Source organism: Bufo bufo, chromosome 3 (genome assembly GCF_905171765.1).
Source record: "Bufo bufo chromosome 3, aBufBuf1.1, whole genome shotgun sequence".
Taxonomy (NCBI): domain Eukaryota; kingdom Metazoa; phylum Chordata; class Amphibia; order Anura; family Bufonidae; genus Bufo; species Bufo bufo.
Window position 1 is genome coordinate 257,841,649 of NC_053391.1, and position 72,089 is coordinate 257,913,737.

The following is a 72,089-nucleotide window of genomic DNA, read 5'->3' on the forward strand; positions in this document are numbered from 1 at the left end:
CTGTCTTGGGGTGAGCTCTGAAACAATTAGTGCACAAATGCAATAACCGACATTGGCTATAAAAACACCCTGCGTAATTAAAGTTATTGCAAATCTGTGACTTGCCTAGGTATTTGATGGGTCTGCCTAATTTGTCTACCCCTATCGCAGACTTTGGCAATACACTGTCAGATTAATACTTTGTCTGGGAACAGCCTGCTGGAGGGTTATTAGAGGAACACCATTCTGCGGTATGGGAGTGGGAACCACATGTGGAACACGCGAGGGCTTTCAACCCCGCGAAATGGCGACAGAATAGCTCAGTGTCGGTAACTGACCAGTCAACTGTGTGCTGGAATTGTGTAAGTAATGCTGCTGCCTTAGCGGAAAAAGATCTATGGTAATCATAGAATGCCGTTCCCCCGTATTTATGGCCTAGATCCACTACTTTATAAAGATACAAATCCAATTCCTCGTGACGATTGGGGGTCACAGAACAAACTACATCCCGGTACAGGCTAAATGCCAGAACAAATTCTGTGATACTGAGTTTGCGGTTTAACCTGACATCCCGTGATTTAAGAATGACTGATACCTCGCCGCAGGCGATGGTCTTGTTATCAGGTACCTTGTGTGTAGCAGTGAGCAAACAGGCTAAGTTCACATCCTTACCGTCTAGGATATCCGGCCTAATATTGGCCGGTATGAAGTGTGATGGCGCAATATTGGGGAAGTTTGGGGGAAAAGTTGCAGCGGTTGTTTCGGGGACTGACGGAGTCGGTGGTCTTTGCCCAGCAGCGCTGGAGGTGGTGGCCCTGTTTTCTATAGCCTCTAGTCTAGATTGAAAATTAGACATGGAGGAAGCGATATTATTGATCGCGGCATGTAACTGCATGATGGAAGTTTGTATGGTGTTTGTTGAAAATAATTCTTGGCTGGACCCCGGTTTGGACTGTAGCAGGCGAAATAGTTCAGCCTTCCTGGCGGATGCTGGGAATGGGATCCCTCTGCGTGATAGCTCCGTCGTGATTTTAGATACGGTCCAAGACCTTAATGATGGGGCGGCATCTCTATCCGACTGAAGGTCCCCGCTCGCTTGGGATGATGCTGATCCTAGTGGATCCTGAACTTGTGGCAGCTCCATCTAAAAGACACGATTCGTGTTATTTTTATTTATTTTTTTATTTTGCTAATCTATGTGGATCGAGTGACTACTCCCGTGCACACAGGTGATACTTAGCTCCAGAACCGTGCCCAAGGAGACGATATGCTACTAAAAAGGACAACCACCCTGTGTAACCCTTATTCACCATGTGCCACCCGGTGTACTACAATGAATGAAATGTACAGCCATAATAGCTAGCGCTCTACCATGGGGAGGTGACCATGCCTGCCTGTGGACTGACTGCTAAGTGGCCATGTTTATTTAAGACTGAAGGTATGTACCCGTACTGCAGATGGTCGTGACTATCTTGGTCATGACCTAGAGTAAGAAGCGGATGTGACAGGCATGCCACTTGTGCCTGAAGTCGTGACAGGACTTATGTCGTATCTGTAGACGTGACAGACTTATCGAGTATGCCTGAAGTCGTGACAGGACTTACATCGAGTCTGAGGACGTGACAGACTTGTCGAGTGTGCCTGAAGTCGTGACAGGATTTACGAGTCTGAGGATGTGACAGACTTGACGAGTGTGCCTGAAGTCGTGACAGGACTTACATCGAGTCTGAGGACGTGAGAGACCTGACGAAGTGCCTGATGTCGTGATAGGGATTCGTCATGTCTGAAGATGTGACAGACTTATGCGTGCTTGAACTTGTAAGGGGACTGTAAAGGATGCCCTTCTATGGTGGTTCGCATGTTTTCCTCTCCCTGCTTAAAAGACTTTCACTAACTTTTGAACCCTGGTCTAATTCGTGCCAGGTTGGGATATGTTACATGTCTATGTGTATTGTAAAGGGTGGGACATTGTATAAGTTGAGTAGTGATGTCTGTTCTATTGTCTGTGTGTATTGGCGATTGCCCTCTGTCATGAGAGACAATTGAATTACAACTCGGTTGTCTCCAGGACAGAGGACTTTGTGTATTGTCCTGCCTGTGATGATTATGTTAACCATGGTGTACCATGATTACATCACAGGCAGACGGGAAGATGTTATGTGGGTTGTAACCTTTGTGTTATGGGTTAATGTATGTTTGTTGTGGGTGTCTCCCTTGCATGGGAGCAGGAGATAAAAGAAATTGTATTTTTGAATGTGGTGTGCTTCCAGTAAAGTCTTGTTCCAGTATCCAGCTTTGGCTTATATGTGGAATTATTCAGCGCTACCAGCGATTTCTTATTTGGCGAATGGGGGATTCTTCAACTAATTGGAACTAAGGAATTACAAGGCGGTGAGATACAGACATACCGTCACAGGGACTAAACAAGTCAGCATGCACGGCAGGATTCCCCTTTTTTTTTTTTTTTTTGAGTGATAACTGACTATGGCTGTACATGATACACGTGGTGTTTTTTTTTTTTACCAGATCCTGAAGGATGGTTACCTCTAGTCACTGCAACTGAAACACCAAAATATAGAGCCTTGGTCAACTTAATGAACCATGAGTCTGGCATAACCGTAATATTTGTATGTATATACTGTACATGCGCAAGGACTTGAATCGAAAAAAATCGAAATAAACAGCTGAAACCCCAGTGCACTGGCAGGCACCTATACAGAACAATAATAACATTTATATCTTGACAATACCACTTGAACATAAACGTCTAGACCTTGAGAGCGCAGGGTGAAGAAAAAAAAAAAAAAAAAACATGACAGGACTTATGCAAACCCCCCCCCCTCTTTTTTTTTTTCCCCTCTGGGTACGGACGAGCGCTGACGTTTGAAAGACGCGCTAACGTGAGTGCTGCCGCCATATGCGGTAACCCTTTTGTATGTGGGCTGATGTCACAACCAGACAGTTGAGAAGCTCTGACAGGAGCTTTCCAGATCCTCCTCCTTGAGTTTCTTTGTTTTGGTTAAGTTCCTCATCTCGTTAGTCTATCTCAGCTGTCATGCAGTTGGACTGATTGCTTCCCTTTAAGTTCCTCCCCATGATGCATTAGGTTGCGGCTTATACAACTTCCTGGAGTGTGTGTGCTTGCTGTTTCTATTTCCCAGCCCTCTGCAAGATAAGTGCTGTTCCTTTATTTGTGATTTTCTGTCTGCTGGATTTTCAGGTGACCCTGACTCCCTCCGTGTCTAGTGTAGGGAGCCGGTGGTCGTGTCCCCTCACTATTGTAGGGTCTTCAGGTATTAGATAGCCGAGGTACGTGGATATGCGCCCATCCACCTTTGGGGTGTTCGCATAGGCTGAGCAATTAGGGACAGTGGCAGGTCTCATGTAGGGGTCTCCCTTTTGTTCCTTAGTTGTGGATCCAGTGAGTCATTATTGTATTGCATTGTCTTGTTTCCTGTACACCATCCGTGACATTATAAGCCGCCAAAACCGTCTCAAGCATGGATCCGGTTTCACTTTTGGCTGAGCGCTTCCAGGGTCTTTCATTGGAGGTAGCTGATCTCCGTAAGACTTTTTCTCAGTTTCAAGTGACCGGTTCAGCTTGCGTTCATGGAGTTTGTTCTGAGCCTAAGATCTCGCTCCCGGATACGTTCTCCGGGGGTAGTGAGTATTTTGTGCGTTTTAGAGAGGCTTGCAAACTCCATTTTCGCCTTCTTCCCCATTCCTCTGGTGATGAAGAACGGAGGGTGGGGATCATTATATCGCTGCTCAGGGGTAACGCTCAATCCTGGGCCTTTTCGCTGCCGGAGGGGGCACAGCCCCTCTGTTCAGTGGATGAATTCTTTTTAGCCCTGGGTCAGATATATGATGATCCGGATCGTATTGCTCTGGCTGAGTCTAGACTACGTCTGTTATGCCAGGGTAAACAATCCGCAGAGATATACTGCTCAGAATTTCGGAGATGGGCAGCTGATACTGGTTGGAATGATGCTGCACTCTGAAGTCAATTTTGCCATGGTCTTTCAGAGGGATTGAAAGATGCATTTGCCTTTCATGAGAGACCTACCTCCTTGGATTCTGCTATGTCTCAGGCCGTTCGTATTGACAGGTGTCTTAGAGAGAGAGGAGAGATCTCTCCTTCCTGTCATACTCAGTCCCGGGACAGTGCAGCGGTCTCTTTCTGTGCGCAGGGGTCTCAGTCGCTGTCAGCCCCTTCTGAGCAGGAGCCCATGCAGCTGGGTTTGATTGCCTCTGACAATAGAAGATTCAGCCCGCATGGGAGGGTTTGTTTTTGTTGTGGAGGTATAAATCATTTGGCAAATGTTTGTCCCTCTAGGAGATTCAGGCAGTTTTCTGGGAGTAATAAAGAAACAAAAAGGAAAAAATCTTTTTAAAATGTTCCGTCTGTTACTATTGGCAGGGTTGAGGCGGAAATTGAAGGTTTTCCGTTTGCTTGTAGTTCCCGTTTTGTCCTGCCTGCTAGGGTGGCGCTAGAGAGCAAAAGTGTTTTTTGTGAGATTTTTGTGGATAGTGGAGCAGCTGTCAATCTCATTGATAATAAATTTGCAATAACTCATGGTTTTTCAGGTATGCACTTTGGGAAAGGATATTCCTGTTTTTGCTATTGATTCCGCTCCACTTTCTCAGAAATCATTAAAGGGCATAGTTCACAATATCCGTTTAATTGTGAGTGATGCTCATGTTGAGGATGTGTCATGTTTCGTCCTTAGCGGTTTGCCTACTCCTCTAGTGTTGGGGCTACCCTGGCTCACTAAACATAACCCCACCATTGATTGGCAAGCGAGGCAAATAAATGGTTGGAGTGACTTTTGCAGAGAGAATTGCCTCATGACATCTGTTTCTGAGGTTTCTACTAAGACTGTACCACCTTTCCTCTCTGAATTTTCGGATGTCTTCTCTGAGAGTGGAGTTCAGGATTTGCCCCCGCACAGGGAGTACGATTGCCCTATTAATCTCATCCCAGGCGCCAAGCTGCCTAAATCTCGTTTATACAATCTTTCCCAACCTGAGAGGGTCGCTATGCGTGCTTATATCTCTGAGAGTCTGAGAAAAGGACACATACGACCCTCGAAGTCACCTGTTGCCGCTGGTTTTTTCTTTGTTAAGAAAAAAGATGGTTCTTTAAGACCTTGTCTGGATTTCAGGGAGCTGAACAGTATCACTATTCGTGACCCTTATCCGCTTCCTCTGATCCCGGACCTGTTTAACCAGGTTGTTGGGGCTAAAGTCTTTTCCAAATTAGACCTAAGAGGGGCATACAACCTGGTCAGGGTCAGAGAAGGAGACGAATGGAAGACGGCTTTCAATACCCCTGAGGGCCATTTTGAGAATTTGGTTATGCCTTTTGGTTTGATGAATGCCCCAGCCGTTTTTCAGCATTTCGTGAACAGCATTTTTTATCATTTAATGGGAAAATTTGTATTAGTGTATTTGGATGACATTTTGATTTTTTCTCCTGATTTCAAGACTCATAAGGAACATTTACGTCAGGTCTTGCTCATCCTGCGGGAGAATAAATTATACGCGAAACTGGAAAAATGTGTGTTTGCGGTTCCAGAAATTCAATTTCTGGGGTTTCTTCTCTCCGCTTCTGGTTTTCGCATGGACCCCGAGAAGGTCCGCGCTGTGCTTGAGTGGGAGCTTCCTGAGAATCAGAAGGCGCTGATGCGTTTTTTGGGCTTTGCCAATTATTACAGGAAATTTATTTTGAATTATTCCTCTGTTGTTAAACCACTCACTGATATGACCAGAAAGGGGGTAGATTTTTCTTCCTGGTCGGTAGAGGCGCGTAAGGCCTTTTCTAATATCAAGGAGAGTTTTGCTTCCGCTCCCATCCTGGTACAACCTGATATTTCGTTACCCTTCATAGTTGAGGTTGATGCTTCTGAGGTAGGGGTGGGTGCGGTCTTGTCTCAGGGTTTCTCTCCTGCCAAATGGCAACCATGTGCCTTTTTCTCGAAGAAACTCTCCTCCGCAGAGAGAAATTATGATGTGGGAGATAGGGAATTGTTGGCCATCAAGTTGGCTTTTGAGGAATGGCGCCATTGGCTAGAGGGAGCCAGACACCTTATTACCGTGTTTACTGACCATAAAAATCTGGCCTACTTGGAGTCAGCCAAGCGTCTGAACCCGAGACAGGCCAGATGGTCTTTGTTCTTTTCAAGGTTTAATTTTGTTGTCACGTTCCGCCCTGGGGTTAAGAATGTGAAGGCAGATGCCCTGTCACATTGTTTTCCGGGAGGTGGGAATTTTGAAGACCCGGGTCCCATTTTGGCTGAAGGTGTGGTGGTCTCTGCTCTTTTTCCTGAATTGGAGGCAGAGGTGCAGGCAGCCCAGTCAGAGGCTCCCGATCTTTGTCCTCCTGGGAGGTTGTTTGTGCCTCTCGCTTTGAGACACAAGATTTTTAAGGAACACCACGATACGGTCCTTGCTGGGCACCCGGGGGCAAGAGCCACACTGGATCTCATCGCTCAGAGATTCTGGTGGCCTGCGCTTCGTAAGTCGGTTGAGGGTTTTGTGGCAGCTTGCGAGACTTGCGCTCGTGCCAAAGTCACTCATTCACGGCCATCAGGTCCTCTCCTTCCCTTACCCATTCCTTCCCGTCCTTGGACACATCTGTCCATGGACTTCATAACGGACTTGCCTCGTTCCTCGGGGAAGACTGTGATTCTGGTGGTGGTGGACCGTTTTAGCAAAATGGTGCATTTCATCCCTTTTCCTGGTTTGCCCAATGCTAAGACGCTGGCGCAGGCATTTATTGACCACATTGTCAAATTGCATGGTATTCCTTCAGACATAGTCTCTGATAGGGGCACGCAGTTTGTTTCCAGATTCTGGAAGGCTTTCTGTTCTCGCTTAGGGGTTCGGTTGTCATTCTCTTCTGCTTTCCACCCGCAGTCGAATGGCCAGACAGAGCGCGTCAATCAGAATCTGGAGACATATCTGCGCTGTTTTGTGGCGGAGAATCAGGAGGATTGGTGTTCTTTTTTGTCCCTTGCTGAGTTTGCTTTAAATAACCGTCGTCAGGAGTCCTCTGATAAGTCACCATTTTTTGGTGCATATGGGTTTCATCCGCAGTTTGGGACTTTCTCGGGAGAGGGGTCTTCTGGTTTACCTGATGAGGACAGATTCTCCTCGTCTTTGTCATCTATTTGGCAAAAGATTCAGGATAATCTAAAGAGCATGAGTGAGAGATATAAGCGTGTGGCAGATAAGAGACGTGTGCCTGGTCCGGACCTGAATGTTGGTGATCTGGTGTGGTTGTCTACCAAGAATATCAAATTGAAGGTTCCCTCCTGGAAGTTGGGTCCTAGGTTTATTGGGCCTTACAAGATCCTGTCTGTCATCAATCCTGTTGCCTACCGTCTTGATCTTCCTCAGACTTGGAAGATCCATAATGTTTTTCATAAGTCCTTATTGAAACCTTATGTTCAACCTATTTTACCCTCGCCTTTGCCTCCTCCTCCGATTATGGTTGATGGAAATCTTGAATTTCAGGTCTCTAGGATTGTGGATTCTCGTCTTGTCCGCGGTTCCCTCCAGTACCTCGTTCATTGGGAGGGTTATGGTCCTGAGGAGAGGATGTGGGTCCCAGTGACGGACATTAAGGCCACTCGTCTCATCAGGGCTTTCCATAGGTCCCATCCTGAGAAGGTGGGCCCTGAGTGTCCGGAGTCCACTCGTAGAGGGAGGGGTACTGTCACAACCAGACAGTTGAGAAGCTCTGACAGGAGCTTTCCAGATCCTCCTCCTTGAGTTTCTTTGTTTTGGTTAAGTTCCTCATCTCGTTAGTCTATCTCAGCTGTCATGCAGTTGGACTGATTGCTTCCCTTTAAGTTCCTCCCCATGATGCATTAGGTTGCGGCTTATACAACTTCCTGGAGTGTGTGTGCTTGCTGTTTCTATTTCCCAGCCCTCTGCAAGATAAGTGCTGTTCCTTTATTTGTGATTTTCTGTCTGCTGGATTTTCAGGTGACCCTGACTCCCTCCGTGTCTAGTGTAGGGAGCCGGTGGTCGTGTCCCCTCACTATTGTAGGGTCTTCAGGTATTAGATAGCCGAGGTACGTGGATATGCGCCCATCCACCTTTGGGGTGTTCGCATAGGCTGAGCAATTAGGGACAGTGGCAGGTCTCATGTAGGGGTCTCCCTTTTGTTCCTTAGTTGTGGATCCAGTGAGTCATTATTGTATTGCATTGTCTTGTTTCCTGTACACCATCTGTGACAGCTGACTACATGGTTTCTGCAATATGGGCATTGATTTGAACCCCTAATAATATGCTCACTGCTGTGTGTGCAGGACTGTAATGACAAACCATGTGGCTACTGTAAGGAAATTTAGACCCTTTGCTTATGGTATCCTTGATACCAGATTTTCGGTGGTCAGCTTGGATTAAGTCTATCTGGCGCCAGGAGAATGAACTTGTCAGATACAACACAACACGGGTATGTTCAAATTCACTCTAATTTTATTGCCCCTCAGTTCAGCCTTTTAAAGAAGCAGAGAGTATAATTTACATAGTAACATCATTACCCAATCATGTGTAAACACATATATGCTTAGTATGCATTAAGCCGGGATGACCTTATAAGGTGTGACTGTTTTCACTTAGGAATTTAAGGGTCTCAAGAAACTGTCCTAGGACAGAGGAAGTCTCCCAAATTCCACAGAGGGGGAACTTAAAACAGTGCATGAACAAGATGATATCACAATACACATTGTTAAAGCAGACAAAATGGAGTTATATATATCCCTTCAATCCCCTCTTAGAACCTTATATATCTTATACTATATGGTTCTTTCTCTTTTCTCCCTTATTTTGCTTGTAAGCCTTTAGATATTCCATATACCCTTCAGGAGTATAATCCTCAGGCTTTGTTGAGGTTGTGTTTGCCTCTTCCATCTCTACCGGAGTATAGAGAAATGTTGAGTGTACCCCTCTTTCGGCCACTTTTTGACATATGGCAAGAAGGGAGGGCACACACTGTAGACAACAGCAGAGACACACTATTGCAGCGACCACGGCGAGTGCCACTCCTAAGACATACCTTATTTGACCAAAGTCAGGTATCCAACCAAAAAGCCAGTCCCACCATCCTTGGTCAACATCTTGTTTTATGTGTTTAATCATTTCTTCTAGTTTATCTTTTATTCCACTGGAGTGATCTGATAGATTGAAACAACACATCCCTGCAAACACTGAGCATCATACACCATGTTGAAGCAATAAATAGTCAATAGTTGCCCTATTCTGCAAGATAGCCTTTTTATATGATTGTATATCCAGCAGTATATCTTGCAGAATTGAACTAGTGACATTTATCTGTTTTACCATAAAACAGGCAAGTTTTGATATTGTCTTGTGGTTATATATGGCCAACCCTGGTACCCCTATCATAGATACCCCTAAACTCATGTATTCTGCTCTAGAGAGGAGATTCACATTATAGTCACAATTTTCTGGTAGCTGTAGGGAAGTGTCTCTCTTGTGTTGCGTCTGTATTGCTGGGACTAGTGGTATCATTGTTAATGTCAACCTAGCTATTGTACAGCGTCCCTCTGTAATATTGGCTGGTATGTACGTGTAACTAGTATTTCCACAGGCCAATACCCATCCTGTTGGTAGAGGTACATGTTTGTCTAGGGATGGTACTGTTTTTGTAATATTAGATTGCATATTCTTTAGATTTATACATATCTCTAAGTCTGAACATTTGTGTTGCAGATCCCCACATTTTATGGAAGTACCATCCTAGTACATAATCTCCTTCATCCTGTTTACCAGGATTTTCTATTGTTAACATTATTTTCATGTGCGATGATCTTTGCGGACAATGACCTATATGAAGAGGAGTCCATGTAACAGGTTCCTCCTTCAAGGAGTGTCATTCTCTACTAATTGGTAAAATCAACAAGATTATTAAATCAATCTTAGTCAGTACATTCAACCATTTCCCAGAAAATAGAATAGAAAGAGTGAGGAGCTCATCATGGTGGAGGTCAGGGCTGTCTGCTCCGTTAGTACCTCTGGGCCTCGTTGGAGGTCAGGGCTGTCTGCCCCCGTTAGTACCTTCTGTCCTTCTTCAAGGCCAAGGCTGTCTTCCTCCGTTCCTGCCTCCTCTCTTGCTCTCACAAGCTTCACTCAGGTGGATTGGATCCAAATTGGAGATTGTTCAGTCAGCACAGCTGTTTTGGTTACTGCAACCACGGTAGTAGGTGGGCCATATACGAAATCACCTTGAGCTCTTCCTTTCTTCAGTGTTTCGACCACCACCTCATCCCCCACCCTGTATGGGTGGGTGGGTTTCTGTGGAAGAGAGGGAGACTTATAAGCAACTTTTTCCTCAGTTTTGTTAAGTACCTGTATCAATTTGGTGACATATTCTTCCCTTATTAAATCAAGGTCTCCTTCCTGCACTATCATTGGGCCCAGGGGGTGGGGAAAGGCCTTCCCAGGAGTATCTCAATGCTGTTATGTCCTACTCCGTGGAAATGTGCTATTAAGATGGAAGCACTGTGTTGGGGAATGCATGGCTACCCCTCTTTGCAGACTAATCCTGTCTTAGGATTTTTCTGCAATACTGGATAACACCAGTCTTGCTGTTCCTGTTCAGTGGCATACCTTTGAAGATCAGTAAGCATTTGCGACATCTCAGGGGTTGGAGGTGCCAGACATGGCATCTCCCAATGGTTACACTGACCTGTGGGGTTGCATTTGGCCACTCTTTTCGCCACCTTATCTGCCAGCGCATTGCCCTGTGAGACATGATCCTTACCATCTGCTGCCGTGAATCCTCTTCTCTGCCAAATCATACTATGGTCCCACACTACCCCATGTGCGTACCTACTATCAGTATAGATGGTGACAGGTCTGTCAGCATGTAGAATACATGCTCTAGTGAGTGTAATGAGCTCAGCTGCCTGCTGTGTTGAGTGTGGATGCCCTTGAGTAGGCCTACAACATCATGTGTAGTGTGCAAAAAGGTTAAATGTCCCAGAGTGAAAGTGGTTGCCAATTCTACCATCATTGCACAGGCTGCAAGGGAACGCAGACATGCCGGCATCCCCTGAACAGAGGTGGGCATAACCTTTGAGAAACACGCACAAGGGCGCAACTTGCCTCCGTGTTCTTGTGTCAGTGCTCCCGCCATGGTTTTACAATTTTGGCGTGCAAACATGTGGAAGGGCATATTATAGTCAGAGAGGCCCAGCCCTGGACTCGACATGAGTGAACATTTCAGATAATCAAATGCATTGTACATTTCAGAAGACCATTTAATCAAATCTGGATTTTCTTCCAGAGTGGCTTGCCTCAAAACATTGTCATAATAGGAGCAATCAGGAATCCATTGTCTACAGTAGTTTATCATCCCAAGGAAAGATAACATTTCTTTCTTGGTGTGCGGGGTGACCAGACCTGCAATAGACTGGACTCTTTCTGTGCTGATTCTCCTTTCATCTTTTGTGAGGACAAAGCCCAAGTATTAAACCTGCATTTTACACCATTGCATTTTCTTAAGTGCCACTTTGTGACCACATCCTGACAACCATTGTAACAGTGATAAACCATCCTGAATGCTGGCCTCCGCTGACATGCTACACAGTAACAAATCATCGACATATTGCAACAGCACAGAACCTGGGGGGGGGGGGTACCATGGTTTTAACGTGGCTTGGAGGACTATGCTGTACACTACAGGTGAATCAGCATTTCCCTGGGGCATTCTGCACCAGGTCAGTTGACGTTCGTCAAAGGAAAAAGCAAAAAGTAGTCTGGTTGCCTTATCAACTGGGATAGAGAAGAAAGCATTCTTCAGATCTATCACACTGAAATAGACAGCGTCTGCAGGAATTGCAGAAAGAAGTGAGGTGACATTTATTTATTGCCCTTAAATCCTGTACAAAGCGGGTAGTACCATCTGCCTTTGTCACTGGATTCACGGGCGTGCTGTAGGGTGAAATCACCTCTTCCAGGATTCCCTTTTGTAGGAAGTTTCTCTTTTGACAACTGGTATTGTTTCTGGAACACTGAGATGACACCTGGTTTCACAGTAGCTTTGTAAGGTGTGCAATCTATGAGCCCCGTGTCATATTCATTTGAAGACCATAATGCAGGATTAATGTTGTTAAGTTCTGGGTGGTTCTGTATGTTTGTAATAATCAGTGGCACTGGTGGAGACATTGGAATGAGATCTGAGTGTACTCTTATGCCCTGATTCTTTGCTGATAACTGCAAGTCAAGCTTAATGAACAAATCTCTCCCTAACAGGCTGACTGGGCAATCTAGTATAATGCTAAATACATGATCTGTGATGTATTCCCTGTCCATGGTCTCGAGTGGTAGTGAGTCAGTTTTGAAAGGTTTTGTCAAAACCCTATTAATTCACATAGAAGGCTCAGACTTCCTTAACCGCCTCCGGACCGCCTAACGCAGGATCGCGTTCCGGAGGCGGCAACCCTGCGCAGAGTCACGCATATATGCGTCATCTCGCGAGACGCGAGATTTCCTGTGAACGCGCGCACACAGGCGCGCGCGTTCACAGGATCGGAAGGTAAGCGAGTGGATCTCCAGCCTGCCAGCGGCGATCGTTCGCTGGCAGGCTGGAGATGCGATTTTTTTAACCCCTAACAGGTATATTAGACGCTGTTTTGATAACAGCGTCTAATATACCTGCTACCTGGTCCTCTGGTGGTCCCTTTTGTTTGGATCGACCACCAGAGGACACAGGCAGCTCAGTAATATGTAGCACCAAACACCACTACACTGCACCCCCCCTGTCACTTATTAACCCCTGATCACCCCATATAGACTCCCTGATCACCCCCCTGTCATTGATCACCCCCCTGTCATTGATCACCCCATTGTAAGGCTCCATTCAGACATCCGTATGATTTTTACGGATCCACTGATACATGGATCGGATTAGCAAAACACATACGGACGTCTGAATGGAGCCTTACAGGGGGGTGATCAATGACAGGGGGTGATCACCCCATATAGACTCCCTGATCACCCCCCTGTCATTGATCACTCCCCTGTAAGGCTCCATTCAGATGTCCGTATGTTTTTTACGGATCCACGGATACATGGATCGGATCCGCAAAACACATACAGACGTCTGAATGGAGCCTTACAGGGGGGTGATCACCCCATATAGACTCCCTGATCACCCCCCTGTCATTGATCACCCCCCTGTCATTGATCACCCCCCTGTAAGGCTGCATTCAGATGTCCGTATGTTTTTTACGGATCCACGGATACATGGATCGGATCCGCAAAACACATACGGACATCTGAATGGAGCCTTATAGGGGGTGATCAATGACAGGGGGGTGATCACCCCATATAGACTCCCTGATCACCCCCCTGTCATTGATCACCCCTCTGTAAGGCTCCATTCAGATGTCCGTATGTTTTTTACGGATCCACGGATACATGGATCGGATCCGCAAAACACATACAGACGTCTGAATGGAGCCTTACAGGGGGGTGATCACCCCATATAGACTCCCTGATCACCCCCCTGTCATTGATCACCCCCCTGTCATTGATCACCCCCCTGTAAGGCTCCATTCAGATGTCCGTATGTTTTTACGGATCCACGGATACATGGATCGGATCCGCAAAACACATACGGACATCTGAATGGAGCCTTATAGGGGGGTGATCAATGACAGGGGGGTGATCACCCCATATAGACTCCCTGATCACCCCCCTGTCATTGATCACCCCCCTGTCATTGATCACCCCCCCTGTAAGGCTGCATTCAGATGTCCGTATGTTTTTTACGGATCCACGGATACATGGATCGGATCCGCAAAACACATACGGACATCTGAATGGAGCCTTATAGGGGGGTGATCAATGACAGGGGGGTGATCACCCCATATAGACTCCCTGATCACCCCCCTGTCATTGATCACCCCCCTGTAAGGCTCCATTCAGACATTTTTTTGGCCCAAGTTAGCAGAATTTTTTTTTTCTTTCTTACAAAGTCTCATATTCCACTAACTTGTGTCAAAAAATTAAATCTCACATGTACTCACCATACCCCTCACGGAATCCAAATGCGTAAACATTTTTAGACATTTATATTCCAGACTTCTTCTCACGCTTTAGGGCCCCTAGAATGCCAGGGCAGTATAAATACCCCCACATGTGACCCCATTTGGGAAAGAAGACGCCCCAAGGTATTCCGTGAGGGGCATATTGAGTCCATGAAAGATTGAAATTTTTGTCCCAAGTTAGCGGAAAGGGAGACTTTGTGAGAAAAAAAAAATCAATTTCCGCTGACTTGTGCCAAATTTTTTTTTTCTATGAACTCGCCATGCCCCTCATTGAATACCTTGGGGTGTCTTCTTTCCAAAATGGGGTCACATGTGGGGTATTTATACTGCCCTGGCATTTTAGGGGCCCTAAAGCATGAGAAGAAGTCTGGGATCCAAATGTCTAAAAATGCCCTCATAAAAGGAATGTGGGCCCCTTTGCGCATCTAGGCTGCAAAAAAGTGTCACACATCTGGTATTGCCGTACTCAGGAGAAGTTGGGCAATATGTTTTGGGGTGTCATTTTACATATACCCATGCTGGGTGAGATAAATATCTTGGTCAAATGCCAACTTTGTATAAAAAATGGGAAAAGTTGTTTTTTGCCGAGATATTTCTCTCACCCAGCATGAGTATATGTAAAAAGACACCCCAAAACACATTGCCCATCTTCTCCTGAATACGGCGATACCACATGTGTGACACTTTTTTGCAGGCTAGGTGGGCAAAGGGGCCCACATTCCAAAGAGCACCTTTAGGATTTCACAGGTCATTTACCTACTTACCACACATTAGGGCCCCTAGAATGCCAGGGCAGTATAACTACCCCACAAGTGACCCCATTTTGGAAAGAAGACACCCCAAGGTATTCCGTGAGGGGCATGGCGAGTTCCTAGAATTTTTTATTTTTTGTCACAAGTTAGCGGAAAATGATGATTTTTTTTTTCTTACAAAGTCTCATATTCCACTAACTTGTGACAAAAAATAAAAACTTCCATGAACTCACTATGCCCATCACGAAATACCTGGGGGTGTCTTCTTTCCAAAATGGGGTCACTTGTGGGGTAGTTATACTGCCCTGGCATTTTAGGGGCCCGAATGCGTGAGAAGTGGTTTGAAATCAATATCTGTAAAAAATGGCCGGTGAAATCCGAAAGGTGCTCTTTGGAATATGGGCCCCTTTGCCCACCTAGGCTGCAAAAAAGTGTCACACATCTGGTATCACCGTACTCAGGAGAAGTTGGGCAATGTGTTTTGGTGTGTCTTTTTACATATACCCATGCTGGGTGAGAGAAATATCTTGGCAAAAGACAACTTTTCCCATTTTTTTATACAAAGTTGGCATTTGACCGAGATATTTATCTCACCCAGCATGGGTATATGTAAAATGACACCCCAAAACACATTGCCCAACTTCTCCTGAGTACGGCAATACCAGATGTGTGACACTTTTTTGCAGCCTAGGTGGGCAAAGGGGCCCACATTCCAAAGAGCACCTTTCGGATTTCACCTGCCATTTTTTACAGATTTTGATTTCAAACCACTTCTCACGTATTCGGGCCCCTAAAATGCCAGGGCAGTATAACTACCCCACAAGTGACCCCATTTTGGAAAGAAGACACCCCCAGGTATTTCGTGATGGGCATAGTGAGTTCATGGAAGTTTTTATTTTTTGCCACAAGTTAGTGGAATATAAGACTTTGTAAGAAAAAGAAAAATAAATCATCATTTTCCGCTAACTTGTGACAAAAAATAAAAAATTCTAGGAACTCGCCATGCCCCTCACGGAATACCTTGGGGTGTCTTCTTTCCAAAATGGGGTCACTTGTGGGGTAGTTATACTGCCCTGGCATTCTAGGGGCCCTAATGTGTGGTAAGTAGTTTGAAATCAAAATGTGTAAAAAATGACGTGTAAAATCCTAAAGGTGCTCTTTGGAATGTGGGCCCCTTTGCCCACCTAGGCTGCAAAAAAGTGTCACACATGTGGTATTGCCGTATTCAGGAGAAGTTGGGCAATGTGTTTTGGGGTGTCATTTTACATATACCCATGCTGGGTGAGAGAAATATCTCGGTCAAATGCCAACTTTGTATAAAAAAATGGGAAAAGTTGTCTTTTGCCAAGATATTTCTCTCACCCAGCATGGGTGTGCCGGCATACATACATTATTCCTCTGGGTAGCCATTTTGTATGCTTCTGGCCTATGTAAAAGAACAGTGAACTCTCATCTTCCTGAAGCCTGGGTCAAGTATGATATAGATGGACACTTTTATTACCACTACTCTGTGAGGCCGGCTATAAAAGGTCATAAAGGCCATACCAGGCCCAGCTCATCCTGTCCTATAACATAAAGATCAGCTCGCTGTCAAGCCTGGCTGGAGCGTGACGTCATTAATTTCCAGGTCTGGTTTGAGGAGAGCTAATAGCCCTTAATTAGCTCTGGGCATAAAACCAGTCCACTTTCATATTTCAGTTATGAATCAACTTATGCCCTTTCTGACACCAGATCCAGGCTCTCCAGAGTATTGTGGTTAATTGGGTATCAAATATGACCAGAGGATGTGATTCTGTAGCTCACCTATGGGTGGTAGAAGAACTACAGGTCCCAGCATTACCGTGTGTGGTCTCATTCTGTATGTAAATAAATAAGGATCGCAAATATGTATTCTGTATAAAAATATGCCGATGTATCAGGGACATACAGGCTTAAGTATAATCCTCATTGTAGGAACTGAACTTTGATGGGGGTCATAAAACCCTTGGAGGCCAATCCCTAGGCTTCACAGTCACTCTGCTGCCATTGGCTGACAGGAGTAAGTCTCCTGCCCATGGCAGAGTTCATAAAAATCTGTGCACAAGGACAGAGGAGAGAGACCCATGGAACATCACCAGACACTTAATTGGACATTGACAGCATATCCCTGTATCAGAAGAACTTTGAGGGTCTCCCCTGATACATACTGAACGGGGTTTGCAAGGATTCAAAAAAGACATATGAACGACCATCTGAAAGCCTCCAGAGAAACTAAGTATTCTTTCACCTTTTTCCCTTTCATTTGAACTGTCGTGATTATTTATATTGTTATTATTATTCTGTAGATTTATAGTCATTTTCATTAGATTTGTATGCACTGCTTTTTACCTCTTATTAAAGATTATAAAATCTAAGTGGCCAAGTCTTCCATATTCTAAGCTGCTGAACAACGTACCTTGCCTTTGAAGAGACGTTACCAGGTAGTTAGTTAAATTGCATTTAGGAATTGTAGCTGGGGGTGATTGACTGCGGTTGGTCAGTAAGTGATATCCGGTTCATCCACTGATCTGTGTGATAGTGAATGACCCGGATAGTCGGCTCGTGGACCGGGAACCCACGTGGTGGCAGTTACCGAAGTGTAGTGGGAGGGTGTTAGCCGAAGGGTAATACCCCGGTCACGTGAGGTCTCTGTGTGTGCGCAGACTCCATCACAGACCACTACTTCACAGCTGTGGGATCCGGAGCGATCGGATCCATAGTTCGTGACAATGGGTATATGTAAAATTACACCCCAAAAAACATTGCCCAGCTTCTCCTGAGTACGTCAATACCACATGTGTGACACTTTTTTGCAGCCTAGGTGGGCAAAGGGGCCCTCATTCCAAAGAGCACCTTTCGGATTTCACCGGACATTTTTTACACATTTTGATTTCAAACTACTTCGCACGCATTTGGGCCCCTAAAATGCCAGGGCAGTATAACTACCCCACAAGTGACCCCATTTTGGAAAGAAGACACCCCCAGGTATTTCGTGATGGGCATAGTGAGTTCATGGAAGTTTTTATTTTTTGTCACAAGTTAGTGGAATATAAGACTTTGTAAGAAAAAAAAGAAATAAATCATCATTTTCCGCTAACTTGTGACAAAAAAAAAAACATTCTAGGAACTCGCCATGCCCCTCACGGAATACCTTGGGGTGTCTTCTTTCCAAAATGGGGTCACTTGTGGGGTAGTTATACTGCCCTGGCATTCTAGGGGCCCTAATGTGTGGTAAGTAGTTTGAAATCAAAATGTGTAAAAAATGACACAAGTTAGTGGAATATGAGACTTTGTAAGAAAAAAATATATATAAAAAAATCATCATTTTCCGCTAACTTGTGACAAAAAATAAAAAGTTCTATGAACTCACTATGCCCATCAGCGAATACCTTGGGGTGTCTACTTTCCGAAATGGGGTCATTTGTGGGGTTTTTTCTACTGTCTGGGCATTGTAGAACCTCAGGAAACATGACAGGTGCTCAGAAAGTCAGAGCTGCTTCAAAAAGCGGAAATTCACATTTTTGTACCATAGTTTGTAAACGCTATAACTTTTACCTAAACCATTTTTTTTTTACCCAAACATTTTTTTTTAATCAAAGACATGTAGAACAATAAATTTAGAGAAAAATTTATATATGGATGTCGTTTTTTTTGCAAAATTTTACAACTGAAAGTGAAAAATGTCATTTTTTTGCAAAAAAAATCGTTAAATTTCGATTAATAACAAATAAAGTAAAAATGTCAGCAGCAATGAAATACCACCAAATGAAAGCTCTATTAGTGAGAAGAAAAGGAGGTAAAATTCATTTGGGTGGTAAGTTGCATGACCGAGCAATAAACGGTGAAAGTAGTGTAGTGCAGAAGTGTAAAAAGTGGCCTGGTCATTAAGGGTGTTTAAGCTAGGGGGGCTGAAGTGGAGGCCCCTTGTACATTATGCTGTTTAACACACTAGAAGTAGCTCCACTGTCTACCATAAATCCTACTCTCCTTCCTCCCACTCTCAGTCATCTAAGTCCACCCCTTTTAGTCGGACGCTGTGGTCTTCCTTCTGTCCGTCAGTAGTGTCCCAGCTATCCATAAGAACAGAGCTCTGATGTTAAGCACAACACCTAACATGTAACACGTAACTTCAAACATTGAAACAAACAGATCTGACAATACAGACATGAACACACAAAGGGCCCATTAAAACTTTTCATTGACTTCAATTAAAAAAAAATGTACAGCTCGATCAACGCTGTTGGCACCAATAAAAACCAAAAACTTCCAAGAAAAATAAAATAAAATTCTCAATGCGCATATTATATGAAAACAAATATCGTACTCCATACGCATTCACATTTTCATGTACTCATTTTCACAAACAGCTCATAACCACGCCCTCATACATAAAAACTGAATTGCATACACAGCTCTGCTAAAAACATCCCTCAGTCTTCACACATTTTCAACTCCACTACAACTCAAAGCCACACCCATTCACATTCCACTGAATCATTTGTCTTCCAACCCAGTCACACAGTTTTCTTTGTTTCAATCCAAAATTTGCAGCACAGACAAACACAGCTTTCCTGGAAACAGATAGCCACACCACACCCAGAATTGCTGATAGTCTATGTCGCTGTTGTGCTGTGTTTTCCAATGTCTTCTGGTCTTCACTCTGTGATTAATCAACTCTTATAAGAAGACAATATACATGTTATAATCATACAGTCATTTTGTTAAACCCAAATCATCTTATATGCCAGGTGGTCTTAGTTAATGTTGTACATATATAATAATTTTTGTTAAAAGCTGGATTATTACACACATAACATCACTTACTCTGCATGATTCCCTCCCACCTTTTTCTTTGAAGGCAGGGGAAGTGAGTCAGTCCATCACAGGACGTTCAACCGTCTTAAATATTCCTCACACTTTTACAGATACTGCACCAGACAATACTTATTCATTAACTGACCAGGCTATGGGTCTTCCCTATTTCCCTATTTAAACACACACATATCATTAGGGTAACAAAACTTAACCAGTTCATTTCTGCACATTTAACACAAGCGCCTTTCTGATTGCAGACACTGAGGCACTTTCTTTCTTGCTAGTGCCATCAATCAACATCCTGACACTGCTCTGTTTTCTCACTCATTAGAACCCCCCCTCAACATCACAGGAGTTCTGATGTCCACAGTCTGTAAGCTCTAACTTCACAGATTCTTACAGATTTTCATCCCTGTTGCCAGCCAGGGGACCTGCTGTCCGGGGCCACACTTTCTCAGTGACATTCTTGTTCACATTTTAACTTTCAATTCTCCATTAATATCACATCCTGCAAAATTGTCTCCCATGGGTTAACTAGGTAATAGTTTGTTGGACTAACACGAGCTACATAGATTTTGCAGGTTTCTCCTGGTTCTGGTTTAGGATATTTAGTTTTAGACCCTTGTCCTCCCATGTTAGTTTTCTCAGTTCAAAGAATAAGTGAGACAATCGCTGTCAGGACTGGCTGTACTGAACCGTGAAGGCTCAGACAAAAATCCTGTCAACTGATCAGCGGATTCGTATCTTAATGTCTCTCTATACTCTTTGGACCCCTATCGACTATTACTATTTTGGACCGCCACTTGCGTTCACGTTCTCCGGGTCAGCAGATTACTCCTAGCTGTAAAAGTGGGGCGTATAACGATCCTCCACAGCACAATACAATTTTACACATTAACAGTGGTTAACCCAAAATACATCAATTTGACAATAACAGTGGGATGTGACCGTACACTTACCACCCGGTCAGTATCTCACACAAACAGATAATCTTATCACTTCTAAGATACTTATACTATATATACACTGCTCAAAAAAATAAAGGGAACACAAAAATAACACATCCTAGATCTGAATTAATTAAATATTCTTCTGAAATACTTTGTTCTTTACATATTTGAATGTGCTGATAACAACATCACACAAAAATAAAAAAATGGAAATCAAATTTTTCAACCCATGGAGGTCTGGATTTGGAGTCACACTCAAAATTAAAGTGGAAAAAACACACTACAGGCTGATCCAACTTTGATGTAATGTCCTTAAAACAAGTCAAAATGAGGCTCAGTAGTGTGTGTGGCCTCCACGTGCCTGTATGACCTCCCTACAACGCCTGTGCATGCTCCTGATGAGGTGGCGGACGGTCTCCTGAGGGATCTCCTCCCAGACCTGGACTAAAGCATCTGCCAACTCCTGGACAGTCTGTGGTGCAACGTGACGTTGGTGGATAGAGCGAGACATGATGTCCCAGATGTGCTCAATTGGATTCAGGTCTGGGGAACGGGTGGGCCAGTCCATAGCATCAATACCTTCGTCTTGCAGGAACTGCTGACACACTCCAGCCACATGAGGTCTAGCATTGTCTTGCATTAGGAGGAACCCAGGGCCAACCGCACTAGCATATGGTCTCACAAGGGGTCTGAGGATCGCATCTCGGTACCTAATGGCAGTCAGGCTACCTCTGGCGAGCACATGGAGGGCTGTGCGGCCCTCCAAAGAAATGCCACCCCACACCATTACTGACCCAATGCCAAACCGGTCATGCTGGAGGATGTTGCAGGCAGCAGAACGTTCTCCACGGCGTCTCCAGACTCTGTCACGTCTGTCACATGTGCTCAGTGTGAACCTGCTTTCATCTGTGAAGAGCACAGGGCGCCAGAGGCGAATTTGCCAATCTTGGTGTTCTCTGGCAAATGCCAAACGTCCTGCACGGTGTTGGGCTGTAAGCACAACCCCCACCTGTGGACGTCGGGCCCTCATATCACCCTCATGGAGTCTGTTTCTGACCGTTTGAGCAGACACATGCACATTTGTGGCCTGCTGGAGGTCATTTTGCAGGGCTCTGGCAGTGCTCCTCCTGTTCCACCTTGCACAAAGGTGGAGGTAGCGGTCCTGCTGCTGGGTTGTTGCCCTCCTACGGCCTCCTCCGCATCTCCTGATGTACTGGCCTGTCTCCTGGTAGCGCCTCCATGCTTTGGACACTACGCTGACAGACACAGCAAACCTTCTTGCCACAGCTCGCATTGATGTGCCATCCTGGATAAGCTGCACTACCTGAGCCACTTGTGTGGGTTGTAGACTCCGTCTCATGCTACCACTAGAGTGAAAGCACTGCCAGCATTCAAAAGTGACCAAAACATCAGCCAGGAAGCATAGGAACTGAGAAGTGGTCTGTGGTTACCACCTGCAGAACCACTCCTTTATTGGGGGTGTCTTGCTAATTGCCTATAATTTCCACCTATTGTCTATCCCATTTGCACAACAGCATGTGAAATGGACAGTTTGATTTCACAGAAGTGTGATTGACTTGGAGTTACATTGTGTTGTTTAAGTGTTCCCTTTATTTTTTTTGAGCAGTGTATATAAGAGTTAATCCAAACTTGTAACCTTCTTTTCCCTGAACAGTATTTCTTAGTGCACTTTATCTATCTGCGGTGATGTGGACTCCCGGAGTCCCTTATAATCACCTTAGACTCCCTGAGCCTTATCTTCCTGTGTCCCTGACACAGCGACCTACCGAAATCTTAAATAGATGGTTCAACTTACTTGGGTCGAGACGTGGCCAGTGCCCTCGGATCAGACGGAAGACAAAATTGATGTCTTTCTCACCGGACCCGAGGATGACCCTCTCGATCCCGGACACGAGCCCCCAAAGCTGTAAGGAAATTTAGACCCTTTGCTTATGGTATCCTTGATACCAGATTTTCGGTGGTCAGCTTGGATTAAGTCTATCTGGCGCCAGGAGAATGAACTTGTCAGATACAACACAACACGGGTATGTTCAAATTCACTCAAATTTTATTGCCCCTCAGTTCAGCCTTTTAAAGAAGCAGAGAGTATAATTTACATAGTAACATCATTAACCAATCATGTGTAGACACATATATGCTTAGTATGCATTAAGCCGGGATGACCTTATAAGGTGTGACTGTTTTCACTTAGGAATTTAAGGGTCTCAAGAAACTGTCCAAGGACAGAGGAAGTCTCCCAAATTCCACAGAGGGGGAACTTAAAACAGTGCATGAACAAGATGATATCACAATACACATTGTTAAAGCAGACAAAATGGAGTACATATATCCCTTCAGCTACTAACTCCCAATGTGAGGCCACCGATATGTGGCTGCTGTGGACACAGAGTGTGGTTGTTACAACCTATGGGCACTGATGTGTGTTCCCTATATGTAAGTCCCTTGTATGTGAGGTTAGTCAATACCAGTGCTATTCAGTGTGAACAGAGCTCAGACCGTCGTCAGCAAAGTGGAAATGCCGCTGCACAGGAACCGAACGTGCCAAGCTGCATATGACAGAGGATAACCGCTGCCCGGATGTGGGGCACGGCTAGCAGAAGAAGGAGCACGCGAGTGCCTAACTTACCCTACCCGAACCGGACACCCGCCGCCGATGGATGATGTGGGAACCACGCCGGCCGAACGCTGGAGCGCAGAGGACGCTGACCATGCTCACGACCCGGAAGTGAAGCAGCGCCTGCACACACCGCTGCTGTGGACGAGAATCGAAGGTAGCTGACAGGGGGGAGGGCGCAGCGGTGCTTTAAATAGGATGTGCAGGAGCCTCCCCTCCCACAAATACGGCAACTGCGTTGCCTACACTTGCTGACTTCTGCTGTTGCAATTCAAACCATTCATGAAAACAATAATTCATTGGATTGACAGTGAAGTCACTTTGTGAGGCCTGCATAATAGAAACCACAATGACCCCATTTTAGAAACTACACCCCCAAGGTATTCAAAACTGATTTTACAAACTTTGTTAACCCTTTAGGTGTTCCACAAGAATTAATGGAAAATGGAGATTAGATTTCAGAATTTCACTTTTTTGGCAGATTTTCAATTTTTATCAATTTTTTTCGCTAACAAAGCAAGGGTTAACAGCCAAACAAAACTTAATATTTATTGTCCTGATTCTGTAGTTTACAGAAACACCCCATATGTGGTTGTAAACTGCTGTACGGGCACACGGCGGGGCGCAGAAGGAAAGGGACGTCATATGGTTTTTGGAAGGCAGATTTCACTGGGATAATTTTAAGCTGCCATGTCACATTTGAAGACCCCCTGATGCACCCCTACAGTAGAAACTCAGAAAAAATGACCCCATTTTGGAAACTATGGGATAAGGTGGCAGTTTTGTTGGTATTATTTTAGGGTACATATGATTTTTGGTTGCTCTATATTAGCCCTCTTGCACATGACCGTATGGCTTTTTCAGTATTTTGCTGTCTGCAAAAAACGTATCCGCAAAAAATACTAATGATGTCCGTGTGCATTCCGTTTTTTGCGGAATGGAACAGCTGGCCCCTGATAGAACAGTACTATCCTTGTCCGTTCTGCAGACAATAGGACATGTTCTATCTTTGAACGGAAAAACTGAAATACGGAAACGGAAGGCATACGGAGTACCTTACTTTTTTCTGCGGATCCATTGAAATGAATGGTTCAGTTTACGGTCCGTATACGGACCGTAAACGGAAAAAAAAAACGTTTGTGTGCAAGAGGCCTTACACTTTTTGTGAGGCAAGGTAAAAAAAAAATAGCCGTTTTGGCAGAGTTTTTATTTTTGTTATTTACAATGTTCATCTGACAGGTTAGGTCATGTGCTATTTTTATAGAGCAGGTTGTTACGGACACGACAATACCAAATATGACTACCAAAATATTTTTAGTGTCAACATATTCTGAAAGCCATAGTTTTTTATTTTATTTTGGGCTACTGTCTTATGTAGTGGCTCATTTTTTTCGGTATGAGATGACAGTTTGATTTCTACTATTTTAGGGTGCATATGACTTTTTGATCGCTTGGTATTACACTCTTTGTGATGTAAAATGACAAAAAATTGCATTTTTGACACACTTTTTATTTTATTTTTTATATCGTGTTCACCTTAAGGCCTCATGCACACGACCGTTTTTTTTTTGCGGTCCGCAAAAACGGGTTCCGTTTTTTCCGTCATCCGTGACCGTTTTTTCGTCCGTGGGTCTTCCTTGATTTTTGGAGGATCCACAGACATGAAAAAAAAGTCGTTTTGGTGTCCGCCTGGCCGTGCGGAGCCAAACGGATCCGTCCTGAATTACAATGCAAGTCAATGGGGACGGATCCGTTGACACAATATGGTGCAATTTCAAACGGATCCGTCCCCCATTGACTTTCAATGTAAAGTCAGGAGTTAATATACCATAGGATCGGAGTTTTCTCCAATCCGATGGTATATTTTAACTTGAAGCGTCCCCATCACCATGGGAAAGCCTCTATGTTAGAATATACCATCGGATTTGAGTTACATCGTGAAACTCAGATCCGACAGTATATTCTAACACAGAGGCGTTCCCATAGTGATGGGGACGCTTCTAGTTAGAATATACTACGAACTGTGTACATGACTGCCCCCTGCTGCCTGGCAGCACCCGATCTTTTACAGGGGGCTGTGATCAGCACAATTAACCCTTCAGGTGCCGCACCTGAAGGGGTTAATTGTGCGTATCATAGCCCCCTATAAGAGATCAGGGGCTGCCAGGCAGCAGGGGGCAGACCCCCCTCCCTCCCCAGTTTGAATATCATTGGTGGCCAGTGTGCGGCCCCCCCTCTATTGTAATATCATTGGTGGCCAGTGTGCGCCCCCCCGCCCCCCCCTCTATTGTAATATCATTGGTGGCCAGTGTGTGGCCTCCGTCGGCCCCCCTCCCCCCCTCTATTGTAATTTCATTGGTGGCCAGTGTGCGGCCTCCCCTCTCCCCCCCCCCCACCCGATCATTGGTGGCAGCGGAGATTCCGATCGGAGTGCCAGTTTAATCGCTCTGGGGCTCCGATCGGTAACCATGGCAACCAGGACGCTACTGCAGGCCTGGTTGCCATGGTTACTTAGCATATTACAATATTAGAAGCATCATACTTACCTGCTGGCTGCTGCGCTGTCTGTGTCCGGCCGGGAGCTCCTCCTACTGGTAAGTGACAGATCATTAATCAATGCGCCGCACAGACCTGTCACATACCAGTAGGAGGAGCTCCCGGCCGGACACAGACAGAGCAGCAGCCAGCAGGTAAGTATGATGCTTCTAATATTGTAATATGCTAAGTAACCATGGCAACCAGGCCTGCAGTAGCGTCCTGGTTGCCATGGTTACCGATCGGAGCCCCAGAGCGAATAAACTGGGACTCCGATCGGAATCTCCGCTGCCACCAATGATCGGGGGGGGGAGGGGAGGCCGCACACTGGCCACCAATGATATTAATACAATAGAGGGGGGCCGGGGGGGCAGCACACTGGCCACCAATGATATTACAATACAGGGAGGGGGGGGGGCCGGGGGAGGGCGCACACTGGCCACCAATGATATTACAATAGGGGGGGCGGGGGGCCGCACACTGGCCACCAATGATATTACAATAGAGGGAGGGGGGGGGCCGGGGGAGGCCGAACACTGGCCACCAATGATATTACAATAGGGGGGGGGGCGGGGGGCCGCACACTGGCCACCAATGATATTCAAACTGGGGAGGGAGGGAGGGGGGTCTGCCCCCTCCTGCCTGGCAGCCCCTGATCTCTTATAGGGGGCTATGATATGCACAATTAACCCCTCAGGTGCAGCACCTGAGGGGTTAATTGTGCGGATCACAGCCCCCTGTAAGAGATCGGGTGCTGCCAGGCAGCAGGGGGCAGTCATGTACACAGTTCATAGTATATTCTAACTAGAAGTGTCCCCATCACTATGGGAACGCCTCTGTGTTAGAATATACTGTCGGATTTGAGTTTTCACGAAGTGAAAACTCATCTCTGAAAAAGCTTTTATGCAGACGGATCTTCGGATCCGTCTGTATGAAAGTAACCTACGGCCACGGATCACGGACGTGGATGCCAATCTTGTGTGCATCCGTGTTCTTTCACGGACCAATTGACTTGAATGGGTCCGTGAACCGTTGTCCGTTAAAAAAATAGGACAGGTCATATTTTTTGACGGACAGGAAACACGGATCACGGATGCGGCTGCAAAACGGTGCATTTTCCGATTTTTCCACGGACCCATTGAAAGTCAATGGGTCCGCGAAAAAAAAAAACGGAAAACGACACAACGGCCACGGATGCACACAACGGTCGTGTGCATGAGGCCTAAGGGTTAGGTCATGTGATATTTTTATAGAGCAGGTCGTCACGGACGTGGCAATACCTAATATGTATACTTTTTTTATTTATTTAAGTTTTACACAATAATATCTTTTTTGAAACAAAAAAATCATGTTTTAGTGTCTCCATATTCTGAAAGCCATAGCTTTTTTTATATTTTGGGCGATTGTCTTAGGTAGGTAATCATTTTTGCAGATGTGATGACAGTTTGATTGGCACTATTTTGGGTTGCATATGACTTTTTGATCGCTTGCTATTACACTTTTTTGACACCGTTTTTATTTTAGATTTTCTACAGTGTTCACCTGACGGGTTAGGTCATGTGGTATTTTTATAGAGTAGGTTGTTATGGACGCGGAAATACCCAATATGTCTATTTTATTTTTTTTTGTTTACATTTAAAGGGAGTCTGTCACCACATTTGGGCATATTAGACCGATCAAATAGGGTTATATGATCACCCAGAACTTAAAAACTGTACCTTTGTTGTAGAAAACGGACTTTTCTTTTAGCCGAAAATGAACTTATAAGGTTATGTTAATGAGCCCTCTCAAGTGCCCAGGGCGGTCTCTCAATCCTCGGAGCCCCAAGGCAGCACCTCCTCAACGGCTCATAACCCCGCCCTCCGTGCGCCTCTGCCCGCCCGTTTACTCCCCTCCCCTGTCCTTTTCCACTGCGGCTGTGCAGTCCAAATCGTAGCGGGCGCATGCGCAATGCGATGCCCGCTCCTGGCAGGGCATCGCGATACCTACTGCGCATGCACCCGTTTACTCCCCTCCCCTGTCCTTTTCCACTGCGGCTGTGCGGTCCAAATCGTAGCGGGCGCATGCGCAATGCGATGCCCGCTCCTGGCAGGGCATCGCGATACCTATTACAGACTGTAATACACTTACAGTCTGCTTGCCTGTGAGATCACTGGCTGTCACGGAAGGTAGCCACGATGTCATCGGGTCCCCGTAACAGCAGCGCGGGGACCCGCTGGAAGCTTTCTCCCTCCCTCTGCACATCACATGTGCCGCGGTCAGCGCTGACCGCGGCACATCAAGTGTTTTCACCGATGCCAGAGCATACAGCAGACGTCCGGCTATCATTGACTGCCGGACCCTGCTACTGATCGGGCGGGTGCAGGATCAGCGCACCGTAATAGTACGGCGCTGGGTGGCAGGTCACGTCCCTCTGCGCCGTACTATTACGGCGCCGGGCAGGAAGGGGTTAATTGGATTGATAGATCTTTCCCACTACAGATAAAATGGCATCCTCAAATAATCAGTATGGCGTGTCAAAATGGAGCTCCACAGAATTCATGGACAATGACATCACAAGGGGCTCTGGCTATCTACTTACCTGGAAGCAGCCTTAGGCCTCATGCACACGACCGTTTTGTGCATCCGTGGCCGTTGTGCCGTTTCCCCGTTGTGGGTCCGTGGAAAAATCGGAAAAATGCACCGTTTTGCAGCCGCATCCATGATCCGTGTTTCCTGTCCGTCCAAAAAATATGACCTGTCCTATTTTTTTGACGGACAACGGTTCGCGGACCCATTCAAGTCAATGGGTCCGTGAAAGAACACGGATGCACACAAGATTGGCATCCACGTCCGTGATCCGTGGCCGTAGGTTACTTTCATACAGACGGATCCGAAGATCCGTCTGCATAAAAGCTTTTTCAGACAGTATATTCTAACACAGAGGCGTTCCCATAGTGATGGGGACGCTTCTAGTTAGAATATACTACGAACTATGTACATGACTGCCCCCTGCTGCCTGGCAGCACCCGATCTCTTACAGGGGGCTGTGATCCGCACAATTAACCCCTCAGGTGCTGCACCTGAGGGGTTAATTGTGCATATCATAGCCCCCTATAAGAGATCAGGGGCTGCCAGGCAGCAGGGGGCAGACCCCCCTCCCTCCCCAGTTTTAATTTCATTGGTGGCCAGTGCGGCCCCCCGGCCCCCCCTCCCTCCCTCTATTGTATTATTTTCATTGGTGGCACAGTGTGCGGCCCCCTCAGGCCCTTCCTCCCTCCCTCTATTGTATTATTTTCATTGGTGGCCAGTGTGCGGCCTCCCCTTACTTAGCAATATTAGAAGCATCATACTTACCTGCTGCGCTGTCTGTGACCGGCCGGGAGCTCCTCCTACTGGTGAATGACAGATCATTAAGCAATGCGCCACACAGACCTGTCACTAACCAATAGGAGCAGCTCCCTGCCGGTCACAGACAGAGAAGCAGGTAAGTATGATGCTTCTAATATTGCTAAGTAACCATGGCAACCAGGACTGCAGTAGCGTCCTGGTTGCCATGGTTACCGATTGGAGCCCCAGCAATTAAACTGGGACTCCGATCGGAACTCTCCGCTGCCACCAATGATCGGGGGGGTGGGGGAGAGGGGAGGCCGCACACTGTGCCACCAATGAAAATAATACAATAGAGGGAGGGAGGGGGGGCTGGGGGGGCCGCACACTGTACCACCAATAAAAATAATACAATAGAGGGAAGGAGGGGGGCCGGGGGGGCCGCACACTGTGCCACCAATGAAAATAATACAATAGAGGAAGGGAGGGGGCCGGGGGGGCCACACACTGGCCACCAATGAAAATAATACAATAGAGGGAGGGGGGGAGCCGGGGGGGGGCCACACACTGGCCACCAATGAAAATAATACAATAGAGGGAGGGGGGGGGCCGCACACTGGGCCACCAATGAAATTAATACAATAGAGGGAGGGGGGCCGAGGGGGGTCTGCCCCCTGCTGCCTGGAAGCCCCTGATCTCTTACAGGGGGCTATGATAACGCACAATTAACCCTTCAGGTGCCGCACCTGAAGGGGTTAATTGTGCGTATCATAGCCCCCTGTAAGAGATCAGGTGCTGCCAGGCAGCAGGGGCAGTCATGTACACAGTTCGTAGTATATTCTAACTTGAAGCGTCCCCATCACTATGGGAACGCCTCTGTGTTAGAATATACTGTCGGATATGAGTTTCACGATCTAACTCAAATCAGATGGTATATTCTAACATAGAGGCGTTCCCATTGTGATGGGACGCTTCAAGTTAAAATATACCATCGGATTGGGGAAAAACTCAGATCCTATGGTATATTAACTCCTGACTTTACATTGAAAGTCAATGGGGGACGGATCCGTTTGCAATTGCACCATATTGTGTCAACGTCAAACGATCCGTCCCCATTGACTTGCATTGTAAGTCAGGACGGATCCGTTTGGCTCCGCACGGCCAGGCGGACACCAAAACAACTTCTTTTTCATGTCCGTGGATCCTAAAAAAATCAAGGAAGACCCACGGATTAAAAAACGGTCACGGATCACAGAACAACAGAACCCCGTTTTGCGGACCGTGAAAAAATACTGTCGTGTGCATGAGGCCTAAACACTACTTTTTTCTCAGTCAGGTGTGGAACCGTGCACATAAATAGGTGAGGGAGCATTTATATGTGTGTGGGTCAAGGATGCGTTTTTACAGGGGGAGGGGATTTGTCCAAAACGGCTCTTTTGTGCAGATTTGAATACTGCATATTGACAAGTGCAGAACACACAAGCCTTCTTATCCGTTGATGGTAGTATGGTCCTCTAAACTTGGAATGTAAACCTGCAAACCTGCTGTCACAGCAAGGGGATGTCAATCAGCCAACGGTGTGGTAAAACCATTTCTTATTTTTGCTTCTTGGCCGCTGCATTGCAGGTTTAGTGTCAGCATGTCCTCCTTCCGTAGAACAGCATACCCTTTGAAAACGTTTTAACCAGAGAAATTGAGTTCACAATCGTCTGTCTGATAAACTGACTGGGGGTAATTTATTAAAGCTCATCTGGCATGAAAATAGTTGCAAAGAGCAATTTTGTGACTATTTTAAAGGGGTTATCCGAGTTATTTTTTTGTTCTTTCTATGTTCCTAACTGGGCAAATTTAACAGCTTTCCAATTCACTCACTTTATCTCCAGTGGCTGGTTTCTTAGATTTCACTGAGGGTCACATGACCTGTGATGTCAGCTTCTCTCCCTGCTCTGATAAAGGTCGTTTACAAGCCTGTAAACGAAACGTCACTGTGCTGGCAACGCCCCCTTCACTGCCAGCTGTGTGCTCTATCATAGGAATCTTACCCCTTCAGCTGCACAGACTCAGGGCTGAAGTGTTTAGTGTGTAGCTGCAGGCAGTGAGGAGACAAATGCTGGGCACAGGAGCTGAAAGAGAAGAAGTTCTGCAAAGCATTACAGGTAGGGGGAAGATCCTGTGTGTATTAGCAGTGTCATTATATAAGTGGGACTTGTAGTTCTACACTTACAAGTTGCTGTTTCTCCCAGCACTCAGGGCAGCTCTTGTATCCACTCCCTTAGCAGTGTCATTATACAGCTGGGACTTGTAGTCCTACACATACAACATGCTGCAGAGTCTCCCAGCAGGCAGACATGTCACTCAGGGCAGCTCTTGTATCCACTCCCTTAGCAGTGTCATTATACAGCTGGGACTTGTAGTCCTACACATACAACATGCTGCAGAGTCTCCCAGCAGGCAGACATGTCACTCAGGGCAGCTCTTGTATTCACTCCCTTAGCAGTGTCATTATACAGCTGGGACTTATAGTCCTACACATACAACATGCTACAGAGTCTCCCAGCAGGCAGACATGTCACTCAGGGCAGCTCTTGTATTCACTCCTTAGCAGTGACATATACAGCTGGGACTTGTAGTCCTACACATACAACAAGCTGCAGAGTCTCCAGCAGGCAGACATGTCACTCAGGGCAGCTCTTGTATCCACTTCCTTAGCAGTGTCATTATACAGCTGGGACTTATAGTCATACATATGCAACATGCTGCAGAGTCTCCCAGCAGGCAGACATGTCACTCAGGGCAGCTCTTGTATTCACTCCCTTAGCAGTGTCATTATACAGCTTGGACTTGTAGTCCTACACATATAACATGCTGCTGAGTTTTCCAGCAGGCAGACATGTCACTCAGGGCAGCTCTTGTATTCACTCCCTTAGCAGTGTCATTATACAGCTAGGACTTGTAGTCCTACACATACAACATGCTGCTGAGTCTCCCAGCAGGCAGACATGTCACTCAGGGCAGCTCTTGTATTCACTCCATTAGCAGTGCAGGGGGAGGGGCAGAGATTGTTTTTATTGCATGTAAACAAAGGGCCAGAAAAGAACGAGGGAAATGAGGAAATATATATATATATTTTTTGCATAAAACTTGCTTCGCTCAGTTATATATCAGATATTCAGTGCTATATTATTTTTTTTCATAACTCGGATAACCCCTTTAACTCCCGTGGACAATATTTTGTCACATGGGCATTTTTATGTTGAATACAACAGATGTGCGGGATGGGGGCAGAGTGGGGGTGTTTTCAGTCAGGTGTGGAACTGTGCACTTTAACAGGTGACATTTGATGTGTGTGGGACAAGGGTGTATTTTTACAGGGAGTGGGGCGTTGGCCAAAGAGGTGCTTTTCTCTAGGTTAGAATACTAATGCAGCGCATTTTGGAAAGTGCAGAACACACAAACAGTCTTACCTGTTTCTGGAAGGATGATTCTCAAAACTCGGAAAGAAAACCTGCGCACCTACTATCGCAGCAAAAAGGATATCAATCGGCCAACGCTAGGGCAAAGCCATTTGTTGTTTTGCTTCTAGGTTGCTGTATTTCATGGTCTACCCTTTGAAAAGTTTTGGACCAGAAAAATTAAGTTTGCGCTTGTCTGTCCGATCAACTCACTGTGCTGATATCAAACTTACCCAAGACCTCTTCACCTGACCTAACTACTCCAGAAACTTGAGGTTAAAGGGGTTCTCCGGGAACTAAGAAAATGAAAATATGCAAATATTACTTTATTATAAATATATTTCCAAATACCTTTCATTAGTTATAATGGCTCTTTTTGTCTAGGGAGCAATGATTAGGAGAAACAAAATGGCCGCCGTCCTGTTAGTATACAAAAAACCTGTCCTAATTACACAGCAGGACAAGTTACTTCACAACACTGAGGTAAAGAGCTGCCTCATACTCCTCTCTGCTCGTCAGGGATTATGATCCTGACTACAGTTTAATATGATATTTAGCTGAATTTTTGTGGGAATGGAGTTCATCAGGAGACATGAAGTACAGAGAGAACAGACTGTGGTAATGGAAACTGCACACAAGTGCTGCTGCTTATTAGCCACATCTGTTCATGAACTCCATTCCTACAGAGATTCAGATAAAGATCTTATCATCTGTAGTGAGAATTATAATGCCTGATAAGCAGAGCAGAGAGATGGATGAGGCAACTCTTTCCTCAGTGTTATGAAGTACTTGTCCTGTTGTGTGATTAGGACAGGTTTTGTGTGTACTAAAGACAGCGGCCATTTTATTTCCCCTAATGATTTCCCCCTAGACAAAACAAGCCATTATAACTAATGAAAGATACTTGGGAATCTACATATAATAAAATCCATGTGTGCATGCGCGTCCGTGTGCCGATTAGTGAAGTGCGCATGCGTGCCGCGCACAGCACGCACCCGCCCACACCTGTGCGACGGCCCGCTGCTGTGCCCAGCTCCGCCGTGCCTCCTCCTCCCCCTTCGGCTTCCTCTGCAGCTGACTCACACACGGGATCCGGGCCTTGCAACCACCTCCTGCCACAGCGTATCCTTCACCGGACACCCTTACACACCTGCGCACCAGGCAGAGAGTGGCCCCATACCTACTGCAGCATCGCATCCTGGAGTTCATAGAACTCTCAAAGAGCCTGGGAGGACAAAGCTGGGAGCACTGGAACATGGTGCATCGACCAATCATCACACAGCGCTCTGCACAGCGCCCGCACCGCCCACACCTGCGCGCCAGCCAATCACTGCTTCCGCTCGTAGGTTTTGGTGTGCTTACCACGTCGGAGCGCCGCCATTACTATTCGTCACACAGCCGCACAGTCCCAGCACTCTCAGCCACAGAAAGCAGCCAGCAGTCTCAGCACCACCAGTCAGTGCCAGCCGTCTCAGCCATCAGCATGGGCGTACATACAGGGGTCGCAGTTTCGACCGGGCTCAGCACTCCAGGGGGCCCGGCCGCCTGTGGACCCCTGGCCCCGCCCTGCAGTAGTGCTGTGCCGTAACCATAGTACCCGGGGCCCGCTGCCCAGTGCTCCGTTGCCGCCCGCCCCATTAATATACTATTACCCTACCCTCCCTGGAGTCCCCTCCCTGGCCGGTGTTCTGCCAGATTCTATACCTGGCAGAATGCTATACCCGGAAGTGACGCGGCCGCACTGGAATCAGCTGGAGGAAGGGTGTGTGTGGATCTGCGCAAGCGCATATCCACTCGATTTGTAAAGATAATTGCACCGCCACGGGAGAAGCACCTACTTGATTTGCATGCGCAAAACCGTACACTGCGCCGTGCGCACTCAGGGGGTAAGTAGATTTTTCAGTGCAAAATGTTCCATCAGATCTCCCTACCCCTGAGTGCGCACGAGCGACACATCATCTGGAGCAGTTCAGCCTCACCACATACCAGAGCTGAGTGCAGGATATTGGGGACACCACATAGCAGAGGTGATTGCAGGATAGTAGGGTGGTGGGGTCACCACATAGCAGAGCTGAGTGCGGTCCCTGAGTGCGCACCGCGCGGTGTACGTTTTGCGCATGCAAATGAAGTAGGTGCTTCTCCCGCGGTGGTGCAATTATTTTTATGAATCCAGTGGATCTCCGCTTGTGCAGATCCACACACACCCTCCTCCAGCTGATTCCGGTGCGGTTACGCCACTTCCGGGGCGGCTGCGTCACTTCCGGGTATAGCATTGTGCCAAGGTATAGGAATCTGGCAGAACACCAGTGTTCTAACAAATTTCCATACCCTCGTCACTTCCTGACGTGATGCGGCCCCACCAGACATGACGTTCCCAGCTTTGGAAGGAGGTGCGCCGCGCAGGCACACAACGACGGGGTAGGGAAATTTCACACAAGAGTTGGGGAGAAGGGGCCATGGTTGCGCTTGCACCTTACCTCTCAGCGGGACACCGGCAGTGTAGGTAAATTTGTTAGAACATCGGCTGCGCTTGCGCCTTACCTCTCAGCTGGACACCGGCAGTGTAGGGAAATTTGTTAGAACACCAATGCTTCACTGTCCTAAACGCGTACAGCGTCAGGACGTAGTGCGCGCACTATGACTTGACTCTGCACGCTGTCAGGTGAAAGTGCAGCACCGGCTTGGAAGACAGAGAGAGGAGCGTAGCGCGACTTCTGTCGGAGGAGGCCCGAAGAGGAAAAGGTCTTGATTTCTCTCAGATTTATGGTTAGTTTGTGACATTTTTCTGCCATTTTCTCTCTTCCTTGACAAAGATAAAGTTTTCTGCTTTTCTATCCCTATGCTGAGACTCATGTTCAGAAATATGCAAATTGTGCCGCCATCTGCAGCTCTGCTAATACTGCTATATTATTTGAAGCAAGGCTTCTGTGCCGCTACAGTTGCATTTGCGAGTTCTCTTGAGGAAGGAAAAAAATCTGCTTTATTTACTTTACAGAAAATAACTAAGTGAAGTGAAGAGGTTTCCTCCCGGCTGAGACCGCCATTAAATGCTGTTGTTGGGTTAACAGCCTCCAGCGTGCATGGGGAGCGCTACAGAATGCGCTGTGCTTGATTTCATTAAGTGTTTGATCTGATCTGAGGTCTGATGGAGGCTGACTGGGGGACCTAGGAGTCTTTGGGCTAATCTGAGTTCTGATGGGGGCTGAGTGGGGGTCTTTAGGCTGATCTGATGTCTGATGTGGGGGTCTGTTGGGGTCTTTGGGCTGATCTGAGGTCTGATGGGGGCTGAGTGGGGGTCTTTGGGCTTATCTGAGGTCTGATGGGGGCTGAGTGGGGGTCTCATGGGGGTCTTTGGGCTGTCTGAGGTTCTGATAGGGCTGAGTGGGGGTCTCATGGGGGTCTTGGGGCTGATGTGAGGTCTGATGGGGCTGAGTTGGCTGATATGAGGTGCTCTCTGCAGTGGCAGAGAGACTCACTTAGGCCAGCAGCAGCCTAGTCAGATTACAGCCACTCTGCAGCTTTTGCTCTAATCTGACTGAAATGCTGCTGGCCTCAGTCTCTCTGCCACAGCTGCTCTTAGGGTGGCCAGACGTCCGGTTTTTAGACTCCTGGTCTAGCGCAAGGCCAGTACGGCCGTCCAGAGGTCCCCCTTATGTTGTTATGGATGATGGGGACGGCGGGGTCGCTCAGGCATGTTCACTTTAAGTACCAATGGCAGGGGGCAGGGCCGGGGAGCATGCCCGGATCACACTGCGCGCTTACGTGATGTCATCAGCGCTGCAGGTCCGGCAGGAAGTTGGGAACAGAGGAGAGCGGGAGCCACTGCTAGTCTGCCACTGCCCACTTGCCCAGTAGTCTGACTCTATACTACAGTCACTCACCCCACCTTGCCTCGTTCTCTCTCTCTCTCTGCAGACATTTCTGCCAGCCTGAGCCAGGCCCCAGGAGCAGCACTCATGCAGCCAGCCAGAGCCCACAACTGAGCCCAGCCAGCCTCCAGCATTCAGCCTTGCCAGTTGCCACTGACTTTCAGCAGGGGGGTCGAATTCAGCAGCTTTCAGCCTGAGCCAGCCCAGCAGGTAATAGTTACTATCTGCATGAGCCGGATTAAGAGCATCATGGGCCTGGTGCTGAGGATTTTGCTGGGCCTTTTTATGGAACTGCACTCAGTGTCTTAATTACATATATATTTTATCGATACCATTAAAGTATTTTGTTCCTGCAACTACCCTCATTTGGCGTCTATCTTGGCAACATGGAGGGGGACCACGGGAGGGGGACCCTGAGGGTGGGGGCATCCTCAGTGCACTATAGTGTCAGGAAAACCGCTTTGTTTTTCCTGACACTATAGTGATCATTTAACATGACTATGAAGATTACTGTTTCTAGCTGCTGTGGACTGTGGACAATAGCAGCTAGAAACAGTAATTTTCATAGTGCTGTTATGATTTATGGACACAGCTCTCAGCATGCTTAGCCAGCCTTCTATCTGGCTGTTTCTGAGCCTGTGGACTGTGACTCTCAAGATGCAAAGCCAGATAGAAGGCTGGCTAAGCATGCTGAGAGTGTCCATAAATCATAACAGCACTATGATTGCCCTCCCTTCCAACTGGATGAGTTTATTCTTGATACCTGCTCCAGAAGCTCCTGCTGTCTCGCGGGCTGGTGTGGCTGAGCGCTGTGGGCCGTGTGCTGGTAGATAACTGCTGAGCAGGTTGTACACAGCGCAGCGTGCAGGAGGATAACCGAGGGCGCACTGAGGTCATATCCGGCGGGCCGCATTACAGGAACCGCACCAGCTGCTCTGACGTCCTGCCGCCGGATATCCTGTGACGTATATCCGGACGGCAGGACGTCAGAGCAGCTGGTGCTGTTCCTGTAATGCCGCGGCCCGCCAGATATGACCTCAGTGCGCCCGCGGTTATCCCTCCTGCACGCTGCGCTGTGTACAATAGTGATGGGAAGTTCGGATCTTTCAGATAATCGGATCTTCGGTTCACTCGCTGTGTCACTGACTGCTGAGCTGACTCGCAAGTGAACCGAAGACTCTAGGTGCCGGTGCGCATGCGCAGATGCTATCCATTCGATTCACTTGCTGCTGCTGACTCAGTCGGCTCTTCAGCTCTCTAATGAGTGAGTCAGGATCAGGAAGAGTGATTGATTATAGTCATAGTGAAGGAAGCTGAGGCTGACGCCGGACAGGAGGACTCAGGAGCTGTCACTGTGGGGTGCATTGTTGTCTGTTGTGCATTGTTCCCCACAGTTGACAACAGTCTGACACTGACAGTAGTACAACGAACCAAGTGAAGTGAAATGTGAATGCACGCACAGGGAAAACTATGTGCTGAATTGATAACAGTATTACAGTAACACAGTCACTGGCTGATAATAAAATAGTCCCCACTTAACGGAATCCATAAAGGAGATGTGAACCCACCCTTAGTTATATAGCTACTGAATGAGATGCCTTTAACATATAATATCTCCTGAGAAGCCAATTTGATCCTAAAGGGTTTAATTCAACCTGTAATCTAAACTCTGTGTCATCTGTCACTTCTCTTATCTCTCTGCTCCTGTCCCTTAATCTTATCACTGCTGCAACAAAATCACTGGGCCCCATAGCAGGAATCTAAATTGGGCCCCCATTCCCCTTTTATAGCCCCCTCTTTTGTTCCATGAAACTATTCTTGCTGCTGCGTTTTATAATTCTATGCCATCAGGGCCAGATTGGGATTGGCAAAACAGCCCTGGCACACAAAGAGGTATAATAGATGCAGTGGTGTACAGGTATATAGTATATTCCCTAGTGTTCTGATATGTGAGGTACAGGGTATAATATATGCAGTGTGTACAGTATATACAGCAGTGTACTGATATGTGAGGTATGAGGTATAATACATGCAGTGTGTACAGATATATAGTATATACAGCAGTGTATTATACCTCATACCTCACATATCAGTACACTGCTGTATATACTATATATCTGTACACACTGTATCATACCTCGTACCTCACATATAAGTAAACTGCTGTATATACTATATATCTGTACACCTGCATCTATTATACCTCGTACCTCACATATCAGTACACTGCTGTATATACTATATATCTGTACATATTGCATCTATTATACCTTGTACCTCACATATCAGTGCACTGCGGTATATACTCTATATACTTGTACATATTGCATGTATAATACTGTGTAATATGTGTGTGTGTGTATGTGTATGTATATATATATATATATATATATATATATTACACACAGAGCAGTGTATTGATGTGAGACATAGAAGGTATAATACTGTAGATGCAGTGTTTATAGAAATATGTGGTCAGTTATGCATTATGGTCACTGTGTGTGTGAAGTACATGAGGTTGTGGTCACTGTAACTGTCTGAAGTATTATACATGATGTGAGCAATGAGTAAAACAGGGCATGGGGGAGGGGGGGTAAATGACAAGAAGTGGAGGACCTCTCTCTTACCACTCCATTCCAGTCTGTATGGATCAATGCAGAGCTGCTTGTGAACTTCTAATATGCTGTTAGGGGTTGAAGGACCTGTGATGATGTCATCACAGGTCCTGGCAGATATACCTTTAAAACCTAGGAACTACACCATTTTTGGTGCAGTTCCTTTGCTAGATTCTGCAGGACCTGTGATGTTGAAGATGATGTCATCACAGGTCCTGGCAGATGCACTGTTCTAACCTGGGAACTACACTTTACACTGTGCAGTTCCCTTACCAGGACTGTGATGACATCATCAAAGGTCCTTTAGCTTTAGAAAGATAAACAGTCTACTCAGACGACTCAGAGCTGCTAGTGCTTGCCTTGCCTCAGCTCTGATTGGTTGGTGGGCGGGGAGGGGAGGGGCTGGCAGAAGCAGCTTCCACTCTAGGATCATATTACGCTCCTCCCGAGTCCCGCCCTCAGGCTCCCTGCTGCCAGCGTGAGGTGAGCGTCTCTGCATTGTCTCTGTGCTCTATGTGACGCTGCTCTGTGTACAACAGAGGACTTTTAGCTCCCGACGGCCCTTTTGGCTGGCGGGACGGGCCTATTTTATGGTTAGGGGCCTGGAGCTGCAGCTCCATCAGCCCCTACGTTAATCCGGCCCTGACTATCTGGCCTTGGTATGTTCTGTTTGTGGTCGTGGCTACCGAGAGAATGCACCCTACTCCACCTGAACCTACCTAACACCTAAGCGGTTAGAGTTATGCCGCAACCGCGACGTAGCAGGGACACCAGAAAGAGGGCATCCCCTCCATGAGTGACAAGAGAAAAGGGCGGGTGGGAGGGAGGGGGCGCCGGCCGAACATAAAGGCAGCGGTGCCCCTCCCACAAATGCAGGCCAATGAATCGGCCTTTACACTTGTGGTCGTGGCTACCGAGAGAATGCACCCTACTCCACCTGAACCTACCTAACAATGGTTAGAGTTGTGCCGCAACCGCGACGTAGCAGGGACACCAAAAAGAGGGCAAAAAGGCATACAGAGTAGCAAGAGTAATTTATTACAACATAATTACAAGACCAAGCTTTGGAAATCCAACTGACATCTCGGCTTTGGGATAAGGGATTTAGCGACTAAAGCAGGAGGCGCGCCAGCGGCCCAACTTCTGGATAACGTGCGCTGGCACCTGATTTTTGGAGGCCGCGGACGCTGCTCCTGTACGAAATGAATGACCTGAAACCGAGGCGGGGTCGCCGCCCAGACTCCCAACTAAGGAGCGTATGTGAAACACGAACTGATAAGTGCTAAGTGGCGACACCCCAAAAGGCAACAGTGGACTATCTGGCCTGTGGCCTACCAATGCTGCCTGCAACTGCCGAAGGACCCTGACGGGGCACCACCGGTGGGACGTGGGAAAATAAGACACTGGGAACGGGGGACCCGTCTGAGAGGTCTTGGATGTCCTCAGGAACAACGTGAAACCCTCAAGATGCTGAACCATTTGACTAACTATGACAAACTTACTGCTATTGGAGGGACAAGTAAACTCACCAGGCCTCAAGAAACCGTAAAAAGCTAAATAAATAGCCGCTTTAAGCACCAAGCTGGGCAAAACACCGAAAGGTCTCTTATCCAGAACATCAGACAGGTTACAGAATAGCCTAACAGTAACGGCTTGCCTGCGTATCTGGTCTCCTGGGCCACATCTACTTAACCCCCTCAGCGCGTCGCTTTGACTGCGTGAACAGAAAACAACGAACCCCGTTCTGGATGACTAATGGAAAGAAAATGCTGCACCCCTGACAGGTAGGATTTCACTGTGTTATGTGACAGCTTAAGTTCCGAGTGGCAGTAACCTATAAAAGCAAGAATGTACTCAATGAAACTGGTCTCTCCTTGGGGGAATTTCTCCAGGAACTTGCAATATGCGGCCCACCCGGTGCGGTAAGCCCTATCCGTGTTCGGAGAAAGTGACTTGGCTAATAAGGTATGGGCTGTGGCCAGGTGACTAGTCAACCCAGAATTAGCAAGTCGTGGGGTGGGACAGCAGCGCCCGTAATATTCGCCTCTGGCATGACCTGTGAAAAAAGGGGAAAATTAGCCCTCGATAAGGCATCAGCTGCCACATTTTGAGAACCTGGTATGTGCGTACTAGTAATACAAAAATGATGTTGCAACGAGAGTTGAACTAGACGCCTCATGAGACACATGACATGTGAATAACTTTTCCGGTGAATAACTTTGTGCCCTCACTACTTTCATTGATTTAATTGATTCTTTTCGCTACATGGTTTTGATACTATTCTCTGGTCGACTGTCACATCACTTTTCTGTTGCAGTATAGGATCATGATCCTTTCAGGTGATTGTTCTATATCCCTCTCTCTATCTTCCAGTTCAATTGATTGCTCCTCTACCAGTCATATATCCTTCATACTTTACTTACCTTCATTTTTTCTATATAGTTCTAATCTCTTGAGACTTTCTTCCCTTTTTTTAATTTTTTTCAATTTTCTTTGATATTGACATCACCACTTCGATTGTATGTAATTCTTTTCGCCCTGAAAAGTCACTAAAAACAGGATTTTCTTCTATACTTTTTCAGATCCCTTGAGAAAGGTCTAATAAAGACCGAAACGTTGGGACATAATATGGCCTAATTATAAAATATGTATACTCTGGCAATGGCGCGATAAGTCATATATTGACGTTTATGTACCTCTGTACACAATAAAATTGCAAGCAAAAATTTGGTGTGCCGTGGATTATCTAATCTACATGACATGCTAAGACTTAGACAAACCACTGGTTATAATATCGACCACTGCAGCGTTGTCTGTTACAAATAACACAGTGAGATTTGTCCAGCGGCTGCCCCAGATAAAGGTGGCCGCCACTATGGGGTACAGCTCGAAGAGTGCTGAGGTCTGCAGGAAACCCGGGATCTGTCTAACATCAACTGGCCACTCACCTGCGACCCAGTGGGTGTCAAAAATAGCAGCAAAACCTGTGCCAGCAGCTGCGTCTGAGAAAATTACTGGAGACAAGCTAGACAATTCGGGAATAAACAAGGAGACCCCGTTCCACTGGCTGAGGAAGTGGTCCCACATGTGTAGGTCAGATAAGGCATGACTATCCAGGCGCACCGGGCTGTCTTGGTTCGGGGCAGAAGCGAGAAGGGCCAACAAATGGGAAATAAATGACCTGCCTTGTGGAATGATCCTCATCGCAAAATTTAACATGCCCCGTAACGACTGTAAATCAGCCTTGGTGACCACGGTGGTAACTGAGAACCTGTGAACAACTTCTCTGATCCTAACTAGCTTATCTGATGGCAACCTGGCTAACCTGTTCTCCGAATCTAACACTATGCCTAGGAAAGTAATGGTTGTGGATGGTCCCTCAACTTTCTTGGGGGATACAGGGACGCCCATCTGAGAGAAGCAACTCAAAAATTTCCCCAGACCCTGAGGGGCCAGCCCTGGCCTCTAGATCAGCAGGAAGTCGTCCAAGTAATGGATGACGTGCTCACAGTGGATCTTATTCTCTAATACCCAATGGAGGGCCTGAGCCAACTGATCGAACAGCCACGGGCTGCTCTTAGAACCAAAAGTAAGTTTCGTGGAAAAGTAGTATTGGTCCCTCCACTTAATGCTGTGCCACTGCCAGAGAGCAGGCACAATAGGGAGTAACTTAAAGGCATCAGAGATATCGTCTTTGGAGAGAGCTGCTCCGGGACCTAACTGAATGATGATGGCGATGGCCTGGTCAATGGAAGAATACCTCATGCCCACTTCCTCTGATGGAATAAGGGAATTGAAGCTAGGGACATGGGAACCATGCAGGGCGGACAGGTCTATGATCAGTCTCTGCTTTTTACTAAACTTACCCGTGACCACCCCTACGGGACTAACTCTCCACCGCTGGAAAGGGGGCACCTTAAAAGGACAGATCAAAAAACCCTTATCTAACTCAGCATTTATCAGCTTGTCTATGGCCCTAGGATTCTTGCCTGCTGACTGCAGATTTTTACATTCATGGGTAAACTCTGGAATAGTGACCAACCCGGTATGAAAACCTTTAGAAAAAATCCTGAAATTAAAAACTCCACGAAACCTGGATTAAGATGACCCACCAAGAACCCCTGTAAGCAACCAGTATCCATGACACTCATGTAAGCTTTGATTGACTTTAATGTGCATGCGACTTTGGGGTGGGCCCTGAAACAATTAGAACAAATGTGTAACAAGCGGCATTGACTGAAATTACACGAAGAGTAATTATAGTTGTTACAAATCTGGCCCTAACCCAAACTGAACAATAGGCCGACCCAACTTGTCAACTGTGCTGGAAGACCTGAAAACATCTAGGGGTCGGCCGACGAACCAGAAGGGTTAGACGGCGCACTGGTGGCCGACTTGTGACACCACTCCGCTGAGTGGAAAATTGACTGAATAATGAACAGGAAGGAGCTTTGAACCAGCAAAATGTCTGCAAAACAACTCAGTGTCTAGATTGGACAAATCTGTGACGAACTGAAACTGCGCTAAATGTTGTGCCTTTTCATAAGTGTAAACAGTTATATCTACTTATTTTAGGTTATAATGGGTATTCATTGCCTTTAAGAGCAATGTTGATTTATATTCATGTTTTGTATGGATTTTCATGTAGGTCAAAGTAAGTCCATGAGAAGATTACTGTGCTGTTCAAAAGCTAGGCTATTGTAACAATATATTTACATTTAGAAAGTTAGAAGATACACCGCACCTGCAGATTCTGAGGCTTCATTGTTTTTCATATCTGAACCTGAATTTCACAGTGTGAGAATTGTCTAGATGTTCCTCAAAGTATACATCATGTATCAAAGTTTGTCCTCGGCCCTGAGACTAGGCCTCTAGACGTCAGAGGTGTAGTAGTGAAATATCAGGCATGTATGAGTTAACCCTTAATGGTATGATGCCTATTGTTTATACAACAGTGCCACCTAGATATGAGCAGTTAATACTACATCAGTAGCAAAAGTGCATTCTGGGTGGTATTATGATGTCACATTCCTTATCAATGCCCACGCCCACCCAACAATGATTGGAAAGTTCCAGACTCGGAGGGCGTGTTCATCTGATAACTTTTGGGTTAAGAAACCAGTTACCAGGAGAAAAAAAAAAAGAAAGGAGAGAAAAACAAACAAACAAACAAAGAAACATTTGGATTATAGATCTCTGGAAAATCATTTGGATTATCGGGAAAAACTCTTGAGAGCTGGCTGCCCCAAGACTCTGCACATCACTTGACCCTTGGCTAATGTATATTTTTGTTTTATGTAGTATTGATCTAAATTAATTGGCTTGATAATTAGCCAGATACCCGCTCATTTGCGGATGTGTAACGTTAGTAGCTACATCAGTATTGTCTCTGATTTCAGTTACGATGCATATAACTGAATAAAGGGGATAATATTGGAGAAACTCTCTGTCGGGAATCTTTGTACTCCCTAGTTTGATATCAAGCCAATAATTTATATGTTTTGTTGCAATACTACCCCATATCTGAGATTGGTCATCATTTTTTTTTGGGCGGAGCAAGGGCTCGTATCTGTCATCTTCTTGATTGAGTTTTCCGCATAATCCACTGATTATATATCTCTCACAAATTTAAAGCTGTATTGCATAATATTCTTGTGTTGGTTGAGTATTGTTTTGTTGGCATCATATAGTGGTGAATTCTGGGTACTGCATATCATTGTATATTATTGAAATTTATGTTGATTCATTTTTGATTGTATTTTAAACTATTGTATAATAAACCATTTATATTTTTGCATAGACGCTTGTACCCTGTTTTACTGATTGCACAAAATATTCAGGTTCTTGATCAAACTCTTTTTGAAATGATTATGTCCATCTCCCGGATCAATATCGTTTGCATAATTTTTCTTTTGATCCGTTAATTTTTAAAAAATCTTTATATAAAGCAATTGCTTTATATACCCGACATAAAATGGAGGCCCCGGTAGCGAGATCGAGTTAATTCTTTGATTATTTGTGCAAATAGTAAACCGTTCCATACCTTTCTTGGCTAACCAGATTATTCATAAATCTGTGTATAACTTTATTGCAAGAAAATGAGTGCAGCCGGTAGTGAAGCCAGTAGTGATGTTGCAACAGGAGATAGTCCATCTAGCCCGGAGGAGTTAATCCAGAACGTTGTTGAATATGTAAATTCACATTTAAATTTGGATCATGATGTGGCTGCATGGATAAATGAGTTGCAGGCAGAAGCCAAGAGAGAATGTGTGGATGTATGGACGCCACTTGGCACAGTCAGGAGACATCTAACTTATCTTGATGTGCTTAAAAATACTGCCAGTAAAAACCAACACCTCTTAAAGATGTTGCCATCAATTTTGTATATATTATTAGAGGTCAGCATTTTCTCAGAGAGTAGACATGTGCATATATAACGAAAGTGCAAGCATATGTATCCCATATGGAAGAAAGATTAGAACCTGCAAAGGCATCGATCGAGGATTTAAAATGCGAGCTCGATCACAGCCATGCTGCCTATCACAAATTAAAAAGTGAGGCAGAGGAGCTGCACATCTGCAGTCTGCAGCAAACAAATGAACTAAGCCAAACTGTAGCTAATGTTCAAAGTGATCTGTCTGATCATGAGGGATCTCCAGACCCTCCAATTCTCACACCCCAAAATGTAAATATGTCATCATCACATGCTCTTAAAGCGCGATCCATCCGAGACCCTAAGCCACCCGAGGGTCATGGCATGATTAAACAGGAGGCCTTAACCCAATTAAATCAGGCGTTTCAAGCTGTAACCGCCTTACTGGGTGCTAGCGACGCAAAAGGGCACAGAAGTGCCCCTCCACGTCCTCCTCTAGAGAGGAATGTTAGGATTAAGTCACCTGTGCCAAGAGGGTCTGATGGAAGTGAGCGGAGCGTGAGTGATTGTGACAGTGATGTGGGAAAGCGTGTGATCCATTCCCTACCACGCAGGCATAAGATTGCCCATCAGGGGGATGAGAGTTTCAGACGACCAACATATGCTGAGGTGGTCTCTAGAAAGAAAAATACTCAGTGTTCAGTAAAGGATCAGAACTCCTCGAGTATTATTAAGTTTCTAAATGTCACTGTGCCCAAATTCTCTAAAAAGGGTTCTTCTGAAATTGCCAATCACTTAGAACTGTACCAGTCCACCATGGATTCTTTAAAATTGTATTCTGATGCGGACAGGATCATATTCCTACCATGGGCATTTGATGGTAAATATCGCCACTACTTTATTTCATTTAGGGAGAGAGGAATTCAGGATTGGCAGGATGTTTTGCATGAGGTCAAATTAGAATTCGGCCCTTACCGTACTGTGACTGCTGCAAAACGTGATATCTATAAACTCACATGTAGACCCAATCAGAGTCCCCGGGAATTCCTCCCTATGGGTTGGCGTATAGATCCCCAAACTGGGAGTCTGAGGAGTTCAAACAGCTGTTTTATGATGCAATGCCCATGCAAATTAAGCTTAGTTTGGCTAGAGATCTTGATCTCAAAGCTCCCTTGGACAGGTTGGTGATGGCTGCCACCTCACTGTATAACATCAGTGAATGCCATGCTACAGGTGAGAGGAGATATAAAAAGTCGCCAGAACAAAGCGTAGCAGAAGCTAAGGTAAACCTTGGCTTCAAATTTGAAACGCAGCCACGTAAGTACCCTCAGTCTACAGGACCTGTCCAACAAACCCAGCGACAACAGGTAGGACCCAAGCAAGCAAGACCTCAGAGCCCCAAGGGGCCAGAGGGGGATAACTCCAGTGCTGGGAGGTCTAACTACCGTCCCCAATATTACAATAGAGGTCCCCAGGGATGCAGGCGCTGGAACAACAGGCCCAGACAACAGAAGGAAAGAAGGCCTGAATCCCCTACCTCACTAGAAGTCGGTCACCCACATCTAATAAGGGAAACACCAGAAGTACAAACTGTGCGCAAACCAAACAATCGTTTGGATCATTTGGCAGATCAAGTAGCCAAATTACAGGAGATCATTAGTAAAATGTCCCAGGTGTCAACTGGAAAACAGCCTGAGACTTTTTTAGGGGTAACTGCAGGACCCAGCTCAGCCCCATAATGAAGGCAGGGCAGGGTCAGAGCCCAGGCCGGTGCAAGGCTACTGAGATGGTTGTAACAGAATCTAATGTGATTTCTAATCCTACTTTGCCTTGCAGTGTTCTTGACCCTAAAATTGAGGCCAAGGAGGAGATGTCTAACATGTTGTCTATATTACAGTCCAATCATGATGATTCCTGCACTAATGTGTCTTCTCCAGTGAGTGATCCTATCATCTCAGCGTCAACCTGCGAGTTGCCGTCTGTAAGCTGTGATGTGATCCAGTGTTCTCCAAAGGTGGGGGCTGCTGCTGCCGCCGCGAGCAGCAGGAATTCCAAGAATTCACCAGAGGTCGCGACGCTGCAGAAAGGTCAAATCCTTAACAAATGTCAAATAAGTGATCACCATCATTTTTTATGTGATCTGTTTCAGATCAAAGGCCGATATTTTCTTGATTCCTATCTCCAAGATGAACTTATTGGGCCAATCAGGGGTTTACTTGACACAGGCCACTATATTGTCATATAGTTATTTCCAACAGGTATTGGAGGTGACAGCAAAGAAGCCGAAACTGAAATTGTTTGATGGCTCTTTGATAAGTGTCGGCGGAGACGCTTTGCAGGTAAAAGGTACATCATGGTTAAAATTCAAAATTGGCAAGAAGATAATTAGACATCCCACACTGATTGTGGACCTTCCCTATGATCAGCCGATCATAGGAAGTCGACCTCCTGAAAGATTGAGTTCCATAGTAACTTCATCAATGAAGCCGCCTGGACTCAGGTGAAGGCACCCATTGCCTATGAGTACTCTTGCAATGCACAATCCAAACGTAATTATCATGTGATTGAGGAAAGGTTTAACTCTGTTGAAGTGCATTTTAGGAACAATCAAACACCGGATGTCACGATCCTGAAAAATGGTGAGCCCGAGGAAGCCGTCAACTGTGCCGCACATACCCTAACCATCCAGAAGGACAGAATTGAAAAGGTAACCCTGGATGTGGATGCATTAACTATTTCTCTTAAAGGGAGAAGTTACGAAGTCACGGACCTCACCAGGCATACTCAATCCATGGTACGGATTGAGAAGGTTAATGATAACTTATTGATTCCCGTACAGGTGAACAATATGGCCCGGTGAAATACGCCAAGTGGATCTGAAATCCGAAGCCAGTTACATAAGCCTGAGTCTCTTGAAACAGATTGCTAATCCTAAAATGATTAAAGTTTCCTCTCCACAGGTGACCAACTGGGTTCATGATCTGGATGGAGATTCACAGAGTCATAATGTGATTGCAAGATGTCTTTGTCTATTTCCATAGGAGATAAAACCACAGAACATTTATTCATTGTGTTGAATGAACCACGGTACCAGATGTACATAGGTAATGAGCTTCTACACCGATTTGCCATGCAGATTGATCTGGTCAACAATACTCTATGGTCCAGATTACCTCGGAACCCGGAGGGATTCCAGAATGAAGAGCAAGCCTTGAGATGGGGACAACAGATGCCCTAGTCGTGAGTATCGTGGTTGCAGAGAGGTTAAAAAATCCCTGAAGGATGTAAGCCATTTCTTCTTCCATTCAAATAAAGAAGGGACAAAGACTGAAGAATGCAGATGCTTTGATCTGTTTGTCCAACCGATGCAGCAACTCGGCTGGAAGGTAAAGCGACTCCTATGGTAAACAATCATCAGGATCCATTGCATATGGTAATTCATAACATGGCTCCCCATAGTATATCTCTACAAAAAGACACTATAATGGTCTGGCTATGGATTCGGAGTATTACACTTTTGGTTTCCAAATGATGTCATTGGACTTATTCCTGATGATACCTGACAGAAGAACAGTAGTGGAACAACATTTTTCCTCAACACCTGAGGGGTTATTTAATATCCACTCTGTTTATCCTTTCAGCTCTGAAGAAGGTACATGCCACGTAGAAGAATCATCATTGATTTTCAACCATGAGATCGATGAGAAGGAGTACGAATCATGCCAAACAGGAAAGGATAAGGTACCCAATACTCAAAACGATTTAACTAGTGAGCTTGAAGAAGCTTACGAGTTAAGTCAACCTGAAATCTTTCCAGAATTTCAGGAACGAGTGGAAGAGCAAATCTCTGTGGCTGACACATGTTCTGAGGAGTCGGAGAGTCAACAGCTAAAGGGGCTCTTCGCCGAATTCCAGGACATGTTTGCTAAGGATTCTTACGACTGTGGGGAAACTGACCTACACGTTGCAAGAATTCAAACGGATCCCAATGCACCCCCTGTATATGTTAAACAGTACCGACTTCTGCTGGCGGCATATGAGTTGCTATCGGAAATCGTCAAAAACTTGGAGAAGCGGGGGATCATCCGTCCAGTGCACAGCTCGTTCAACCATCCTGTGCTAGGGATTCTCAAACCCAATGGTCAATTCCGTCTCTGTTCGGACCTAAGGCAGTTAAACAAACGTGTATACATGTCCGGATGGCCCGTGCCGTATATTGACCAGAGTTTGGCGCAAATACAGGGATCCAAAATTTTCACTGCTCTGGATTGTGCGCAAGGATATTGGACAATTAAAGGGAGAGGGATCAATACAAACTGGCCTTTACGTTTGGAAAGCAACAATATGCATGGACCCGATTACCTTTCGGGTGCATAAATGCGGGTCATGAGTTTGCTGTGTTCATGCATAAGGCAATGCCTGATGCCACTGAACGAGGTACCTTATCCTATGTGGATGACATCCTAATCAAAAGCACAACTTTTGAGGAGCATATTGCGGAACTGAGGCATGTACTAACCCAGCTGAGAAACGCTGGTGTAAAACTTTCTTTACAGAAGGCTCAATGGTGTCGTACCAAAGTCAATTTTTTAGGTCACGAAATCACTGCCGATGGAATTAACCCACAGAAGAAGAAAGTGGAAGCAGTGATCAACACAAAGTCACCTACAAATACCAAGGATTTGAGATCCTTCCTGGGCATGATGAACTATTCACGTAAGTTTATAGATAACTATGCCGAGATGACAAAACCTCTTTTGCAGTTGCTGAAGAAAGGAGTAAAATGGGAATGGAGTGAGCGTCATGAGCAAGCTGGGAAGGAGCTCAAAACCAGACTTATCCAGGCCCCATGCCTTGCCTATCCAGAAGGTGGAAAACCCTTTTACGTTGAAACAGGCTTCACCGACAAAAGCATGAGTGCAGTCCTTTTCCAAAAACAGGACAACCTAAACAAGATCATCGCCTATGCCAGCAAGTCCTTGTCACCGGTTGAGGTAAAGTTCAATGACTGTGAAAAAGCATTACTGTCAACTGTGTGGGCTTTGCAATATTTCAGGAGCTTTATCCAGGGCGAAAAGATCATTGTGGAAACTGCACACCAACCCCTGCAATATTTGCAGAGTGATAGAATTAAGGATGGGAATTTATCAAACAGCAGGATAACCGCCTGGATGATGTCCTTAATGGGATGGCCATTGGAAATCAGGTATAAACAAAATAATAAGAATCCAGTTGCTCAAGGATTAGCCAAACTGCATGATTGTTCCAATTCAGGACATAAAGGTGAATCGCCACAAAATGATTTCCTGGAAGAACAATATTCATCTCCATACAAGTCTTATGAAGAAGAATACTGCAAATCCTTACCATGTGCATATGTTGATGGCTGTTCTTTCCAAACCAATGTAGAAACTGAACGCAAATTGGTTGCAGGTATCGGAATCGTATGGGATAACACATTCCCAGACATGTCCGTTGGATATAAAATTGGTTCCAAAAGTAGCCAGTTCGCGGAGCTCACCGCTGTGTATAAAGCTGTACAAATGGCTATTGATTCTGGTCTTAAAGAGTTTGTTATAATCACAGATTCTAATTATGTTCGCAGTAGCTTCATGGAGTACTTCCCTGGATGGAAAAGGTCCAATATGGCAAGAAGTAACAATAAGCCTGTCAAGCAGGGTAAAATGTTTTGTAAGATCGACGACATGGTTACCACCCATGGTCCCACCATCTACTGGAAAAAGGTAAGAGGTCACTCAAAATCTCCAGGTATAGATAAAGAGGGGAATGATTTGGCAGATTCCCTCGCTAAACAAGCAGCCATTAATGGAGAAGTCTTGAACGTTGATGACCTCATGGGAACTATCCAAGTGGATGCAATGACAAGAAGACAGGCCCAAAAGGAAACCGAAGCCAATGTGGCACAATGGAGCCAAGATTCCCCCTAGTGAGGATCTAATCGCGAGTCAAAAGGGGGATCTAGATCATTGGTATGTTTTACAAACACATTGAAGATCCGCAGAATTGTCCCGTAACTATGGAAGACTGTGCAGGCAAAGAAGAGTTACGAATTTTGATGAAGGGTAAGTCCCAATTCTCGGTACAGGATGGATTGTTGGTAAGAACCTCGAAGAATGGTATCTCACAATGGGTGGTACCCACAGCATACGAGGTTTGATGTTACACACCGCCCATGACGCCCCAATGGCTGGTCATCGAGGTGAGAAGTTAACGTATGAATTACTACGGGATTACGCTTATTGGCCTCATATGTTGCAAGACGTTCGCACATATTGTCAAGGATGTTTAATATGCCCTCAATTCAGCCGCAAGCACCCACTCATCGGCACCGCTGATGAAAAGGGGGATGTCCATGCCATGGTCAGACATCCAGATTGACTTTATTGGACCAGTAACAACTTCATCAAAAGGCAACAGATATATGTTAACCGTGACTTGTCTTATTCACAAAATGGGTAGAATGTTTGCCTTGCAAGACTTGCAGTTCAAGTGTGTGTGCATCTCTACTCATTAACCATGTGTTTTCCAGGTTCGGTCTTCCTCAACGCATAGAGTCCGATCGCGGAAGTCATTTCACTAGTGAGGTGGATGACCAAAACGTGGGAGATACTGGGAGTAAAAAGGAAGCTACATATAGCTTACCGGCCAGCATCTAGTGGTGAGTGGAACGCTACAACCAAACAATTGTCAACATTCTAAAGAAATTTGTCAATGATTCCGGTAAGGACTGGGATGTAAAGTTGCCCTCTGGTTCTCATGGCCACAGAGCCACTCCAAGCACAGCAATCAAACTTTCTCCTTCGAAATGATCACAGGAAGGAAGATGGAGTTACCCCAGCATTTACTCTACCGGACAACAGACCAAAATTTGATAAATGCTTCACAGCCCATCAATACATAGAGAATCTACGTAAGCACCTTCAACATGCTTTTGCATTGCCCAGAAGAATCTGGAGAAAGCAGCCGTAAGCGCCAAATTTCCGATCAGGTTATCTCTATAACTTCGCCCGGGATCAGGTGAAGGAAAAGAAGTTCCTGCCTTCCTGGAAGGGACCCTATGTCGTCATTGACAAATTGTCACTATGGTCTACAAGATCAAAATTCCTAAGGGGGATGAATTTATAGAGAAATGGGTGCATATTAATCAATTACGCGTTTGTCATCCTAGGTCACAACTTCGCCAAATGGAAGGATTGCCGGATGATGAAGAGTAAAGAGATATCAAGGTTCCAGCTAAAGACGGAAACCCAGGATTGGTATAGTATGAACATACAAATGTACTAACCTATCCTCATGTATTTTCCTCTGTAACTAATTATCTCTTAACTCACTTTTATATCGAGAACTTGCTCTGTCCAAGAAAAGAAACGATGCCAAATCAAAGATGTATGGTCGTATTAACTCTTTTCTTGCAGGAGTGATAAAAAGTGGAAGATGTATATACTTATATTTGTCATACAATATATTTCAGGCGCAAGATGGCATCGAGTGTTGTTGCCGTTGTCTACATCATTCTGATCTTGGGGAAGGAGTTCCAGGCCGAGCCGATTGCTGTACCAGGCCCTTCATCTGGGATCATGCTACAGGATACCACAGGATTCCTCTTAACGAATAAGAGGATTTTATCCCAAAAGATCTACGTCAGTTTGGATCCACGTGTCTTCGTCGAAAGACAGTTCAACATTTCCGAGATTTCCTCTCTGGAGATAAAGATTTGGTATCAAATACACATTGGTCTATTCCCAAGAAAGGATTACACAGATCCTGGAACAGACAAGGAAAACCATGACTAGAGGACAGTTTTGAACAAGTCGACGACCAAAGCAGTTTGTTTCTGCGATTACAGCCGCCCTAATCTTTGACGTAGTGGGCACTGTCATTGCCACCGGTGTATCAGCTGTTAATTCCATCTCTATTAAGACATTGGAACTTGAGATTGGTTCACTAAAAAGGAACCTAATGAATATTCATGCAGAGATGGAGAATCAGAAAAAACATTTATCGGACTTATATTCCGTTGTAGAGATACTGTCGTTACCACCGACTTACACTTAAAATTATTGACTCATTCAATAAATCTTCATGAGAGTCACAAACAGTTTAAACAAGAACATAATGTCTCTGAGAATCCGAATGAAAAGCCCTTTGTGACATTCCAATGTAGTCCAACTTCTCTATTGGATTACATTGTAATGAAGGGGATTTGTTGTGCCTTTCATAAGTGTAAACAGTTATATCTACTTATTTTAGTTATAATGGGTATTCATTGCCTTTAAGAGCAATGTTGATTTATATTCACTGTTTTGTATGGATATTCATGTAGGCCAAAGTAAGTCCATGAGAAGATTACTGTGCTGTTCAAAAGCTAGTGCTATTGTAACAATATATTATACATTTAGAAAGTTAGAAGATACACCGCACCTGCAGATTCTGAGGCTTCATTGTTTTTCATATCTGAACATGAATTTCACAGTGTGAGAATTGTCTAGATGTTCCTCAAAGTATACATTCATGTATCAAAGTTTGTCCCTCAGTCCTGAGACAAGGCCTCTAGACGTCAGAGGTGTAGTAGTGAAAATATCAGGCATGTATGAGTTAACCCTTAATGGTATGATGCCTATTGTTTATACAACAGTGCCACCTAGATATGAGCAGTTAATACTACATCAGTAGCAAAAGTGCATTCTGGGTGGTATTATGATGTCACATTCCTTATCAATGCCCACGCCCACTCAACAATGATTGGAAAGTTCCAGACTTGGAGGTCGTGTTCATCTGATAAGTTTTGGGTTAAGAAACCAGTTACCAGGAGAAAAAAAGAAAGGAGAGAAAAAAAAAAAACAAACAAAGAAACATTTGGATTATAGATCTCTGGAAAATCATTTGGATTATCGGGAAAAACTCTTGAGAGCTGGCTGCCCCAAGACTCTGCACATCACTTGACCCTTGGGTAATGTATATTTTTGTTTTATGTAGTATTGATCTAAATTAATTGGCTTGATAATTAGCCAGATACCCGCTCATTTGCGGATGTGTAACGTTAGTAGCTACATCAGTATTGTCTCTGATTTCAGTTACGATGCATATAACTGAATAAAGGGGATAATATTGGAGAAACTCTCTGTCGGGAATCTTATTACTCCCTAGTTTGATATCAAGCCAATAATTTATACGTTTTGTTGCAATACTACCCCATATCTGAGATTGGTCATCATTCTTTTTTGGGCGGAGCAAGGGCTCGTATCTGTCATCTTCTTGATTGAGTTTTCCGCATAATCCACAGATTAAATATATCTCTCACAAATTTAAAGCTGTATTGCATAATATCTTGTGTTGGTTGAGTATTGTTTTGTTGGCATCATATAGTGGTGAATTCTGGGTACTGCATATCATTGTATATTATTGAAATGTATGTTGATTCATTTTTGATTGTATTTTAAACTATTGTATAATAAACAATTTATATATTTATATTTTTGCATAGACGCTTGTACCCTGTTTTACTGATTGCACAAAATAATCAGGTTCTTGATCGAACTCTTTTTGAGATGATTATGTCCATCTCCCGGATCAATATCGTTTGCATAATTTTTCTTTTGATCCGTCAATTTTTTTAAAATCTTTATATAAAGCAATTGCTTTATATACCCGACATAAAGTCGCTGCTGCCTTGGCGGAAAAGCAACAATGATAATCATAAATCGAACAGCCGCCATACTTATACCCTAACTCTGTGACTCGGAAAAGGTACAAATCAAGCTCCTCCCTCCTATCAGGCCTAACAGAACATATTACATCTCTGAACAGACTGAACGCCATGACAAATTCGGGGATCGTCAACTTGCGATTGAGCCTGTGGTCGCGGCATTTCAGCACCATAGAGACCTCACCGCAGGCAATGACCTTATTATCAGACAAGTCCCTGGTGGCAACCAGCAAAGAGGCAAGGTTAACATCCCTACCCTCTAGGATATTCTTTCCTGATGTTAGCCGGGACAAAAATGCGCAGGAAAGACATTGGGAGCAGCCTGTGTTGGACGACAGCCACCTGCCGCGGATGTAGAGGCAACGGGTAAGTCTGGAGATGAGACAGGGATGACCAAACCGCGAGACTCGACCGTCTCCAACCTAGCTTGGATACTAGTAACAGCCGATGTTAAGCTATTCAACATGACGTGTAACTGGGTGACTGACGTTTGCACCGTGGTCATGGAGACATTGTCTTGACTGAACCTCTGGAGCCACTGAACCTTTCAACAGCCGGTACAACTCAGCCTTCCTGGCGGAAGCCGGGAGAGGGATACCCCTCTTAGTCAGTTCCGAAATAAGCCTAGGGATAGTCCATGCACAAAGGGACGGAATACTGCCCCCTTCAGACATTCCCACAACATCCTCATCCACGGAAGCCTTGACGATATCCGAAGCATGCGACATAACAGCTGTAGAGACAACACAACACAAAACAACGGATAGCGAATGAGACATGAGCTACACTTGCAACCTCTATCCTCCCCCCGACGTGTACCCCTACTACCTGGCAGGTAAACCAAGATCCTGGACGTAACTTGAGAGAAACGCTGGAACCTAGAAGCAAACAATCATGCCGTCAACACTGGATAACACACTGCGGCGGGATGAAAAACCACAAACAACGGTAAGAGGAGGGTGAGCAAATAACTAGTAAGTAGAATTGAAGGAGAGGACGTAACTTAAACCATTAACTGTTTGCCTCACATTTTTTTTTTCTTTAAAAAAAACTAAAAACCTTCATGAACCAGACCTGTGACCGTAACCACCCAAATTACAGCCAGTGAGCCGTACCCACTAACCCCGCCTACTGCCTGAGGGAAGTAAAACGACAGCTGCGACTATGACCTGCCTCCCTAACGGGGAAAACCCAGGAGATAAGGCGCTAACGGAACCCCACAAGTGAAAAATAAACCTCAGCCAGAAACTGCAAAACACTCTCCCAAACCCCCCCCCCCTACCCTACACTCCTCCGTGTTAACCCCCTAGACTTCCTGGACCCGGTTATACAATGGACAATTACTGCACATTCTACTCTCCTGCTATCACCCCACAAAGACTGGCACCCTCAACTACTACTAACTAACCCTGAAACAGGGCTCTACATGCACCCTGCACAGCCTCTGCCAGTACTGGCAACTGCAGTGAAGCAAGTGAAAACCCTAACTTTTTCATAACCCCAGAACAAAACAAATCTGATAGCACGGTGGCCCGTGTCAGACTTTAAAACAAACAGCTGATCGGGGACACGCTGCCCTCTGCACCCTGACGTGTCGTGCCGCGTGGGGAGCTTGCGTTGCTCCCTGGCAGACCGCTCCGGTGCGGGGGTGCCTCCCCTCACCTAGGGGGCCGTCCCACCGCCGGCCAGACTTCAATGCGCTGGCTGCGGGACGTAGCAGTTACTTACCAGCAGGAAACGCTGCAGACCACGAGGCACCGCTACTCCTCACACACCGCTCACCGGACACGCCGCTCTTCACCCTCAGGACACACCGCTCGCAGGACATGCCGCTCTCGGAACACGCCGCTCTTCCTCCAGGTACAAACACAGAACGACGTGCAAGGTGGGAGGGGCACCGGCCGAACATAAAGGCAGCGGTGCCCCTCCCACAAATGCAGGCTAATGAATCGGCCTTTACACATATTATTATATGTGAGCTGGCCTGGTATAAGTTACCATCTTCTGGTATATTAAGATGTACAACTTATACCAGCTGTACATATATAATCATATAAGGAGATACCTAGGTTATACCAGCATGGTCCATATCACTATATACAAGAAGATGTATAACTTATACCAGCTTGTAGGAAGGCGCAAGGGTTCGTCATTGACAGAAGATATGTGTCACCGAGGATCCTGGCCTCGGTGAGGTAAGAGTCGGTAATTTTAAGTGTCAGCGGCAGCTAGTGCTCACTGACACTATTGGTTATTTAGTGTGGCTGTAAAGCCAATCCGATCCGGGCCGGCTCTCCAGTAAGAGCAGCCAAAGTGCATGGTGGGTGGCTGTTCCCCATGTTTCAGGCCAGGTTTTGGTCTGGGATATAAAAACCCAGCCAGCAATCTCAGCTGTGTGGATTATCCTCCATTTCACAGTGGATCTGTGGAGTCGCTGTGGTTTGAGAGCTGCATGATGTGTGCTGTACTAAAGGGCTGAGAAGCAGGCCCTAAAGCCTGTTGTGGACTGCTGCTGAGAAAACCTCTGACAAGTTGAATGTTTTTTGTCCTGTGGACTTGCCATGTTGTGAATGAACACCAAGACGACAAACTGTCATTTTTGTTTATGTGTGAATAAACACTGCACTGTTTAAGTCAAAGACTTTGTTTTTGACTCTGTACTGCGTCCGCTAATCTGCCTACCAGAGCGAATCCCCACATTTGGTGTCGGATGCGGGCAAATATAGTGAGGCAGGCCTGAAGGCTGAAAAGTTTTTGTTTTCCCTGGCACAAGTGCATGTCCTACATTAAGCCGGCAAGGTTACGACCCGTGTCCCTTGACAAAATAGATGCGGTCGTGAAGGCCCTCGTAGAGGCTAACTTGCAGCAGCGGGAGGCTAACAAGCAGCAGCAGGAAACTAAACAGCTGCTATTGCAACATGTGATGGCCTTGCAAGCGACCAGAAGCATCCTTGAATGTCCACGATGCCCGGAAAGCTGTCCGTGCGGCGATCCCTAATATGACCCCCTCGGATGATGTCGAGACCTATCTGGCGGTGTTCAAAAATGTGGCCGTGAGGGAAAAGTTACCCCGAGACCAGTGGGCTGAGGTCGTCGCTCCATTCCTGGCATCTGGACCCCAGCAAGTTTTGTTTGATCTCCCCGATGATCAAGCGGGCGACTACCTGACCGTAAAAGGTGAGATCCTGGCGAGACTGGGGGTGAAAGTGTTGGTCCGGGCCCAGCGAGTGCATCAGTGGGAATTTTACCTGGCTGAACCCGCCAGACGGCAGTATTCTGACCTGTTACACTGTTTGCAAAAATGGCTGCAGCCTGACGTACTGACCCCCACTGCTATGCTGGACCATCTCTTGGCGGATGTGTTCTGGAGGGCTTTGCCGTACCCCTCCAGCACTGGATCGGCCAGGTGTCACTGGGTAATGCCTTGGAGATGGTTGACCTGGTGGAGCGTTACGAGGGCACCAGAAATCTACAGGGTTTTTTTTTTTTGCGAGGGGGCCAGTCAAACCCCGGAAATCTCCACCCCAGACCCGGCGGCCGGTGCCAGCCAAACCCGCCTGGGACGTACCCCATGTAGACCAAGCCCCAGTGGACACATAAGGGCCGACTGTCCCCATCGGGGTGAACCCATGGACACCAACTATGGCTACCGCCACTCATTTTATGCCAGGAAGTTGTGTGCCACAGGAAACTCCTATAGACAATACCCACCTGTGCCAGATGGAAGTGGGGGACATTATGGCGGTGGCTCTGCTGGATTTAGGGAGCCTGGTGTCCCTGGTAAGAGCTGCCTTGGTACGGCCCGCTGAGTATACGGGCTGAAAGGTTGGTGTAGTGTGTATTCATGGTGACTTAAAGAACTATCCCACCGCCCTGGTCTCTCTATCAACGGTGGCCGGCAGGTGGACTCATGAGGTGGCCGTCGCCACAAAATTGCAGTCTGAACTCATAATTGGGAGAGACTACCCCGGTGTCACCGCCAGATCTCTGAGAAGTTCTGACAGACGTTCTTCAGTATCTCTTGCATGATGTTCTTTTGTTTTGGTTTCTTTTTGTCATCTCTTCTCCCTCTCCCAGCTGTCATCTATTAGCAGTGACCCTTTATATCCCCTCCCATACTGACTCACTTTGCGGTTTATACAGTCGTGGCCAAAAGTTTTGAGAATTACATAAATATTGGAAATTGGAAAAGTTGCTGCTTAAGTTTTTATAATAGCAATTTGCATATGATCCAGAATGTTATGAAGAGTGATCAGATGAATTGCATAGTCCTTCTTTGCCATGAAAATTAACTTAATCCCAAAAAAACCTTTCCACTGCATTTCATTGCTGTCATTAAAGGACCTGCTGAGATGATTTCAGTAATCGTCTTGTTAACTCAGGTGAGAATGTTGACGAGCACAAGGCTGGTGATCATTATGTCAGGCTGATTGGGTTAAAATGGCAGACTTGACATGTTAAAAGGAGGGTGATTGCTCTTCTGCGGTGTAATTGACGCCTGTATTGTTACTTGAACGATAGCTGATAATAATTTGCCTATTGTATAACTATTGTTTAGACGCTGTTACGCCCTGTATGTGATATTGTAACTTTACTTTTTGGAGATAATCAATAAAAACTTCGTGATTAAAAAAAAAAGGAGGGTGATGCTTGAAATCATTGTTCTTCCATTGTTAACCATGGTGATCTGCAAAGAAACGCGTGCAGCCATCATTGCGCTGCATAAAAATGGCTTCACAGGCAAGGATATTGTGGCTACTAAGATTGCACCTCAATCAACAATTTATAGGATCATCAAGAACTTCAAGGAAAGAGGTTCAATTCTTGTTAAAAAGGCTTCAGGGCGTCCAAGAAAGTCCAGCAAGCGCCAGGATCGTCTCCTAAAGAGGATTCAGCTGCGGGATCGGAGTGCCACCAGTGCAGAGCTTGCTCAGGAATGGCAGCAGGCAGGTGTGAGCGCATCTGCACGCACAGCGAGGCGAAGACTTTTGGAAGATGGCCTGGTGTCAAGAAGGGCAGCAAAGAAGCCACTTCTCTCCAAAAAAAACATCAGGGACAGATTGATCTTCTGCAGAAAGTATGGTGAATGGACTGCTGAGGACTGGGGCAAAGTCATATTCTCCGATGAAGCCTCTTTCCGATTGTTTGGAGCATCTGGAAAAAGGCTTGTCCGGAGAAGAAAAGGTGAGCGCTACCATCAGTCCTTTGTCATGCCAACAGTAAAGCATCCCGAGACCATTCATGTGTGGGGTTGCTTTTCATCCAAGGGAGTGGGCTCACTCACAATTTTGCCCAAAAACACAGCCATGAATAAAGAATGGTACCAAAACACCCTCCAACAGCAACTTCTTCCAACAATCCAACAACAGTTTGGTGAAGAACCATGCATTTTCCAGCACGATGGAGCCCCGTGCCATAAGGCAAAAGTGATAACTAAGTGGCTCGGGGACCAAAACGTTGACATTTTGGGTCCATGGCCTGGAAACTCCCCAGATCTTAATCCCATTGAGAACTTGTCGTCAATCCTCAAGAGGCGGGTGGACAAACAAAAACCCACTAATTCTGACAAACTCCAAGAAGTGATTATGAAAGAATGGGTTGCTATCAGTCAGGAATTGGCCCAGAAGTTGATTGAGAGCATGCCCAGTCGAATTGCAGAGGTCCTGAAAAAGAAGAGCCAACACTGCAAATACTGACTCTTTGCATAAATGTCATGTAATTGTCGATAAAAGCCTTTGAAACGTATGAAGTGCATGTAATTATATTTCACTACATCACAGAAACAACTGAAACAAAGATCTAAAAGCAGTTTAGCAGCAAACATTGTGAAAACTAATATTTGTGTCATTCTCAAAACTTTTGGCCACGACTGTATATACTTCCTGGATTGTGCTCACTGCTAGATGCTGCAACTGCTGGTTCCTCAGATAAGTCTATTCCTTTATTAGTGTTTTCCTGTTGGCTTGATTCTAGGTGACCCTGACTCCCTCCGTATTGAGTGCAGGGAGCGGGTGGTCGTGTCCCCTCACTATTATAGGGTTTTCAGGTGTCACTCAGTCTAGGTACAAGGGCATGCAATTTTCTATCATAAAGATCTTTGCATGGGTTGAGCAGTCAGGGAGAGCTCTAGGGCTTTTATAGGGCTCACCCATATGTTCCTTAGTTTGGGATCAAGTCAGTCGGATCTTTATTTGTGACTTCTAGTTTTCTGAAACACCATCCGTGACATTCTAAACCGCCAAAACCGTCTTAAGCATGGATCCGGTTTCAGCCTTGATTGACCGCATGCAGGGTCTTTCACTGGAGGTAGCAGATCTCCGTAAAACTGTCTCTCAGTTTCAGGTGACCGATTCTGCTTGCGTTCATGGAGTTTTTTCTGAGCATAAGATCTCGCTTCCGGATACGTTCTCCGGGGGTAGTGAGAATTTTGTTCGTTTTAGAGAGGCTTGCAAACTCCATTTTCGCCTACTTCCCCATTCCTCTGGTGAGGAGGAGCAGAGGGTGGGGATCATCAACTCGCTGCTCAGGGATAACGCTCAGTCTTGGGCCTTTTCGCTACCGGTGGATGAATTTTTTGTAGCCCTGGGTCAGATATATGATCATCCGGATCGTATTGCTCTGGCTGAATCTAAACTGCGTCTTTTATGCCAGGGTAAACAGTCCGCAGAGATATACTGTTCAGAATTTCGGAGATGGGCAGCTGATTCTGGTTGGAATGATGCTGCACTCCGAAGTCAATTTTGGCATGGTCTTTCGGAGGGATTGAAAGACGCATTTGCCTTTCATGAGAGACCTGCCTCCTTGGAGTCTGCCATGTCTCGGGCTGTTCGTATTGACAGGCGTCTTAGAGAGAGAGGAGAGATCACTCCTTCCTGTCATATTTAGTCCAAGGACAGTGGCGCGGTCTCATTCAGTGCGCAGGGGCCTCAGTCTCTCTCAATCCCCTCTGAGCCGCAGCCCATGCAGCTGGGTTTGCTTGCCTCTAATAATAAAGGATTCAGCTCTCAGAGGAGGGTTTGTTTCTGTTGTGGAGGTATAAATCATTTGGCAAATGTTTGCCCCTCTAGGAGATTCAGGGAGTTTTTTGAGGGTAATATAGAAACAAAAAGATAAAAGTCCTCTAAAGACATTCCATCTGTTGCTATTGGCAAGGTTGATGCGGAATTTGAAGGTTTTCCGTTTGCTTGTAGTTCCCGTTTTGTCCTACCTGCCAGGGTGGCGCTAGAGAGCAAGAACATTGTTTGTGAGATTTTTGTAGATAGTGGAGCAGCTGTCAATCTCATTGATAATCAATTTGCTATAACACATGGTTTCCAGGTATGCACTCTGGGAAAGGATATACCTGTTTTTGCTATCGATTCCTCTCCACTTTCTCAAAAATCGTTAAAGGGCATAGTTCACAATATCCGTTTGACTGTGGCTGATGCTCATGTTGAGGATGTGTCATGTTTCGTCCTAAGCGGATTACCTACTCCTCTAGTGTTGGGGCTACCCTGGCTCACTAAACATAACCCCACCATTGATTGGCAAGCGAGGCAAATAAATGGTTGGAGTGACTTTTGCAGAGAGAATTGCCTCTCGGCGTCTTTTTCAGAGGTTTCTACTAAGACTGTACCATCTTTTCTCTCTGAATTTTCGGATGTGTTTTCAGAGAGTGGTGTCCAGAAGCTGTCCCCTCACCGGGAGTACGATTGCCCTATTAATCTCATTCCAGGCGCCAAGCTGCCTAAATCTCGTTTATACAATCTCTCCCAACCTGAAAGGGTCGCTATGCGTACTTATATCTCTGAGAGCCTGAGAAAGGGACACATCCGACCCTCGAAGTCACCTGTTGCCGCTGGTTTTTTTTTGTTAAGAAAAAAGATGCTTCTTTAAGACCATGTCTGAATTTCAGGGAGCTGAACAGTATCACAATTCGTGACCCTTATCCGCTTCCTCTGATCCCGGACCTGTTTAACCAGATTGTTGGGGCTAAAGTTTTTTCTAAGTTGGATTTAAGAGGGGCATACAACCTGGTCAGGGTCAGGGAAGGGGACGAATGGAAGACGGCCTTCAATACCCCTGAGGGCCATTTCGAGAATTTGGTTATGCCTTTTGGTTTGATGAATGCTCCAGCCGTCTTCCAACATTTTGTGAACAGCATTTTTTATCATTTAATGTGGAAATTTGTACTAGTGTATCTAGATGACATTTTGATTTTTTTCTCCTGATTTCAAAACTCATAGGGACCACCTACGTCAGGTCTTGCTCATTCTGCGGGAGAATAAATTATATGCTAAACTGGAAAAATGTGTGTTTGCGGTTCCAGAAATTCAATTTCTGGGTTTTCTTCTCTCCACTTCTGGTTTTCTCATGGACCCTGAAAAAGGTCTGCGCTGTGCTTGATTGGGAGCTTCCTGAGAATCAGAAGGCGCTGATGCGTTTTTTGGGTTTTGCCAATTATTACAGGAAGTTCATTTTGAATTATTCTTCTGTGGTTAAGCCCCTCACTGATATGACTAAAAAGGGGGTAGATTTTTCCTCCCGGTCGGTAGATGCACGTAAGGCCTTTTCTAGTATCAAAGAGAGTTTTACTTCCGCTCCCATCTTGGTACAACCTGATGTCTCTCTGCCTATCATTGTTGAGGTGGACGCTTCTGAGGTGGGTGTGGGTGCGGTCTTGTCTCAGTGTCCCTCTCCTGCCAAATGGCGACCGTGTGCCTTTTTCTCAAAGAAGCTCTCCTCCGCAGAGAGAAATTACGATGTGGGAGATAGGGAGTTGCTGGCCATCAAATTAGCTTTTAAGGAATGGAGCCATTGGCTAGAGGGAGCCAGACACCCTATTAACGTGTTTACCGACCATAAGAATCTGGCCTACTTGGAGTCAGCCAAGCGTCTGAACCCGAGACAGGCCAGATGGTCTTTATTCTTTTCTAGGTTTAATTTTGTTGTCACGTTCCGCCCTGGGGTTAAAAATGTGAAGGCTAATGCCCTGTCACATTGTTTTCCGGGAGGGGGGAACTTTGAAGACCCGGGTCCCATTTTGGCTGAAGGGGTGGTCGTCTCTGCTCTTTACCCTGATTTGGAGGCAGAGGTTCAGGCAGCCCAGGCAGAGGCTCCTGATCTTTGTCCTCCTGGGAGGTTGTTTGTGCCTCTCGCTTTACGACACAAGGTTTTTAAGGAGCACCACGATACTGTCCTTGCTGGGCACCCGGGGGGGGTAGAGCCACAGTGGATCTTATTGCTCGGAGATTCTGGTGGCCGGCTCTTCGTAAGACGGTTGAGGGTTTTATGGCAGCCTGCGAGACCTGCGCTCGTGCCAAGGTCCCTCATTCACGGCCATCGGGTTCTCTCCTCCCGTTACCCATTCCTTCCCGTCCTTGGACGCATCTGTCCATGGACTTCATTACGGACCTGCCTCGTTCCTCGGGGAAGACTGTGATTCTGGTGGTAGTGGACCGTTTTAGCAAAATGGCGCATTTCATTCCCTTTCCTGGGTTACCCAATGCTAAAACGCTGGCGCAAGCATTTGTTGATCACATTGTCAAATTGCATGGCATTCCTTCAGACATAGTCTCTGATAGGGGCACACAGTTTGTTTCCAGATTCTGGAAGGCTTTCTGTTCTCGTTTGGGGGTTCGCTTGTCGTTCTCTTCTGCTTTTCACCCGCAGTCGAATGGCCATACGGAGCGCGTCAATCAGAATCTGGAGACATATCTGCGCTGTTTTGTGACAGAGAATCAGGAGGATTGGTGTTCTTTTTTGTCCCTTGCTGAGTTTGCTTTAAATAACCGTCTCCAGGAGTCCTCTGATAAGTCACCATTTTTTGGTGCATATGGCTTTCATCCGCAGTTTGGGACATTCTCTGGAGAGGGGTCTTCTGGTTTACCTGATGAGCAGAGATTTTCCTCGTCTTTGTCATCTATTTGGCAAAAGATTCAGGGTAATCTAAAGAGCATGAGTGAGAGATATAAGCATGTGGCGGATAAGAGACGTGTGCCTGGTCCGGACCTGAATGTGGGTGATCTGGTGTGGTTGTCTACTAAGAATATCAAATTGAAGATTCCCTCCTGGAAGTTGGGTCCTAAGTTTATTGGGCCTTACAAGATCTTGTCCGTCATCAATCCCGTCTTGATCTTCCTCAGACTTGGAAGATCCATAATGTTTTTTACAAGTCCCTATTAAAACCTTATGTCCAACTCACTGTACCCTCCTCTTTGCCTCCTCCTCCGATTGTGGTTGATGGTAATCTTGAATTTCAGGTCTCTAGGATTGTGGATTCTCGTATTATCCGCGGTTCTCTCCAGTACCTCGTTCATTGGGAGGGTTATGGTCCTGAGGAGAGGATGTGGGTTCCAGTGGCAGACATTAAGGCCACTCGTCTTATTAGGGCTTTCCATAGGTCCCATCCTGAGAAGGTGGGCTCTGAGTGTCCGGAGTCCACTCGTAGAGGGAGGGGTACTGTCATCGCCAGATCTCTGAGAAGTTCTGACAGACGTTCTCCAGTACCTCTTGCATGATGTTCTTTTGTTTTGGTTTCATTTTGTCATCTCTTCTCCCTCTCCTAGCTGTCATCTATTAGCAGTGATTGCCTCCCATACTGCCTCACTTTGCGGTTTATACTACTTGCTGGATTGTGCTCACTGCTAGATGCTGCAACTGCTGGTTCCTCAGATAAGTCTATTCCTTTATTTGTGTTTTCCTGTTGGCTTGATTCTAGGTGACCCTGACTCCCTCCGTATTGAGTGCAGGGAGCCGGTGGTCGTGTCCCCTCACTACTATAGGGTTTTCAGGTGTCACTCAGTCTAGGTACGAGGGCATGCAATTTTCTATCATAAAGATCTTTGCATGGGCTGAGCAGTCAGGGAGAGCTCTAGGGCTTTTATAGGGCTCACCCATATGTTCCTTAGTTTGGGATCAAGTCAGTCGGATCTTTATTTGTGACTTCTAGTTTTCTGCAACACCATCCGTGACACCCGGTTTACCAGCACTATGGTCGGATACGAAAGTTACCGGTACCCGGGAGACAGACGTAACCCTAGCAGAGTGGCCCGGCTTAGGGGGGAGACCAGAACCCTGGGAACCTGAGTCCGAAGGGCCAGCGGTAGGGGTGACCGCCACTTCGGTGGAAGAGGGGGAGACAACCCCGCTAAATGTGGGTGAGCCAAGCCAAAGAGAGGAATGCTCAGGTCACCAGGTGGTTCTTGTCTTTGCAAAACTTTAAGTTTTCCGTGGAACATAGGGCAGGCAGGTTACAGGGAAACGCGGATGCCCTGTCCCGCGTACACTGTCTGGCAAGTGTTCACCCTCTCAGGGTTGAACAAAGGGGGGAGGTATGTAGGAAGGCGCAAGGGTCCGTAGTTAACGGAAGATATGTGCCACCGAGGTTCCTGGCCTCGTTGAGGTAAGAGCCGGCTCTTACTGGGAGCAGCCAAAGTGCAGGGTAGGTGGCTGTTCCCCACGTTCCAGGCCGGGTTCTGGTCTGGGATATAAAAACACAGCCAGCAGTCTCAGCTGTGTGGATTATCCTCCATTTCACAGTGGATCTGTGGAGTCTCTGTGGTTTGAGATCTGCATGATGTGTGCCGTACTAAAGGGCTGAGAGCCGCATTGCTGGGAAGCAGGCTCTAAAGCCTGTTGTGTACTTCTGCTGAGAAAACCTTTGATAAAGTGAATGTTTTTTGTTCTGTGGACTTGTCATGCTGTGAATGAACACCAAGATGACAAACTGTCATTTTTGTTTGTGTGAATAAACACTGCACTGTTTAAGTCAAAGACTTTGTTTTTACCTCTGTACTGTGTCCGCTAATCTGCCTACCAGAGCGAATCCCCACACAGCTGTACATATATATAATTTATTTACAGGAGATACCCAAGTTATACCAGCATGGTCCATATCACTATATACAAGATGTATAACTTATACCAGCTGTACATATATAATTATATACAGGAGATACCCAGGTTATATCATCAGCGTGGTCCACTATATCACTATATACAAGAAGATGTTATAACGTATATCATCCTCTTGTATATAGTGATATACAGTATATAATATATACACATACATACACACGCGCGCGGCAGGGGGTGGTGGAGGCAGGTTGGGGGGGCGGTGGCAGGTTGGGGGGGCAGCGACGAGGAGGGGGCCCCATGGATCAGTTTCGCATCGGGGCCCCATGGATTCTGTGTACGCCACTGGCTATCAGTCAGTGCCATCAGCCACAGTGCCAGCAGTCTCAGACAGCAGTCAGTGCCAGCCATCTCAACCATCAGTCAGTACCACCAGTCACAGTGCCAGCAGTCTCAGCCACCAGTCAGTGCCAGCTGTCTCAGCCATCAGTCAGTGCCACCAGCCACAGGAACCAGTCACAGTGCCAGCAGTCTCATCCATCAGTTAGTGCCACTAGCCACAGCAACCAGTCACAGTGCTAGTAGTCGTAGCCATCAGTCAGTGCTACTAGCCACAGCAACCAGTCAAAGTGCCAGCAGTCTCAGCCATCAGTCAGTGCCACCAACCACCAGTCGCTGCCAGCAGTCTCAGCACCCCCAGTCAGTACCACCAGTCAGTGCCAGCAATCTCAGCCATCAGTCAGTGCCACCAGCCACAGCCACCAGTCACAGTGCCAGCAGTCTAAGCCACCAGTCAGTGGCAGCAGTCTCAGCCACCAGTCAGTGCCAGTGCCATTTAATATAGACTGTTTCTAATAATGTTTATGCACTAATGTTCTAGCACCGTTATTCTAACGGGCTTAATGTCTAGTATATTTATAATAAAGCAATATTTAAGTATTTTCATTTTCTTAATTCCTGGAGAACCCCTTTATGGTTCAGCTCAGCGGTCCAGTGCAGCTGCAAGCAATCGTGCACAGAGACTAGGTTTCCTTTCTGCTGGATTCCACTGTTGCAATCCAAACCATTCTGAACAGCACTAATTCACTGGATTGACAGACATGTCCAACTGCAGATGATCATGGCAGCCTCACAAAATCATTATGGAAGTCCCCATGAAAATTTTCATAGACAGCACACTGTGTCATAACGGAACCCCTCAGCATTAATGGACAATGACATCAGAATGGGCCCTGGCTGTTTAACTACCTGGCAGTAGCCACAATGCTGTATTTTTCAAGTCAGGTGTGGAACCAAGCACATCAACAATTAAAGCCTCGTTCACACATCAGTGTTTTGGTCAGTGATTTCTATCAGTGATTGTGAGCTAAAACCAGGATTGGAGCCTCCACAGACATAAGGAAAAGATGTGCACCTGTTCTGTGTTTACAGCCGCACCTAGTTTTGGCTCAAAATAACTGATGGAAATCACTGACTGAACACTGATGTGTGTATGAGGCATAAGGCTGAAAAAAGACATCTGTCCATCCAGTTCAGCCTGTTATCCTGCAAATTGATCCAGAGGAAGGCAAAAAAACCCTGTGAGGTAGAAACCAATTTTCATTTTAGGGGAAAATATTCCTTCCTGACTTCAATCAGGCAGTCAGAATAACTCCCTGCATCATTGACCCTTCTCCAGAAATCTAATAACTATAATCTGTAATATTATTACCCTCCAGAACGGCATCCAGGCCCCTCTTGAACTCTTTTAGTGAGCTCACCATCACCACCTCCTCAGGCAGAGAGTTCCATAGTCTCACTGCTCTTACCGTAAAGAATCCTCTTCTATGTTTGTGTACAAACCTTCTTTCCTCCAGACGCAGAGGATGTCCCCTCATCACAGTCACAGTCCTGGGGATAAATAGATGATGGGAGAGATCTCTGTACTGACCCCTGATCAGGGCTTTTTTTCTCAGAGAAAAGGTGGTGGAACTCACCCCCCCTCCCCTGGCCACGCCCCTACCCAACCCTAGGACCGCCCCTCCCCTAAGACCGCCCCCTACCCACCCCTAGGACCGCCCCCTCTACCCAACCCTAGGACCGCAAGTAAAATTGGGGGGGGGGGGGGGGGTTAAAAGTCCAGCCCAGCAAAGAAACCCCCCAGATGGGGATGGCACTGTTAATGGGGGATCTGGGGATGGCACTGTTAATCTGTTAATGGGGGGATCTGAGGATGGCACTGTTATGGGGTGGAGGATCTGGGGATGGCATCCACAGATCCCCCATCCTATAACAGTGCCATCCACAGACCCCCCACCCCATAACAGTGCCATCCACAGACCCCCGCCACCCCATAACAGTGCCATCCACAAACCCCCCCACCCCATAACAGTGCCATCCACAGACCCCCCCACCCCATAACAGTGCCATCCACAGACCCCCCCACCCCATAAAAGTGCCATCCACAAACCCCCCCACCCCATAACAGTGCCATCCATAGACCCCCCCACCCCATAACAGTGCCATCCACAGACACCCACCCACCCCATAACAGTGCCATCCACAGACCCCCCACCCCATAACAGTGCCACCCACAGACCCCCCCTCCTTAACAGTGCCATCCACAGACCCCCCCACCCCATAACAGTGCCATCCACAGACCCCCCCCACCCCATAACAGTGCCATCCACAGACCCCCCACCCCATAACAGTGCCATCCACAGACCACCCCTCCTTAACAGTGCCATCCACAGACCCCCCCCACCCCATAACAGTGCCATCCACAGACCCCCCCACCCCATAACAGTGCCATCCACAGACCACCCACCCCATAACAGTGCCATCCACAGACCCCCCTTAACAGTGCCATCCACAGACCCCCCCACCCCATAACAGTGCCATCCACAGACCCCCCCACCCCATAACAGTGCCATCCACAAAACCCCCACCCCATAACAGTGCCATCCACAGACCCCCCCACCCCATAACAGTGCCATCCACAGACCCCCCACCCCATAACAGTGCCATCCACAGACCCCCCTTAACAGTGCCATCTACAGACCCCCCCACCCCATAACAGTGCCATCCACAGACCCCCCCACCCCATAACAGTGCCATCCACAGACCCCCCCACCCCATAACAGTGTCATCCACAGACCCCCCCATTGCCGCTCCAGTAGAGACTTATAAAATGTGTAATTAAATGAATAATGATTCCTGCTGCCCCTCAGTAAGATAACTTTCAATACATTGTACTCACAGCCGGCTACTGTTATCGTAATGCAGGCAGCCGGGCAGACGAGCGGCAGCGTCACTGACTGACGTCACCTGCCTGGGCCGCCTGCTTCATTCATAAAGTAGGCGGCGCACGCACGTGACGTCAGTCAGTGACGCTGCCGCTCGTCTGCCCGGCCGCCTGCATTACGATAACAGTAGCCGGCTGTGAGTACAATATATTGAAAGTTATCTTACTGAGGGGCAGCAGGAATCATTATTCATTTAATTACACATTTTATAAGTCTCTACTGGAGCTGGGGGCCGGAGCACAGTGAACGCAGCGGCCCCCAGCTCCTCCTCCCAGTCCCTCCCCGCTGATACATCGCAGGCTGCAATGTCAAAAGGTGGCGGAACGCCGTTCCGGTGCGTTCCGCCAGAAAAAAAGCCCTGCCCCTGATATATTTATACATAGTTATTAGATCTCCCCTCAGTCATCTTTTTTCTAACCCTATTCTTGATAGTCTTTTTGGGTACTGTAGTCCTCCAATTCCAGTTATTACTTTAGTTGCCCTCCTCTAAACCCTCTCCAGCTTTGCCATGTCTGCCTTGTTCACAGGAGCCCAGAACTGTACACAGTACTCCAATGTGTGGTCTGACTAGTGATTTGTAAAGTGGTAGGACTATGTTCTCATCACGGGCATCTCTGCCCCTTTTGATGCAACACATTATCTTATTGATATTGACCCTGACACTGGTTTCTACAGTTAAGTTTGCTGTTCACTAAAATTCATAAGTCCTTTTCCATGTCAGTGTTACCCAGTGTTTTACCATTTAGTATGTATGGGTGACTTACATTATTCCTTCACATGTGCATAACCTTACATTTGTCAGTGTTAATCCTCATTTGCCACTAATCTATCCATATCATTCTGTAGCAGTATACTGTCTTCTTTCATGTAATTTTGCTTTGCTAAATTTTATGCTGTGTGCAAAAAATAATATTTTACTGTGCAAGACCTTTACAAGATAATTAATAAAAATATTGAAGAGAATAGGGCCCAATACTGACCCCTGAGGTACTCCACTAGTGACAGTGACCCAATCTGAGTGTGTACCGTAATAACCACCCTCTGTTTTCTATCACTGAGACAGTTACTTACCCACATATAGACATTTTCTCCCAGTCCAAGCATTCTCATTTTATTTACTAACCTTTTATGTGGCACACCATCAAAAGCTATTGAGAAGTCAAGATATATGACATCCATTGACTCTGGTCCAGTCTTGGACTTACTTCTTGATAGAACCTGATGAAATTAGTTTGACAGGATCGGTCCGTCATGATATAGTGTTATACGCTTATTTTCATTGAGATACTCCATGATAGCATCTCTTAGAAAACCTTCAAACTTTTTACCCATGACAGATGTTAGACTTAGCAGCCTATAGTTTTTTGCCTCTTTTTTTGAAGGTTTGCACCACATTTGCAAGCGCGAATCCTGTGGAACACTCCCTGTCATTATAGAGTCCTTAATTATCAGAAATAAGGGACTGTCTATGACATTGCTTAAAGGGGTTGTGTCACTTCAGCAAATAATATTTATTATGTAGAGAAAGTTAATACAAGCCACTTACTAAAGTATTGTGCTTGTTCATATTGCTTCCTTTGCTGGCTGGATTAATTTTCTATGACATTATACACTGCTCGTTTCCATGGCTACAACCACCCTGTAATCCATCAGCATCGCATAGGAAAAATCACCATCCTATGTGAGCTCCCACAGTCCTGGTCACCAGAGAGGCCGGTCACTTTTTCCTATATTGTGCAAGCACGGCCACCACTGATAGATTGCAGGGTGGTCGTAACCATAGAAACAAGCAGTGTATAATGTGATGGAAAAATGAATCCAGCCAGCAAAGGAGGCAATATGGGTAATAATAAT